Below are 68,605 nucleotides of genomic sequence, written 5' to 3'. Positions count from 1 at the left end.
CGTTTATTTCTCTTCCCTCCTCCTCTCCAAGCAGGACGGGATGTGGGGTGCGGGGCCTGAGTGTCAAAACAAAACCAAAAAACACTGGCTGAGGAAGGAAGTAAGCGGATTCTCCGCAAGTACAGCAGCCTTTACGACCCCTCCCCCTCCCCCGGCCGCCCACCGAAATGAGCGCGGGGGTTTCTAGAAAGCCCGCCAGGAGCTGGCGAGGCGGAGGCGTCCCTGGCCTCCGACTCCGCATCTCTAGGCTACCCCTATGCAGGGGTGCCGGGTCACGTCCACCCTCACACCCACCTGCCCGGATCTGGGGGATTTTCTCCTCCTCCTCCTCTCCTGGGTTAAACGCACGGCAATGCGCAGCGCAATTGAGTTGGTACCCAGAGGAGGACGGAGAACGGCGATCAGGGCTTTAAGTACCTTTGCCCACGTCAGCTCCTGGTCACGTGAGGACCTCGTCGCCAGTGAGCTTAGGTCCCCAATTTCCACTCCCACCAAGAGCCCCCCTCCTTCACCCCCACTCCCACCTCACCCCAGCACAGCAGGTCCTGTCACTCATTTTTTTTTTTTTTTTTTGGTCTTTGTAGCTCTGGAGGCCGAAAGTAGCCCTTTCTCTCTGTTGTTAGGATTTGCCTTTCTCTGGTTACAAGGGAGGGAATAGTGCATCTTGGAGGGATATTGAGAAATTCTCTTTTTCGTTGTTGTTGGGGGATTGTCTCATCTTTTCCTGCACTGCTGGATACTCTCACCTCGCTCCACCTCCAGTCCTCAGGCACTAGCTCCTAGCGGCTGCTTCCCTACTCTGCCATGGGTAAGGGGCTGTGTCAGAGTGGACACAAGGAGTGAGAGCGGGGTCTGGAATACTCCACTTTGTTTTTAAGGCTGTCACCACCCTTTCTTGTTATAGTAAGAAAATACAACCAAACCGTGTGGAAAACGGCAACAGCAAAAAACGAGTGGGCATCTTTTATAAAAAAGATTTCCCACTTATATTGGAAAGCACCAGTAATTCTTCACCACATTGAAAATGAATTCTATTGGCCACATCAGAAAGAGTTTTCAAACCCTGTTAAGGTGTTTGAATATCTAAAATGGGACTTTTTCACAGCAAGATAAGCATGTTACCCTATGATCTGTAAATTGATCCACAGAGAGATGTTTAGTTGTCCAATCTTACTTATTTTGGACAAACAATATCCCACTTTTTCTCCTCCTGGGACAGCTTTTATGTTGGATAAATAAATGATCCTGTCTTGTTCTGTTACAGAAACACATTTATTTAATTTTCCCAAATCATCGCTGACTGCTGTGTGAGCCTCCTGTAATTTGATGGCTGTAACTATGACAGTTTTGAACACCTGTCCCTGTATTAGGTTCCAGTTTCCTGATTCAGCTCTAGGTAAAGGAAGAACTGTCAGGCCAAGGAAATGAAGGATGAGGGGATGCAGAGATGGTCAGATCTTCCCTGTCCTGTCAACAGAGGGCGAGGGTGCTGCCTCTCTATCCCCTCCCATGCTCTAGAGACACATGCACCTGACTTGCTCACTCCAAAAATGTACACGGAGAGGTGACCAGCGTGGTAAATGCCACCATCACTCAGGTGACCAACGTGAGGAAATGACTTTGGTTTCTGTTCTCCCTCCCCACATCCCCACAGGGGTAACTCAGGGATGCACAGCAGAGATTGCTGTTCACACCCACCCCTCGACTGTGGGTTTCCATGGAGCCTGAAAAATGATTGCTGGAGGAAGTACCCGGCTTGCCTGCTCGCCCTCATTCATGGTGCCCAGTGTCCACTGCTCCTACCACTGACTGCTGCTACCACCTGGTCTGAGAGGTGCCACCTGCTGGGCCTCCCATTTCTGGCTTCTTTACAGCAAGGCATCCAACCTAGCCCTGCTTCAGGCTCACTGCCTGCTGCCTACACCCACCTTCCGGTGCCTGGGCCAAAAGTCTCCCTCCTCCCAAGGAACTTTCCGCACCAACCAGACTCATTAACCTAGAGTGGGTGCTCTCAACTGGCCACCTCTGTGCCCTCACAACCTGAAATTGCATGCAAGATTTTGTTCATGAGGACAGGGTGGTTAAGTTCATTCTGGAGGGGAATAAAGTTCATTCTGGAGGGGAATTAGTTTCTCTAGAGGTCTGTGACCCCTCCCTCAGGTATAAAGAACCAATGGCCTAGAGTGTCTGTGGTATATATAATAGTCCAGATGAGGAATAACTTTGGGACTTTGGGGGGGGGGTGGTAGTAAAAGTAATGCACACCAGTAGTCAATATACATTTAAAATCATAAGGAAATATATAAAGTATACCAGAATGGAGTCTTGTTGTATCTTTTCCACTCCCAGCCACTGCTAACAATTTTCAATTGCACATATTAGTCAGTGTATTTGTGCTTATTAATCAAGTTACAAATCGAGCAACAATAAACAAATAATAAGCATTTGGAATGTGTACTGCCATTGCAGTAAAATCTGCAGATTAATTTGGGGAATATTAATATCTTAAAATTGAGACTTCCCTTCCAGGAATATGGTTTTTCTCCATTTAGCTCATATTTATTATATTTGTTAATCAAATTTCATAAGCTTCTTCAGCTAAGTAATTCCTATTAGTCATTAGGTTTTTCCTAGGTATTTAGTAGTCTATGTTGCTGAAATGTTATTCATTTTTCCAACTGAAATTTCTGATAGGTAATTTTCTGCTTAAGGACAATGTTCTACTATTATATATTTATTTTGTACCTGCCAATTTTTGTGATTTCTCTAATTTCAATAGTTTTTTCAGGTAATACCTTTGTTTTTTCTAGGAATGTATACATGACCAACTACGAAAGTTTTTTTTTTTTCATTTTCTTCTTTCCAATATTTCTGCCTTTTTGTCTTTCTTTCTTTTTTTTTTTCTTTTTGTCTTTCTTTATCTGCATATGGTGCACTGACCAGAAGTATCTTGAGCAATGGTGGTGCTTGAGTGTCTCATGCTCTTGTGTATCACTTAGTATAACTTATGCTGTTTCTAATAAAGTATCTCCTTTTTTCTCTGACACTTTCACTTATATTTACCAATATGACCCAGAACAGTTGTACAAAGAAATAATGTCAGTCATCATCAGTTTAGTGGTCTTGGGAGCCCACAGGGAGCAAGGACTCTGCCAGGTCAGAAAAGTTGGTGATACATTCTTCATTAGGTTGAGGATATTTTATTTTATATCTAATTTAATTTAACCAAGAATGAATCATTAAATTACACATATATATATAATTTTTGATGGTTAAAGTTTCTCCCCTATTCCTATTCCACTAATAGATTTTTTTCCTTAAATTTAGGGATGGCTACGTCTATCACATGTTTTGGTTGTAAGTATTCTTTTACCCTTTAGCTTGTGGATGTAATGAATGATGTAGATAGTCAAGTCCCTAGTCATTTTAGCTTCCCTGCAGTTCATTCTCCACACACACACACACCCCCCCCCATTCATATTGCCCACCCACTTCCCAAGATGGTAAGAATAAATTTCCAAGTCCTAAATACAACTGACAGGTCCTATTCTCTTCAACCTTAGTATTTCTCTGTCTCATCTTCTCTTCTTTTTTTTAAAAAAAGATTTTTTTATTTCTGCATAGAAGAACTGGGGTATCCGCCACAGGTGTGGGGGGTGAGAGGATTCACCAGAGACAGAGTGGGGGAGCAGAAAGGCAGACTGACTTAAATACACTGCTGAGTGGAGCAACAGGGGAGACAGGAGAGGCCTGCTGAGCTATTTGTGGGTCAGCTCTCTGGCCAGGGAGGGAACTCAGGCTGCACCATGGGTCTTCTGGGTGATAATGCTGAGACTTAACCCCTAGGCCACCAGGGAGACACCACTGCCTCATCTTCTACTGCTTTCCCTGTACCTCAGCAATCCTGGCCTCCTTGATGTTTCTGGAACATACTTGTTCCCTTTACCAAATCTTGGTTACTGCCTGGGTTATTATCCCCCTAGATTTCACCATATTTAGACACCTCGCTGAATTCAGATCTTTATTCAAAGGTCACCTTTCTACTAATTCTTTCCCTGGTCAACCTATCTAAAAGTAACTCATTTCAACTTTTTGTATCTTCTTTTCCTGCCTTTGTTTTCTTTTTAGCATGTGTCACTAACAATATACCGTATGTTTTGTTTATTTATTGTGTTCATTGTCTCTCTCACTACAATGTAAGAGCCCTATATGTATAGGTCTGTTTAATTTGCTGTTGTAACCACAGCATGGAGAACAATGCATGGCACTGAGTAGGTGCTCAGTAAGTGTATTGAATAAATGAATGAATGACTTTCCAACATAAAGCCACTCTCTCGCATTCCAGAAATAAAGCCTAGTTGGTTGTGCCATATTAGCAGAATTGTAAACTCTCAGATAAGAGATTAGTTAAATCAAAGTGTCATGTGATAAGGTATAGAAGACATTAAGATTGCTTTGAGTGGCATATGTAAAACTCATGCAGTGAGAATGATTGCTTATGATACATAAACATTTTAAAATAAAAAGTGCATTCATTTTTCTTAAATGAGAATAGTTTAATCACATTTTCCAACAAATTTGTGTTTGTTTGTTTGTTTGTTTTTTTAAAGGAACAGAATAGCTCAACAAGAAAGTAACAAAATTCCTTCCTACTCTGTTTCCTTCATGACACCCCTTCCCCCACATCCTCCTTTCCCCAGTTGGGGACTGCAGAGAGGCGCCTCAGTGATCCCAAAGAAAAAAGGCAGAGGGAGCAAAGAACTGGCTGGGTCCATTACCCCAGAGAAGGAGTGAACTTTGCCAGGAGCGCAGCAGAAGTTGCTGCCGCTCCCAGTAATCAGAGAAAGAGAACATGTTTGTTGTGTGTGCAACGACTAAAAGGAGCCACCACGTCCTGCCCGGTGGGGGTGGGGAGAGATGGGGCGGGTCGCCTTCTGCTTTGCTAATAATAGGAGGGGAAATTTAGGACCCAAACTCACCAGTGACGTAGTCTCACGTGACCGGGAGCCTGTGAGCCGAAGTCTGGTTCAGATAGCGGTTCCCACCCGGGTTCAGGTAACCAGCTCCCCGTCTCCTTGGTGGTGACTGGGGGCCAGGAAGCAGGAGGAGGAAACCCGTTCTGGTTCCTGTAGGTCGGTGTGAGGTTGGCTGTTGGTTGGAAACTCCTGGAGGGAGGGTGAAGGGGAGCAGCACAATTTTCAAGTTTGGAGGAGCTTCTCTGTTCCCCGGTGGGGACGCCCGGACCCGACCTCTTTTACATTTCGTGCCTTGTGAATAGCTGGGCAGCGCCTGCAGCAGAAATGGTTGGCGACGATGACTTGAGAAAGCTCTGGGAAGGAGGAGGGGGTTATCTGGGAGCAGGGAGAGGGAGTTAAGAAGTGAGAGACCCAGACGGGGGAAAGATCGGGGTTTGGATTCGGGTGTCGGTGTATCCACCAGAGCGCTAAGCCCCTATTGTCTCCAGTTTGTCCTTGTCTGATCTAGGCTTTTGTCTGGACGTCCGCGGTCTGCCGGTCCTTCCTTTAGTGGTGGGTTGGCGATGCAAAAGGAGGGAAAACCCAAAGCCTCATTTCCTTTTTCCCTTCCAGCCCCAAACACCCCCGCCCCCTAGATCCAGTTTGCAGTTTCAGACTCCCGCCTCCCGCACGCTCTCGAGTCCCAGGAAACCCTCGCAGCAGCTGCAGCATGGGGCGTGCTCAGAATTTGGGCTTGATGGCAGCGGGCCTGGTGATCGGGGCCGGCACCTGGTACTACATATACCGACTGACCTGTGGTGGAGACCAGAACAAGAAGAGACCGGCTGATTCGAAAGACATTAATCCTGCTTACAAGAAGTTTAGAAAATATAGAAAACTGTAAGAAAGAAAATAAAAACAAGCCACCAATAACTCGCATTCCTTGTCTCTCTCTGTGTGTGTAGGAATGTGGGTGTGTGTGTTTCATGTTATTGCATAGTGTATATGTATCCTGGGATGATTTTTCAGGTTATGTTGCTGGGCATGACTTTTTAATGAAAATGCTTCATACACATTCTTTTAATAGTGTTTCATCATAACAAAATACAATCATCATAATCTTCCCTTTTTGCTGGCTTTTCAGGCAGCAGGTATGAATCTTAGTTCTCAGGCAAGAAGGAAATATTAGATGTCTTCATATTCCAAAAGATAACTAGTCTATATAGACTTCCAAGGGGTGTCTCGCCGTTAGTTACACTACTCATCTTTCAAGTTAAAAGATGGACCAGTTGGGCAGCTTCTGTGCTGTACTTGGCACGAGGCACACGAGATTTTGGTGAGGTTGGGAGCCCACGCTAGGATCCAGTGTCCCGGGTGTATCTCATAGCCAGTAGCCTTGAGTTCTGGGGGAGCAGGCTAGAGGTCCCATCTCCTCCGGTACCCCTGTATCTGTCTTTGCCCTCCAGTGGGAGAGGGACATTCCTCTTTAGAGCGCATTTCGTGTGTGTGTGTGTGTGTGTGTGTGTGTGTGTGTGTGTGTGTGTGTGGAGAGGAATCCCTCACTCCCCAAACTCCCTTCTTTAGAAGGGAGTTGAGGTTTTGGGGAAACAAATTTTGGGAAGTCCTAATACAAACTTTTGCTGAGGCAGGAAAGTACAGAGCTGGCTGGGATGAGAAAGGGAAAGTAGAAACACAGACAGTGAGATGAAGCCTTTATGAGCATATGTGAGCCTGACATAGTGGTTCTTGTGTGAGTGGTTTATTGAAGGGGTGTTCTTAGATGACTCCTATGAGGGGAGTACAATAGAATGGGGGTGGGGGGAGGGGAGAAACTAAGCAAAGATATTCAGCTGAATTATAGCCTGAGTTTGAGCCCAGGGCAGCTCTGAGACTTGAAGGGCACCACAGAAATGATCCAGCTCGGGACAAAGGAGCCAGGCTTTTATATCCACTGTTGCAAGTCAGGGTGTGTAGCTGAGGTGGTATAAGGGGAGAGAGGTTTTAGCTTCCAGGTAGCCTCTGACAAAGGGGTAACCAACTACAAATTTTTAGCAGTCAACACTCAACAGTGGCTAGGGGATAGATGTATAAACTCAGTAAATGGAATCTAGATGGGACTTTAGCAGAGTTTATTGCCTCTACTATAACTAGTCAGTCTGCTTTCTTGCAACAAAAATGTGCTTTTTACCCACATCTGTCATCCACCAGCTGCCTGAACTTCAGCATTAGTAGCTTTGTTGCAGTCCTCCAGGAAAAGTCCATAACTAAAACACAAACTCCTGCTTCTCTAATCCCCTCTACTTATCTCAGAAACACTCTCCCTGAGGTTACTTTTTTCTCTTTAATTTGACTAAGAATCAAACCTCTTCTTTGAAGACTTTTGGAGGGGAGCTATGTGGCACACAGTTCAGTGCCTTTTGAAAACGTGTTCTGGCTGTAATGAGAAGTTTGAGGGACACCTAGACACATCTAGGATGTGTGGTGCTGGCTCATTTAGAACAGCTTTTGACATGTGTTAAATTGATTGCCATATTAACTCTCTTCCCAATATCCTGAAATTAGGGAAGAAGCTGCAGGTGTTACTCAGCTATGTGACCTAAGGTGATGCAAGCAGAGATGGGAGGCAGTCAGGGCAAAGGGATCTTGCTACCCCAACAGATGGGCTGTCCATTAATCTGACATCCGCGTGGTTACCCTGGGGTCCTGGGGATAGAAAGTGCCTCAGAGGACTTTTAACTATTAGCCTTTGTTTTGTTAATATGGTGGAAAATTCAGCCTCATTTCTTTTTCTGGTTCTCTCACTATTCTCTCACTTTAATCTCACTATTCAAGTGTTGTAAAAAATTTGGGTATCAGAGAATCACGCAGGTGGACATATCTGCGTGGTCTGCTGAGACACACATTGCTCTGGACTGCAAACTAATTCCAGACTCTATGGCTTTGCTGCTTCTGTGCTATTCTAGAGGAATAAGAATCTTTGTCAAAGCTGGACTGGTGGTGAATCTCAGGGCTTTCCTGAGGGTTGTGACTTCTTTGAGGTGCTAATGGACACAGGATGGACTTGCTCAGGGTCTTTCATTTCTTCATCTTCATTAACCCTTTCCCAGGACAGAGGAAAAATTCCTTCCTCTTTAAGCCGCAAGTTCTCTTGCTCAACTTACAGATGAGGTCAGGAAAGGGTACATACACTTATGAAAACTCTATAGATAGTGATGAGTCATCAAATAACATTTTAAAAAACATGTATCCAACTAAAATAAATAAATGTTGAGAGATTGCATTATACTTCATTTTATTCCCCTCACCTGTCCACAATCAGTTTCATTTATAATCAAAATCAATACCTTTTAATGTTGGTAGATAGTTAAACATTACAGCACATTATAGAAAAAGTCTATAAAGGGCCTCCCTGGTGGCGTAAGGGGTTAAGCACCGCACTGTGAAGCAATCCACAGTCTCTGCAGCATAAGTTCGATGCCCAGTTGGCCAGGGAGCAACCCACATGGTGCAGCAGACCTCTCCTGTCTTGCCCGCTTCTCCCCTCAGCAGTGTATTTCAGTCAGTCTGCCTGTTCTGTTCCCCACTCTGTCTCTGGTGGATCCTCTCACCCCCCCACATCTCTGGCCTGTACCCCAGCTCTTGTATGCATACATAAATAAAAAAAAAGAAAAAGTCTATTAAAATGTCTGCATAAGAGAGATCCCAGCGCCTCCCCTGGTGGCGCAGCAGTTGAGCTCTGGGCTGTGAGGTTTGCCTGCAGCCTCTGCAGCACCGGTTCATTCCCCGGCCACCGGTGAGGGTCACACACACACACACAAAAAGAGAGAGAGATCCCAAGTCCCAGCTAATGGCCTATTTTTATTCAGTGTAAACATTTCTGTCACAGTCATGTTTTCTTAATTCAAATTGGATATAAGGTGATAGATTCATAAGAAAACCTAATTTGTGTTATGTAAAGACTGATTAGTATGTCATCAAAATTGGGAGCTACTATTTTAAAATATGCTACTGCATATTTTAAAATAAAAAGCTTAAGAACATAGGCACTTTGTTGGGATGCCTTTAAGGTTTAATCTTAACAGTGGGTGATAAAAGTGATAAAATTGATAAGAATGTGTAAGAAGCTTGTGCTAATGATAGAGCTGGTGGTGATAAGGAAAAGCCATTGCTCCTGAGCAATTGCTCCATGTAATCAAACCCTGGATTTGTTCACTGAAGTCTGTTTTATAGCTATATTAATAGCTCTAATAAAACCTTTATTATTGAAATTCCTGCAGCAAATATAATTTTGCTCTTGCAAGCCTTAAATTTTCTAGATCTTCATTCTGTTTTCCCCATTAAAACAAATTTTTTTAAAGATTTATTTATTTATGCATACAAGAGCTGGGGTATAGGCCAGAGATGCAGGGGGTGAGAGGATTCACCAGAGACAGAGTGGGGAGCAGAACAGGCAAACTGACTGAAATACACTCCTGAGGGGAGCAACGGGCCAGACAGGAGAAGTCTGCTGCACCATGTGGGTTGCTCCCTGGCTGGCTGGGGATTGAACTCGTGCTGCAGAGGCTGCAGATTGCCTCATGGTGCGGTGCTTAACCTCTTGCGCCACCAGGGAGGCCCAAAATAAATATTTTCAGAAGGGAATTTTGGCACAAAAGTAGTGGATTTCTTCGAAAGGAAAATAGTACTTTATAGGAGAGCAGGGTGTACTTGTGACTCAAGTGAACCATTAGGTAACCATGACAATCCTGACTACTAAATGGAGAAATACCTTTCGGTTGTCTAGATGTAGGCCCCCCTCCCCCCCCAGAAATCTGGAATCCAGAAAAATTCTTTCATCTATTTTAGTTTTATATAAAAGTTGAGTTTAGAACTGGTTTACTGGTTGACTATACAACCAAAATCTTATAAAGATGGATTCAGAGACTCCAAACCAATCTGCTGGAATATTACAACTTCCCATGTAGTAGAGCAGATGACTCTTCAGGAAAGGGAGCTATACATTGGTCAACACTCAGAACTGGCCCATTAGGTTCAAAACTTTGTTTATAATAAACAAAGTTTATTATGGATCATGAATATAATACGCTTCTCAAGCAGGCTTTTCCCCGAAATGCCTGGCATGAAGACCTTAGGGTGGCAGGCTCCATTGTGTCCTGGAGCAAGGATAATAATAAAAATAGTAATGGTAATAATAATAACTACAATAATAATGAACGTTATGAGGTTTTCCTTTTTAAATTTAAAATGTTTTTTACTGGGCCTCCCTGGTGGTACAAGGGTTAAAGACAGTGCTGTCAAGCCACTGCCAGCCACTATAGCAGGATTTCATGCCCGGAGCTAGCCCACATGGCGCAGCAGACCTCTCCTGCCTTGCCCGCTGCTCCCCTCAGCAGGGTATTTCAGTCAGTCTGCCTGTTCTGTTCCCCACTCTGTCTCTGGTGAATCCTCTCACTTCTGGCTTACACCCCACTTCTTGTATGCATAAATAAAATCTTTTTAAAAAAGTTTTTTATTGAAGTTGCATTATAACTGTGTAAGTTTCCGTGGTTCATCATTAATAGTTAACGTGTACGTACTACATTGAATTCAACACTAATAGTGCAATTCTATCATTCACAGACAATTGACCCTCTGTGACTCTGTTTATCCAGCCCACTTACCCTTTCCTTCTGCTAATTGTTACTTGGTCTCATAGTCTAAAATTTTACCTTTGTTTTATTTAGTGATGTAAATTTTCTATGTGTTATCCATTTTGATTATGACAAAATCACAATGGGAATAAGTATTAGTTTAGAGAAGTGGAAATAGGAACTGGGAGTGGTTGAGCAACTTTGCCAATGTACACACAGCTAGTGTAGGTAAATGTGTAAGTGAATGTGTAGGAAACTGTGAATGTCTCCTTGAGCCATGCTCTTCACCCTAGATTATGCTGCATTTTAATGTACATGTCTAGGACATCCCTGCCAGCAGACTCTAGCAGACAGGACTGCACAGCCTGGAAAAGGGAAAAAATAAAAGGAAAAGGAAACAGCCTCGCTTAAAAGAGGAGGATTCCAAGAACACTCAACGGCCCAAAGAATACAAGAAGAGTGGAAGCCTGACCCCATTCCCTAGCCCAGCCCACTGCACACCCCACCGCAACACAGGCCACATGACATAGGACACTGAAACAGTAAGGAAAGCAATGATACGACTCCTACGTATCAGGTGGGGACAGCTCCTACGACTTGAGGAGGTTACGAAAGTCCTCCTTCCTTGCCATACCAGGTGACGTCCATTTGGCCTCTGCTGTCTGAGCCTGGCTTTCTCCATTTCCCTTCCCCATTCACATGGCCTGGCTTCCTCTAGTCAGCTGGTGCACCCTTGGGGCTCTGTGGCCTGGCCATAGCGACATCTTCACCTCCCAGCACAGGCCTTGCCCCTGAGCTGAGACCCATGTCATCAGCTGGTCACGGAGGAACGCCATTTGGACAACCCACCAACTCTTCACATGGCAGCCCTTGTCAACTTGACCTCCTCCTCCTCCTCCTCACCCTCTTCCTCCTCTTCCCCTCTTCCTCTTCTTGCTCTAAGGGGTCTCACTCTCAGTGAAAGGCTCCAACCACCCACTCCACAGCCCAAGTCACACCCCGTCCTCTACCTCAACCTCACAAGCCATCCCTCCACCACTGAAATGCCTCTCATCGGTCTGCTCCTCTGGTCACCACTCCCATCAGCCTGGCCCGGGCCCGCTCTCCTGATGACTGCAGCAACCTCCTGACTGGCCTCCCTGCCTCTGCTGTGGGGTAGAGGTGGGGACAGCTCCTACACGCTGTGCAGCCAGGCATCTCCCTCAAATCTCACTTCCTGCACATGGGACTTCAAACAGCTCAATGGCTGGCTTCCCACTGCACTGGGCACGAGGGCCACACAACCGGAAGAGGCGGGCAAGGCCTTCCACAAACCTGCCCCTACCTGCTCCTCCTTTGCTCGGATCCATGTCCACTGCTTTGGCCCTACTGACCTTTCTAATGGCCTCTGAAGGCCCCGTTCTTTCTCTCCCCTGCTAACTGTGGCATGTGCCGTCCCTTCTGCCTGGAACACTTTCTTCTTTATCTGGTTAGTCTCCACCCAGCCTTGACTGTTGTCTTGCGTGTGTGCATGTGTGGGCAGATAGTTCTTTGATCCTGACTTCAGTTGATGCCTTACATCCACTGTGGCTGGTTTTTGTTTAGCTTCAGAGGGAAACCTTATTTCCAAGCCCTTTGTTTATGAATTTTTGTTTATCTCATGAAGTTCCTGTCTACCAGAATAATACCCGTCCTTTCAGTTTTTTCTAAAAATATAATTGTCTATAGGTGCATGATTTATCTCATCAATCTTGGTGACAGAATTATTTCACAATAATTTTGCCAGAAGCACATTTTAGTTCATTTCCTCCATCTAAAAATTCCTTTAATTATTCAGTGTGCTTTCTAATAATTGGCCATTATTGATATCCAAGGATATGTTATGATCTAAGTAATGCATGCCTATGACTATATTGTATTAATATTGTCAGTCTGGATGCCAGTTTCTCCAACTAATGTGACTTTTCTTCAAGATCCCATAACTGTGATTTCTGAAACTTCTGCCTTGAGAATCTTTGATTATCACAACTGTGAGTAGCTTTTTGCTTTATTTTTCCATTTAACTCCCCTGCTTTTGGGAAGCATCTAACAGATACCTGGCAAGTATTCTAGTTTTATTTACAAATCTGGTCTGCATTGGGTTGGGAGTTCCATTCGGCACTAATTAATCTTTGTATTTCCCTTTATGCTCTGAGTTTTTAATATTCATAAAGCAAGTTCAATGTTGTCTAATCCTGGCTAACAGTGAAATTCTTATAAATTATTTTCAGCTCAAGTGAAATTCTGCTTATAAGTTATTTTGAAGTCAAGTTCCAGTTAATTTTTTCTTTTTCTGAGATTATATTATCCTATCATTTAGATGATGTTAAATGGAATATTCTGGTTTTACAAGCAAGTAAAGCTATGTTCTCTTTAATACACAGACGCTCCTGCTTTTGATTAAAATTTTCTTTAGTCACTGCTTGCTCCAAATTTTTTATTTTTATTTTCCCCGTGTTTTATATTTACTATTAATTTCTGTGTTTCCCTTTCTACATTGACTACTGCCTGTCTCTTTCTACCCAGCAAGGATAACTCCATGTACCTCTCTTATTTAAAACAATAGCATAGTATAAGATACAGCAATTTGGGGTGTCCTCAGACATTAAGGCTAAAAGACATTGAGGTTTCTCTGAGTAAAATGTAGAATGCATTCACCAAATGTTCGAGTCTAACTTTTGCAAATTCTGGAGTTGTCATAGCCCTAAAGTACATCATATCAAATATTAAATGATGAACTGCATACATAATTAATTCACCAGCACATGATTAGTATCACAACCCTACATTATTAATCAAATTCATAATAAAACTGTTTCATTAACTCTATGGGCTTAATATTAAAACTTGCAATTAAAATTTTCCATTGCCTGTAACAAATAATTATTCAAATTTACAAGATAATAAGGCCCTTAGCATATTAAAAAGTTTTTAATAATAAGTTTATTTTGGAATCAAACTAACGGACTAGGTGTACTCAAGCTAATGATTATCAGGCATACTCAAATAGAAGGCCTTATCCTATTGGCCTCTGGCTATAATAAGGGATTTGATTTTCAGGTGATTGGGTTTTGATTTATTCACCCTTCGCCTACACTGCTACTAATATTTAAATTCCATGACCATATATTATCTAAATTTGAGTTCTAATTTCTTTAACTTCTGTGTGGAGATTTCTTGAACTACTAAACATAGAGCTTCCATATGATCCAGCAATTCCACTCCTAAGTATATACCCAAATGACGCAGAAATAGTAATTCCAAAGGGCACCTGCACCCCTATGTTTATAGCAACACTATTTACAATAGCTAAGCTTTGGAAACAACCCAAATGCCCCAAAATAGATGACTGTATCAAGAAGATGTGGTACATATACACAATGGAATATTACTCAGCGATCAAAAAAGATAAACACATGCAGTTTGCAGCAACATGGATGGAGCTAGAAGGGATCATGCTCAGCGAAATAAGTCAGAAAGAAAAAGAAAAATACCGGATAGTCTCACTCATATCAGGAATTTAGAAAACCTAAATAAGAGACCAGGAAAAAAGACTAATCAATACAGAGTAAAAATCAAAATCAACAAACAACTATAAACCAGAGACACACTATGGGCGGGGAGGAGGGAGGGGCAGGGAAAAGAAGGACTAGAGTCAAATAAGGGGGGGGTGCAATTGTATGGGGTATATAATCAAAATGAAAATGCATACATTGTGCAAAGATGAAAAAAGATGTAAGAATTATATAAAATAAAATATTTAAATTAAAAAAATTGTAATTTGAGCAGTAGATTCCAATTACTTTGACATTCCAAAACTGTTAGATTGAACCATATGAAACTACTATTTAACTAGATTGAAATTATAACCCAATACTTGTGAAAATTTTATTCAATCAAAATATGCATCAATAACATTCATAGATTTTCCCACTGGGAGAATATGAATAGGTCAAATCATCCCGTTATTGTTTCTTGAGTGAGAAATGCTTGTTTCTTAGAAAGCGTGCCAAATAATGAAAAAGGTGGTGATCCTTTGGAAAAAGTTCCAGTAGGTATTGTGAATGTGAAAAAATTTCATAATCCAATTCAGTTTATTCTTGAAAGGTGGTGTGTGATGTATGTAATCAAGAATTCTCATGCAAAAAAAATGGATATTTCTTTATTCATCCCATAGATTAATTTTAATACTTTCTAAAAATAATAATCTTTTATTGATATATAATTTTCATACAATGAAATTAACTATCTTTAAATGTACAGTTTGATAAACTTTGACAAATGTATCCAGTTATGTAAAAAAACACCACAATTAAGGTATAAAATATTTCTATAATCCCCAAAGGAACCCATTAATAGTAATTCCCCATTTACCTCCACTAGCACACCCCCCAGCCTTAGACAAACAACCATTCTACTTTCTGTTTCCATGGATTGGCCTATTCTATATATTTCATATAAATAAATCATACACTATGCAGCCTTTTGTATCTGGCTTCTTTCACTTACAATAAAGTTTTCAAAATTCATTCATATTTAGCATGTATCAATACTTCCTTCCTTTTTCTTGCCAAATAGTATTCTATTGTATGGATATACCACATTTATTTGTCCATTAATTGATGAATCTTTGGGTTATTTCTATTTTTTTGGCTGTTGTGGATAATGTTGCTATGAACATTTATATACAGGTTTTTGTGTAGACATGTTTTCATTTCTCTTGTGTATATACCTAGGAATGGATTTGGGGGTCATATTGTAACTCTCTGTTTAACATTTTCAGGGACTGCCAAATTGTTTTCCCCAGTGGTTGTGTTACAGAGACATTGCCATAAAAGGGGGAGGTACCATGTTCCCTCCCCCTTACTTAACAAAGGGAGGAGCAATGCGGCCAGGTGAAGGTATATAACATGGAAGGCAGGTGGGAAAAAAGTAAGGGATTCCTCTTGTTCCTGTGGCCTGACTTGTACCCTGGTACTGCTGGGAAGGAGATATGGAAGGAGACATGTGCAGACACTTGAGTGAGACACGTGGGGAGTCCGACAGTGGTAGCCGTTATCTTGATTTGTACTTTGATTTTGCACCTTTTGTTCCAAGTTTCTGGAACTTGCTTCAGAACTCCATTACCCCTTCTTGCCAGAAGGTGCTATAAACTTGTGGCAAGCTTTTGGCCTTATTGGTCCCAGTTTGAACCAACTCTGTTTGACTGGGCACTTGCCCACAAGGGAATGGTTAACCTTGGGTGTTTTTTTTTAACAAAGATTTATTTATTCATACAAGACCGGGGTACAGGCCAGATGCACGGGAGGGTGAGAGGATTCACCAGAGACAGAGCGGGGAACAGAACAGGCAGACTGACGAAATACACTGCTGAGGGGAGCAGTGGGTGAGACAGGAGAGGTCTGCTGCATCATGTGGGACCCTCGCCGACTGGCTGGGATCGAACTCGTGCTGCAGAGGCTGCGGACAGTTTCACTGTGCAGCGCTTAACAACCTGCGCCACCAGGGAGGCCCAACCTTGTGCGTTTTATAAGGAAGTTATTACCCTTTCTTATCTCTTTATGCACACTAATTCTATTAAAGATTTTTCATGCTAAGAGTCTGTCTTTGCCTCTTTGCACACATATGGTCAGGCCCCTTTAGAGCATGTAAGTTTGGGGGTCCCAGGGTGCCCCTTGGTCTTGTACTAACTGTTGCACCCTTGTACATTTCAACCAGTAATGTATGAGGATTCAAGTTGTTCCAGATCCTCTCCAACATTTCATATTGGTAGTTTTTTAATTTTTGTCATCCTAGGGGTGTTAAGTACGTTTTCATTGTGATTTTACTTTGCATTTTCCTAAGAACTAATGATGTTAAGCATATTTTCATTTATCCTTTGCATATTGTATTTGATGAAATATTTATCTGTTCAAATATTTTGTCCATTTTAACATTGGGCTTTTTCCTTACTATAAAATTTTGAGGATTGTTTAGGTATCCTGAATACACATTCTTTGTTATTTCTTCCAGTCTGTGTTTTGTTGTTTCATTTTTTTTTCTTTTTTTCCCCTGCCACCATCCGTTGTATTTCCCTTATTCCTTTTTTCATTTCATGAAAGTGTGTATATCAGGCCTCTCTGATGGCCTAGGAGTTAAGTCTCAGTGCTGTCATGGCAATGGCTGAAGTTCAATTCCCTGGACAGGGATCTAACCCACCTGGACAGCAGACCTCTCCTGTCTCGCCCATTGCTCCCCTCTGCAGTGTATTTCAGTAAATCCACCTGCTCTGGTCCCTAATCTGTCTCTGGTGAATGCTCTCACCAGCACCCCCACACCTCTGACACCAGTTCTTCTATGCAATAATAAATAAATAAAATCTTTTTAAAAGTGTGTATATCTCACAGTACAGTTATTTTAATTTTGATAAGTTACATTGTATCAGAAATTTAAAGGATTATGTTTCTGGTGTCATGTCTGAGAATGATTTGTCTGACCTAAAGTTACAAAGATTTTTTTCCTATGCTCTCTTCTTAGAATTTTAGTTTGTATGTGCTTTTAGGTCTATGATCCACTTTAAGTTAATTTTTTCATATGGCATGAAATGAAGGATGACATGTTTTTGTTTTAATTTGCATGTGGATATTCGATTATTCTAGCACCACTTATTGAAAAGGTTACCTTTGCCCCTGTTGAATTACTTTAACTATTTCGCGAAAAATCAGTGCAATTGACTGTGTAAGTATGTCTATTTCTGGACTCTCCATTCTGTTCCATTGATCCATATGTTTATATTTACACCAATACCACACTATTTTGATTGCTGTGGTTTTATAGTTAAACTTTAAAATCAAGCTTAGTCCTTCTTAAAGAAGACAACTTTCTTTTAGCACTGGACAGATGCCAGATCCATTATTGGCCAGCATTTTAGGCCAGGGACAACACAACCTGGCACAATAGTATGTGGGTTAGACCAAATTATTTGACAATGAAAGGAGAATCCATTTTAGCTTCTCTTAAGCAAATTATCACTAGCAAATTAACACCATGTCTTTGTCCCATTAGCCCCATAGTCTTGGAAACTGCTTTTCACACAATAGCTTAAATTATTAAATAAGTTAATTAAATAATTAATGAAATATAGCAATTTTTCTCTCCTACTGTTTTTTCCTCCTATTCCCATGGTACCACACCAGGGGGCCTAGAGGTGAGGTACTTTTCATTTTTTGCTCTTTCTTGCCATTTCCAAACTAAGTATCTTCTCATCTTTTGCACATTTCAGCTCATTTGAAACCTAAGATATTAGACCAACCCCCTTCTCCCTCATTATCACACTTTGCTGCAATCATCCACAATCTTCCTGGTTGTTATCTCTCATTCACTTAAGACTTTCTAGCATCTAGTTCACTCTCTTATTTTCTCTTCCCTACTTATCTTGTAATTCTTGGTGACTTTGTCCCCATGTAAATAATTCATCAAACATTTCTTCATGGGTCTTACCATCCCACATCAGATATCTATCTACTCCTATTTGTGCTACTATAGACATTATCATCACCAATAATGACATTATCTCTAACATACTGATTTCAAGAATTCCACTCTCCAACCAACACTTCTATCTTTCCAGGTCATTTGTTCTAGTATTCCTACTCCAAACAATTCTTCAGTTTCATTGGAATCTCCAAACCATTGGCCTTACCACATTTCACTGTTCACCACCCTCCACCTATTCTGACTTCCCTCCATACCAGTTACACCTCTGGTTTAATTCTATGGCCACTTATTTGCACATACCCTTAATTTTTTAAAGATTTATTTATTTATGCATACAAGAACTGGGGTGTAGGCCAGAGTTACTGGGTGTGAGAGGATTCACCAGAGACAGAGTGGGGAACAGAACAGGCAGACTGACGAAATACACTGCTGAGGGGAGTAGCAGGTGAGACAGGAGAGGTTTGCCACACCATGTGGGAGTCTCGCCTGCCGGCCGGGATACAACTCACAGTGCAAAAGCTGCGGACACTTTCACAGTGCAGCGCTTAACCACCTGCGCCACCAGCGAGGCCCATGTGGGATTATTTTTTAACTCATGACTTATTCTGCTGAAATAATTGCTCTGAGGTAGAAAACAAGTAATTACTATTCGGCATATTTGTTAGCAGGTAAACAGAGGGCTCCGAAGACCCCAAATTTGTATACTCTAAAGTGTTCTGGCCCTCTGTGCACACAAAGACAAAGCATACTTAGTGTAACAGCACTCGAATAGGACTCGTTTGCAAAGAGAGAGAGGAGAAGGATAATTGTTTTCCATCAAAACACCCAGAGTTGCCTATCCCTTCACGAGCAATTGCCCAGCCAGACAGAGTTTACCCAAAGCAGGTCTGTCAAGGCCCAAAAACTTGCCACAAGTCTAATTAACTTTTCTACAGGGATCCATTGAAAGGGGGATAAAGTTGTCAGGTAAGTCTGGGATGAAAGGAACAAACCCAAAGTACAAATCAAGGTAATGTCTTTCATTGTCAGCTTCCCCATGTGTCTCCCACCCACGAGTCTCTTTTAGTTGCCTACATGTCCCTGCTCCGCTTGTCTCCTCCAAGTCTTCCAAGTTCCTGGTGCAAGCCCAAAGTTGAGAAGGAAGCAAACTCTTTTCCATGTATCTCCCTCTGCTCGTGTCTCAGAGCCACCTGGCTTCATGTTATATACCTTGAACTGGCTGCTCAGTTCCCTGCCTGGAATTAAATGGGGCCAGGAACGAGGTACCTCCCCTTTTTATGGATATTTCTCTGTTACATATTGATTTATATATTGGTAGGTGTCAACACAACCACATTCATTCAGTGACAAATTTGTGGGGTTTTGTAAAGTATTTTGCTTTTTCCAAGTTGTTAATTCTATCTTTAAGATAAATTCCTAAATTAATTTTCTAATTCATTCAACAAATATTTAGTGAGTGCCTGCTATGTTTTATGGACTGTTGGAGGTGCTGAATGTATCCATTATAGTGGGTGAAGGCAGATATTAAATAGTACATATAACAAATAAGTACACAATACAATATCTTAGAAAGTAAGGAAACTGGAATTAAAATCAAATGTGTTAAGAGACAGGGCCCCCCTGGTGGCGCAGGGGTTAAAGACAGCACAGTCAAGCTATCTCCAGCCACTGCAGCACCAGTTCAATCCCCTGCAGGACAGGAGCAACCCACAAGGTGCAGCAGACTTTTCCTGTCTTACCTGCTGCTCCCCTCAGCAGTGTATTTCAGTAGTTGTGCCTGTTCTGCTCCCCACTCTGTCTCTGGTGAATCCTCTCACCCTCCACACCTCTGGTCTGCACTCCAGTTCTTGTATGCATAAATAAATAAATCTCTCTCTAAAAAAGAGACATTAGAAGATCAGTGTAGGGTAAATGGTTTTCAGGCTTTTCTGCCCTCCTACCATTAGGATTGTCCTACTTGATGGGGCACCTGTACTTGTTACTTTGTTGCAAACAGTCTTATTTACTTCTGTGGGCCAGGGGAGGAGTATTGAGATAGTCACCAAGAGAAGCAGAAGCAGGAGAGAGAAGGGGAGAAAGAGGCCAGAGAAGCCCAGAGTGAAGACTTGCCTGGGGCCTGGAGGCCTCCTGGCCTCCTGGCCCCTGGGCACCCCTGCCTGCCTTGTACCTGGTTGCTGCAGTGCATGTAAAGCTCAATGAAAGCCTGAGAAATCCACCAGGGCTCCAGGACTCTCCTTTACCCAGTCTGCGCGGATCATAGCAGATCATAGATAACCTGCTCAGTGCCCATCCTGCCCCTACAATCAGGAGAGGGACTGCAAATTTATTTTTTATATTCCCCATACAATTGCACCCCCTTTATTTTGACCACAGTCCCTCCTTTCCTAATTGAGAAGGTGACACAGGTAAAGATGTGGCAGAGAGGGATTGAGCCATACCGACTTATGGGGAAAGGACAATATCGGTTTAAAGTCACAGACTGGGAAAAAAAACCTCAGACAGTGTTTTTGGCACCCTTTTGCTCTTTCTGTGCCTCTGTCCCTCAACTTCATGCACTTTGCTTCAAAGGGCTGACATTGGTAACTATTGTGCGGGTGGACTGCTGAACTTGCTCCCCTTGACTGTGTAAGAAGCCTGAACTCCTGAGAGCTTATGTTTTCCAAGGTGGCCCTATAGGTAGTGATTAACCGTTCTGCAGCCCAGTTCTCTTCTCTCACGGCAAGACAAATGCCATAATTTACACTTCCGAGGTGCTTTCAGAATCAGGCTGAGGCTTCACTCCACTTTTATCTGAAATCTTACTCCTGAGCTTGGCTTTTTTCCCTTCCCTTCCTGCTTCACCCACTCTCTTGCTGGTTTCCCCTGGGAGCGGTTCCTAATAAATCATTTGCACATGAATCCTTATCTTAGCTCTGCTTCTGGTAAATATGAACTGAGACAGGTTGTGAAGTTGTGTGTCATTTTTAGTTCCATGATCTAAGCTAATTTGCCTATTTAGTTGCCCTAAATCATACAGAAAACAGGACTAGTACAAATACACTTGTACAGAATAAATATAAAATGTAAAGAAAGGTATAAATAAGCAAGATTTTGCTACACATGATTTCCTGCACATTCTGAATGTTTTTAAAATGTCTAAATTATTTTCTTTCTGTTACAGAAAAACTAGAAAAAAGAAAATGGGAGAAATACAAACACCCAAAATCTTATTATTCAGAGAGCCATTATTATCACTTTAATGTTTAACATTCCCAAATTGTTTCTTTTATATGTACATGTAGAGCTGAATCTCACTTCAGAAACGTGTGTAAGAAACGTAGCAATGTTAAGTTTGCCTTCTAGTTTCCAGCTTACCTGACTGATGAAAAATGCAATCCCAGTTAATTATTTTGTTGCTGTTGTTGGGGCAGAGATCTCCCTTCCCCAAGTTTCACCAGAATCCAAGTGCCCAGAAAATGGACTACTGTGGTTGCTGCTGTTACCCTCACTGTCTAGAGAGCAGGTAGGAGTGCTGCTTTTGTGCCAAGATTCCTTGCAGGACTCTTTGCTGAGGTTAGAAATGTTCATGTTTGGGATCCAAGTCTCTTCCCTGTATTACAGAGATATTTTCTTCTCAGCATCTGCTTGCTCTTTCCATTGGGCATTACCCGGGAGTGAAGTTTCTACCCTACACAGTTGCTACAGACTTCCAGCCCTCCTCCCAGTCTTGGAAAACTCCAGTGTCTGGCTGCTTTCCTTCTCCTTCTCAAACACCTCTCCTCCTCCCCCACTCTGCACAATCTTCCTTAGGAACTCAGGCTTTCAGAAAACAAAAGCCGGGAAGGGAGGTTGTTGGCAGACAACCTGTTTTCAGCCCTAGAGCACTAACTTCCCCAGGGGTAAAAGAGTACAATGGGCCTGGTTATCTCTTTGGAATTGGGGATGGGGTTAAGGAGAAGAAAAAAATGAAGCCACCACAAAATAACGAATTCGTATCTCAATACATCCTTCCCACCGCTCATATTTTTCATTACGCTGAAAATGATACTGGAATTGTAGGTTTTCAGGCCTAGTCTCCCAACCAGGAATGGACCCGTGTGCAGGGGCAGCGCTGAGTCCCAACCACTAGACCACCACGGGTTGGTGTCTCATGAAGCAGCAGCAGGAACCTCGCAGACGCTCAGGCAAACACGCAAGAATAAGCAGAACCTCCAGGTGTTTGGGGCGCTAGCCCAACAATTCTCCTTAAAATCCCTAGTCTCAGTGTTTATGTAAAACCCCAGAGTCCTAGACCTGCTGATGGCTAAAGTTAAAGGAGTTTGTGACCTCCTGACCTCCTTACTCTTTTTTTTTTTAAGGATTTTTAAAAAATTTATTTGTGCAAGCACTGGGTACAGTCAGAAACGTGGAAGGGTGAGAGAATTCACCAGAGCCAGAGTGGGGAGCAGAACAGGCAGACTGATGAAACACACTGCTGAGGGAAGCAGCAGGCACAGCAGGAGAGGTCTGTCGCGCCATATGGGACCCTCGCCGGCGGCCCGGGGATTGAACTGGCGCTGCAGAGGCTGCAGGCAGCTTCGCAGCCCAGCGCCCAACCGCTGGGCCACCGGGGGAGGCCCTGACCTCCTTATTCTTTTTTGTTTTTTTTTAAAGTAATAACATTTTTATTTCTAACACTTGTCAATGAACAGGTATTTATTTATTTATTTTTATTTAAATTTTTTAAAAATTTTTTAAAGATTTATTTATTTATTTGTTTGCTTATTTATACAAGCACTGGGTACAGTCAGAAGTGCGGGAGGATGAGAGAATTCACCAGAGCCAGAGCGGGGAGCAGAGCAGGCAGAAGGACCGAAGTACACTGCTGAGGGGAGCAGCGGGCGGCAGGAGAGGTCTGCGCACCATGTGGGACCCTCCTCCAGTGGCCGGAGAGCAGCGGGGGATCGGACTGGTGCTGCAGAGGCTGCGGACAGCTTCGCAACCCAGCGGCTCAACTGCTGCACCACTGGGGAGGCCCAAATTTTATTTTTATACTCCCCATACAATTACAACCCCCTTATTTTGACCCCAATCCCTCCTTTCCCCGCCCCCCACCCCCCATAGAGTGTCTCTGGTTCATAGTTGTTTGTTGATTTTGATATTTTCTTTCTTACAGTTATTCTTTTTCCTGGTCCCTTATTTAAGTTTTCTAGATTCCTGCTGTGAGTGAGACCACCCGGTATTTTTCTTTTCCTTTCTGACTTATTTCGCTGAGCATGATCCCTCCCTTCCAGCTCCATCCATGTTGCTGCAAATTGCAGGTGTTTATCTTTTTTGAATGCTGAGTAATATTCCATGGTGTATATGTACCACATCTTCTTGATCCAGTCATCTATTTTTGGGCATTTGGGTTGTTTCCAAAGCTTAGCTATTGTAAACAGTGCTGCTATAAACATAGGGGTGCAGGTGCTCTTTGGAACTGATGTTTCTGTATCCTTTGGGTAAATACCTAGGAGTGGAATTGCTGGATCATATGGAAGCTCTATGTTTAGTACTGACCTCCTTACTCTTAAACTAAAACCTTTTTTTCCATTTTTCTCTTGCTTGGGCCCTACATCCTCAATGCCCTCATTGAGATCATCTCTCGCCTGGAGACCAGAACACTCCATAGGGTCCTACAGATGTAACCCACTATGAAGCCTCCACCGTCGTTCGTCCGAGATCCCTTAGATCATCATCCTGTGGAGGAGCCCTGACTGCCTCCCCACATTGCTCACTTTCAGCAGGAAGCAGTCATTGATCAGATCAATGTCCTTTGTCCTAACAGCAGTTAGGTGCTTCACTGTAGAGGGGGAAATGTATCCTAGGGCAAGTTAGGGTGAAGTAGGCAGCCTCTAGGACAGTGCAGGGACTACAGGAGAGTTAAGGAAGGCTCCAGAGATAAGGGCCTCAAATTCCAAAGGGGGCAACTCAAACACCCCAGGATTTATGACATTAGGGACTTATTTTATGACCTTAGGGTCAACAAGACATTCCAAACAGAGGACAATGAAGGAAAAAAGGTAAGGGCTGGGACACAGAGACTTAGTTCTGGGCATGGAGACACTTAGGCAGTGAGTGAGACCACCGAGAACTAACCAATCACAAAGAGACTGGTGGAGCTTTAGGACAATTATGGGAAAAAGGTATATATTCCCTAAGAAACGACTCCACTTCAGCTTCCTTGCCCCATCCTGGCCTGGGAGTCTCACTTTATTTCTGTTCCTTTTCTCCTCAGTAAACTTTTTCTTTCTCTAAACAAACCTGCCTCTTCTTGCTTGCTTGCCTGAGCATCTGCGAAGTTCCTGCTGTGGCCTCATGAGATACCATCCCATGGTGGTCTAGTGGCTGGGACTCAGTGCTGCCTCTGCAGCCTGGGGTCTGTTCCTGGTTGGGAGACTAGGCCTGAAAACCTACAATTCCGGTATCAAGATCATGTTGAAAATATGGTATTTTTCCACTTGATTTCTAAAAACAATTTGCCATGTCAACAATATACTTGAAAAATACTATTGTTAACAGTATCCTATTGTTTGGAATAGCCTAATCTATTTTGATCTTTTAGGCTGTAGTCAATCTTTTGGTCATTCATTATAAATTCTGCGGCAATAAAGAAGTTTGTAACTACATCCTTTACATTTACACAGCTATTTTTTCACACAAGATAGCTTCACTATCTTTGTTTATAAATTGTTTAAAATATTATAATTTTTTTAAACTATTATAATTTTTAAGTACAGAAGTATAATGTGAAAGATCCCCATAATTCTTACAGCCAGAGATAAACAGCTTGAGGTGTAATTTTCAGTATATGTTACATTATTTCTGTGCCTATTTGGCATTACTAGTAATATTTACATTTTTAATTAAAGGAAAGATAGTGAAAAATGGAAAAATAGAAGTTTTGCAACCTTCTCTTTCTTGCATAATATAATATTATGGACACCTTTCATATCTATAAGTATATATGTAAACCATCCTTTTACAGGGCTTCCTAGTATTCCACTATATGAACATACTATAATAAGGTCATGTTTGGCCTAATGTGATATGGGCGACATATACAAGGGTGGTCCCAGTAGGCTGTTACTTACAGCATAGGTGTGTAGGAGGTTATATCAGCTAGACTTGTATTAGCACAACAAAATTGTCGGGCAATGAACTGCTAAGGAGGCATCACTGTTGTTAAGCATGGCATGACAATATCTGACCCTGCTTACAGCAATCTAGATTTTCCCACTTATTCTTATAAGAAAATCTTCAATAAACATCCTGTATATACATTGGGGTGCACAATGTTTCCTAGCAATAGAATTGTTGAATCAAAGTATAAATACATTTATAATTTTGATACATAGTATCAAATTATCCACAGAATAGCTGTATGCATCTGCACTCAAATAAACAGAAAATGAGACCTATTTTTCACACTCTTATTAACATGGAGTATTTATGATTCTCATCTAGTAACAAAAAATAATTTTGTTTGTTGATTATTGGTAGAGTATCTTTTCCAGTGTTAATTGCCTATTTGTATTTCCACTTCTGTGAATTGCCCATGGAGTGTTACTCTTTTTCCTTTTGTAAGGGTTTTTTTAATACCAAAGCTATTATCTCTAATGCATTTGTTGCAGATATTTTCCCTGTTTACTTCTTGCCTTTACTCTATCAGATAAAAATAAACATCACATAGTTTTCATGGATATTTCTGATTACTAGTGAATTTGAGTGCATTTCTGTTGATGTATGTAGTATAATGCCTTTTAAAAATATTGTAAATCACATATGGATTTGTTTTTAAAATGCATGCCATCAAAAATCAATATTCTTTCAATTAAACAAATTGTATAGAAAGAAACCATGTATTATATAATATATAATGTTTTCAGCAGTTAGTGATGAAATCTAGTTAAAATTAAGTACAGTTATATAGGATAAAATGACAAAGTTTAAAATTTTGCATATATTTAACTGAAGTCTTTCATTTTGTAATTCTAGGTCTGTTTTTCCCTTTCTGGGAGAAATACCTTTTCATGGCATAGAATATAAAATATCATAAAATTCAGAAATAGCTTCCAAGAAACTTAGCAAGTTCTTTGCTTTTATAACAAATATTTCAGAACATTTTTATAAGAAAACTCAAATCTCTCCCTCAACTCCCTGATCTTTCCCTCTGGAGTTTACAAATTGCTCCTTAGCGTTTTTCTTTTTCTTTTCGATGGATGGATTTTGTTTTTTGAATATTTTAATTAGACATTACAAACATTCTGCCTCAAAATGTGACCAGCTACAGGTCATCAAGATTTTTCTTGAAAACAAGTGCACAAGAAGTAAAGGTGCTTATGCTACTTGGTTGTTGCTGGACAACTTGGTAAGGGTGGTAAACTTGGTAAAGAGGTCTTTGTGGTAGTTTTATATTCCTGGATTTGGTTCTGTGTACCAACTCTTCTACACAGTCTTACATTTCTAAGTTTTGGGCCTATTGTTTTTTTCTGCAGTGCCTAATTTGTGTTGTGGGCTTTGTTCTCGTTCACCCTTTAGGAGCTCAAAAGAAACACTCTTGTGTAAAACAAAGGGGTAAGTTAAGGGGCAGGAAAGCACAGGGAACACTGGGAATGGAGTGGGTGGTGACCTCATTCCCACTTACCCTAAACTCCATTCATGGGATCCATGACAATTGCATGGAAATGGTGTCATCATCTTATTCTTCCTCCCGGTGTAAAATAGCATTGACTTATGTCAACATACAAACGTGTGTGTGTTTTTCCTCTCTCCACGTGCTTTCCGCGAAATGTGTCCACATCTGTAGTTCCCACGCTCCTGCTCCCTTCACGTCCAGCGGGGTGAAACACCGCCAGACTCCTGGTTCTCGGCAGGAACAGAAAGTGTGAGTCCCTCTTCCTTTTCCCTTCAGCTGGACCCCTCAGCCGCTGTCTTCACTGGGCCATTGAGACTAGACGGAAAAGGGGCCGAGGCCCAAATCAGAGTGACCCTGTGCAAGGTCCTCGCACCCCAGGACCCTGTTCCCTCCTGGTGAGCACCTTTCTGGACCCAGCGGCCCAGTCCGGGAGGGCAGGGACCGGGCAGGACATGCCTCGGGAGGGGGCTGTTTCAGGGCAAAAGTTGGAATGCCCGGGTTCTGTCCAGTCTAGCAGATAGGGTCACTTCCAGGCCCAGGAGAGGCAGCCTCTCTAAGAGGGAAGGTTCTCAAACTCGGCGGATGGCCCGAAGAGAGCACAGAGAGCGCCCTGAGGGATACGGAGAGACTTAGTCTAGAATTCGGTGCTTCGTGCAGTAGAGGCTTTCCAAAAAGCTGAACTCACGCTTCCTGGCAAAGGGAGGGCAGCTGCTTATGTTAGAGCTGGGTAAAGGGCTCCTGACAAATGAGCCCTGCTCCCCAAGGAGCAACGGGGAAAAGCTGTCCCAAGGGGACGAGGACCCCGCGTTGAGCGTAGCCCACCCCAAGTAAGAGTAAAGATTTGTGTTGAAACCCAGCAGACAACTGCGTGGGATGAGGCAGTGGTTGGGTGTTTTTGACAAGTGCGGCCTCAGTCCCCTTCCCTCCCGAGACAGCGGCTGGGAAGAACCACAGGCCAATGCTCAGTGTAAAGCGGGGAGCCCCAACTACATCAGCCAGTGAGCACAGCAGGAAGCCTGGCAGCCGCCTGGGAGACCTGCAGCGGAGCTAAAGCCCCGCGTCTGAGGGCAGCTGAGTGGCAGGGTCATAATGAACGTGTCTGGCCACACGGCCGCCAGGTAATAATGAAGCCGGCCCGTTGCCAGGCCAACGGACACTGAAACCTGGCCAGGCTCCCCTGAAGCCTTGGGCCAGACCACCCTGGGAGCCCAGCCTGAAGGAGCAGAGACGACAACCTGCAGGGTGTGTCCCTGGGAAGGTTCTTCTCCCAGCACTTGAAGTGATGAGATCGCAGCTGCTGGCAGAGCCAACCCACGGCCTTCTCTGAGCGGAAAAGCTGCCGATCACCATGGCTTGGACAGACAGGATCCCCTATCACTGCTTCATGCTGCAGCTCATACTCTCTCTCCTGCTCCTCATCTCCTTGGTGACACGCATGGCCTTTCAGTTTTGGAAACAATCTCGGACCCCAGGAGATGCAGCCTCTCTAAGATAAAGATTCTCCAACTCAGTTACGTCTACCAGAAAAAGGACGGCGGAGAGAAGACGACCCTGGACTCCACTGGCCCGCCTGTGGGGGCGGCGAGGACACCTGGCTTTCGCCTGAACCACGCGTCTCCACGCCGTTTGCCATCAGAGCAGAGAACATTAAAACACGGCACTTCCCCTTAGCTCTGCCTCTGCGTGTTTTTGTCACTATCGCCCAAAAGGTCTTCATTTTGTACAAGTTTTGCTAGTAACCCTCACTGTAAACACCCTTCGCTGTGCGACGGGCTTGTGGTAAGAGCTCTACTGGCGTCGTCTAATCCTCGCCACCGCCTCTGAGGCCAGGGCCACTATCGTGCTCCCTTGACCAAAGAGGAAAGGGAGGGTTTGTCCCAGCAGCAGACAGTTACAGGTGACAAGGCTGGGACGCGCATCCGGACCTCTTGACCCGGTGCGCTCTCCACCGCTAGGGTGGTCTCTGGTGGTCAAAGCATGGGACAGGCTTCTGCAGTCCCGGGGACACACCTTGGTGAGATGGGGTGTTTTCTACCGGTTACGTCAATTTCCCCTTCGCTTAACATGAACTTTGAGGCCGTAGCGTACAGCTTTATACGAGGCAAGGCAACCAAGCCTTTCACTGCCTCATAATACCCTGATGACACACTTGTGTGAGGAATTCCTTATACACCAGCAAATAATTTTCCTATTTTATTTTTACGTATTGAATTTTCTCAGAAGTGATAGTGAACCATACATAACAAGGTGTCATTTCCTTGGAATTTTCTATGTAGGCCATCATGTCATCTGTAAATAGCCACATATTTCTTGCTGACCTGTGTACCTTTATTTCCTTTTCTTGCCTTACTACAATATTTAGAACTTACAGCACTATGTTCAGTAAGAGTGGCAAGGGCAGAAACCTTTGACTTTCTCCAATCTTAGCAGAAAATGTATTCAGTCTTTCACCATTGAGTTGCAGTGTTAGTTCCAATCTTTTGAAGATGCACTATATTAAGCAGAGGGGAAAAGCTCATGAATTCAGAGAACAGAATGGTGGCTGCCAGAGGCAGAGTTGGGGGTGAGATTGAAGAAATGGGTGAAAAGAGTAAAAGGCCAAAAAAAAAAAGTGATAAACTTCCCCTTTATTCCTAACTATTGAGAAGTTTTTTCATGAATGGATGTTAAGTTTTGTCAAGTACATCTTTATCACTTGATAGGATGATGTATTTTTCTTCTATAGACTCTCCATGTGATGGATCACACTGGTTGGCTTTTGAATGTTGAACCAGTCTTGTATCTCTGGAGTAAACATGCTTGATCATGGTGTATAATTATTTTAATATATTGCTGAATTCTATTTATTAATAATATGTTCAGTGTTTTGTGCTTATTTTCATGGGTATATTGGTTTGTAGTTTTTTTTTTAAACTATCTTTCTATTGGTTCTGTTATAGGATAGGACTAATGCAGTAAAATGAAAGTGTTCCCCTTGCTTCTATTTTCTGGAATTTGTGTTAATTCTTCTTTAAAGGTTTGGCAGAGCTGTCTTATGAAGCAATCTGGGCAAATTAATGTGATTCAGCCCAGTTTTCTTTTTAATGATTTCCCCCTAAATTTTAGTCACTGAGCTCCCTTCTTTAATTTTTATATCCTTAAAATGGGTGTTTTATTGGACTTTTACATCCATTCCTTAACTTCACTTTTTAAAAAAAAATATATATATATAAATTTATATATACATATATATTTACATCATTCTTCCTTTTTGTACAATGTATGCTTTCTCCTCTCAGGTGTAGTCCCCATAAAATTCCCACCACCAATTCACCTGTGCACCATCACTATAGTCCCTTGTGCTCTTCCCTCCCCTGTTTAGATCTCTCACCGTCACCCTCCTCTGCAGAATGTCTCTGATTTATAGCTGCCTGTTAATTTTGATTTCTTCTTCTTCTTTTTTTCTGATCCCTTATTTGGTTCCCCTACATTCCTCCTACTAGTGAAACCATCCAGGCAGAGCTGGGAATCTCTCTGAGATGCTGAAAGGACTCAAATTTTCTCTTGGTCCCTGCTCCCACAGATGGAGAGTGCGGAGCTTTGGACCCCTCTCCTAGGCTAGCCCATGCAGTGAAATAGACACTGCAGAAAAGGTAATCCATCTGAAACTTGGAAACAGGTGACTGGGAGGAGGGGTGGTGCCTGGGAACAAAGTGAGGAATGTGTAATTGCCAGGGGACACTTCCTCCTGCCCTTTCCAAGCTGTCTTCAAACTGTAAAGTATAGTGGTTGCTTGGGTATTGGTACTATAGCTGGAACAAGTTAGATGAAGATATAAGCGAAATTTAATATATACTGACATTTTTTCCTCCATAAAAGAAACCTCCTTTAAAAAAGAACATTATTGGGCCTCCCCGGTGGCACAGCGCTTGAGCTCTGGGCTGCGAGGCTGCCCACAGCCTCTGCAGCACCGGTTCGATCCCTGGCCACCGGCGAGGGTCCTGCATGGCGCGCAGACCTCTCCTGCCGCCCGCTGCTCCCCTCAGCGGTGTACTTCGGTCCTTCTGCCTGCTCTGCTCCCTGCTCTGGCTCTGGTGAATTCTCTTGCCCTCCCGCCCTTCTGACTGTACCCAGTGCTTGCAATAAATAAATAAATAAATCTTTAAAAAAAAATAAATAAAAATAAAAAAGAACATTATTAATGACTTCCTTTGTTTTTGTTTCAAATGACAACAGTAATCATTGTGATAAAAATTCAACAATATAAAAGGATGTAATTTAAAGGGCGAATTTTTCCCCTGCTCTTTTTTCTGCCCCTTTCTCTTCTTTCTAAGGTTCCAACTTTGTGCTGAGCTTGCCCGCATTCCCGTTTCCTTGTTCTTCTCCTCATCCCTTTCCATAAGGGTTCTAAACAATTTTCAAAGACTGTTAGTGTTTACACAATGCACTGGTTGGTGATCACTTATTCTATGCACCGCCTCCACGCACTAAACACCCCCTTCCCAGGTGAAAGTCCCGGCCCAGCAGCATGACCACTGCCAGCATCTGGCTGAGCCAGGCCATTTTCACACTAACCTAATCACAAGAAACTATTTCTGGTGAAATCTCTAACATCTTGGTGAAAGAATATATACTTAACGCTTACAGAGTTATCATTTAAGGTGAAATATTATTGTGTGGAAGAATGTTAATAAGATGGTTTTGGCAGTGAACTCTGAGGAAGAAAATTTCTAACTTTATTCCATCCCCCATTCACTGGCATTTAAAGCAGTATAGCATTGAATGCTCAGTCATCTGCATAAGGCATTCTTTTGTTCCTTCACTTCCCAGTTAGAGGAGTTGGACTATTTCTGTTAAGTAAACATGCCTCAGGCTTTGGAGTCACTTTGGGCCCTCCTGTTAGTCAAGTACATAGGTAGCAAAGGTGAAGTGGTTTAGTATGTGGATTCTAGGGCCATACTTCCTGCCTGTCTGCGTACCTACCTTTCAAATCCCAGAACGACTATATGCTAACTGTGTGACGATGGACAAGGTAGCTAACCTCAGAGGGCATCAACTTGCTCACCAGTGAGATGGTAATGATTCTGGAAGTATATACCTTAGGGTGTTGTTGTGAGAATTATATGAATTAATACATGGAAAACAGAACAGGGCCTGACACAGTAAGTCCCATGCAATTACATAGAAACTATCAAGTACCTTATATTTGACAGAGTGATCAAGGAGTTTCTATTTTATGCCGGTTTTTATGGACTATAAAACTGCCAGATCTTCATTTGGGCAAGAAAGTGATGCTGGACAAAACCTAGAGGTGCCCAGGGACCCCCAAACAGTTAAGGGGTCCATTCTAAGAATGCATGCCATCCATACACATAAAGGTAAAGAAGCAGACTCCGAGTGGCTCAAAGACTTTAATTGTGAGATGTTCAAAGAGCAAAATCATCCATCCCCTACTGGGCATACGCTCATCAGATAGGGCCCAGAGCCGCAAAGTCAGCAGGAGAACAAGTCCAAGGCACATGTAGGCAGGAAGCACAGGTGAGGATTTAGGTGGATCCCAGAGAGCTGGAACAGGAGTCAAAATGTACTGCGTAACATGAATCCACCAGAGGGCCAAGAGGATGGCTGCCATCATCTCTGAGGAGCTGTCCTGCCACAATGTTCAAGCCACCAGGACAACGGGCCAGGTGAAGCCTCCCAATGTGTCCCCCCTTCCTCTCTACTCCACACCAATATATATCCACCTTGCTCATTCCTCCTTCCCAGCTGCACTCCTTTCCAGAAGTCCAGTTCATGGCATGCTGGGAGTTTCAGTCTGAGACATCTGAGATGTTAGCACATGGAAGGGCGGGGGGAAGTGGCCCTGGTCTCCTCAGCCAGAGCAATAGTCCTTCCTTCCCCTTTCCAGCGACACATCCTGTAACAAATGGATCAGATACCCTCATCCCCACACACCCAGGAAAGAGGTCAAAGATTGTAGTAGTTACTAATTTATTAGTGTCTTCTGATAATATTTCACTCACTGTTCCCATACTCACTCCACCGCATCACTTGTGTGGCTGTAGTGATGATAGATTTCTTGTCAATGGAACGGATGAAAACAGACCTAACAGAATACTTATGATAACTCCTCTCCAAGACAACTTGGGTTGAGAGTTGATGTCACTTCCAATGCATGGAAGGGTATGTTGACAGTGAAAGGAATTTGTTTGCCAATGGTCTTTCAATTTTTATTACTCAAAAGCCCTAAAAGCCACAGCTATTCTTTGAAGAAGAATACTTCAATCCATCTCTCATTTACATCTCGATACCTCCCTCCTCCCCATATATTCTCTCCTTAAACTAACATGCCTGCCAATTCTTCCTGACTTGCTTTATTCTTGACTCAGCCTGGACCCACAGCTAATGGTTCTCTCAATAGTATCTTCAATTCCCCAAGCTCATCCTCATTTTAATTCACATCCTTCTGCCATTCCCCAGCCCTGGATCAGTTTTCTCTGCTGCTACTCCTGCAGTTGCTGCCACTGGAGAAAATCCCGACAACAGGGTACTCAGGTGCTTCATTTATACATTCATGGGCCCAAGGCTCAGCTGGGCCCATTCTGCAACCACTGGACTTAGTCCCTGTCATCAATTTGTGCTGTGGTCTGTGGAAAAACAGGACACTTGGGATTTCACATCGTGATGACTTTCATAGCTTGAGCCCAGGACTGTGCTACTGAAGTAGATGCCCCCTCTCTGATGGTAACAACACGTGCATAATTTTGCATCCATTCTTCACTCTTAGCTGCATCTGAAATAATATTTTAGAGGCATTAACTTATATTCTTGTAGCTTTTCTGGGTATGTCACTCTTTTGTCTTCCTGTCATTCAGGCAGATATCCGTGCTTCAGCGAAGGTTTGTAGCAGAGTTTCCTGGTTTTTGTGTTTCTATAAAAACCTGAGCCCATTATTCTGGGAGCATCTGAGGCAAACAATAAGAATAATGAGCAGAAGGATTTTTCCCAGATTAGAGAAAAAGTCCTCCCCCAGCTCAGTGGAAAGGGGAGAGAAGGAAAGGAAGTGATAAGAGCATAGACTCCAGAGAGGAAATGAATGCAGGTTGTTTCAAGGAGGATGAGGCCTGGGCGACTTGCAGAGTTCCTGTGGCCTGGCACAGAGAGGAAGCATCTGACCGAGATGTCAGAGCTGAAGGGGCCATTGGATGGGAACGAGGGGCTGGGAGCAGCAATCACCAAGGACCAAGGACCCAGACCTGTGTGATCTATGACTGGGAACAGATGGCCACTTCTTTGCCCTCTTCCCCTTTTTGCACAATCCTGCTAAAAGGGAAGAGCCCAAACTTTATGAAGAATAAATGTCTGTCACCCCAGGGGAGTGTTAGAGGCTCAAATAGAAAGGAGGTTGAATAAGTTAAAAAGTTGTGCTTCTCACTCATTTAACTTAGACTCATGAAAGGAAAACTGTTTGCATACTTGAGTCTGTGAAAGGTTTACTGACCCAAGATGTGAGCACCTCTTTTGGTAGGACTTTCCCTCCTTTACTCACACTTATAACCATATGAAATGGTGAGTTCAAACTGTGTTCTACCAGAGCTCTGGGATCTAAGCAAATTCCTTATGGATCTGGGTAGAGGGGTAACATTTGGCAGGAGTCTGGACATCCTTCAGCACAGCTTTCTCCAGAGTATTTTCCCTTTTATCTGTTTAACATGAAGATTATTTTAATTTTCCCTTTAAATAGAAGATAAAGGTGCTCAGAAAGTTTGAAAGTCGCTTATGTAAAGTATAAAATTATTCATAGCTATACTACGAGAAATATACTGGCGTAACACTGATGTTTGTTTTATTTTGCCGGTATAATTCTGGAAACAGTTCTGAAAGCAGTTCATAATATATTTTAAGCATTGACAACAGAAGCATCATTGAAGGTAACTATTTTGAAGGTCAGTACTTGTTTGCATTTTAAGTTTCAGGTTTGTTAAAAAATGCAGTCTTGAATTCAACACCACACAACAGCTTTTTTGCTGTCAATACAATTCTGGTAAAACAGTATTAATATATCTGCTCCTTAAAATACAAGGGCAGAGCTATGAATAAGTTATGTTTTAGTAGGACCAACTAGATGGACTATTCTTTGTTGGCAGAATTTATTAGCTCCACTGCAATATTTTTTTTTTCCATTTCACAATCAAATACAGTGTAAGATCTAACAAGGGAGGAAATGGGTTTTTCTCTTTCCAGGGCTGAAAGAAGAATACTTGGAAGTGAATAATAGTTTTCTTCCATCACCTTTTACTTCCTTAATCCAATGATAGTGTACTGGCTATTTCTTCCTTCCTAAGACTATTCAGAACTTTACCTAGGGGAGCTCTCTGGGTTCTGTGCTTTAGCGGGAACACCCAGCAAGGAAATAACTAACTGGCTAAGAAGAAGCAGTCTCTCTCCAGATCACTGGTCTATTCTCTGTTTTCTCTTAGATAAACCACATTCTGAACTCATCTGGTTTGGATCTGCTATTAAGTAGCTCTGCACACACAACAAGTATCTGTGGCTTCTTGGAAGATTCCAAAGTCTTATTTTACTTAATAAAGCGCTTTATACCGACTATTCCTGTAAGGGGATGGGCAGAAAGTCTCTAGGAAGAAGGTGGGGAGATTCCATTCCGAATGCCCTGTTGACAGGTAGTGGATGGGAAAAACCAGAGTTGGTCATAGGACTGGAGAGATAATCAAGGAGACCAGTTAGTCGTTCTTGGAGCAAAATATATGTGTTTTGGGGCCTCCCTGGTGGCGCAGCGGGTTGAGCTCAGTGCTGTGAGGCTGTTCGCAGCCTCTGCAGCGCTGGTTTGCTCCCGGGCCACATGGTGCGCAGACCTCTCCTCTATTGCCTGCAGCTTCCCTCAGCAGTGTATTTCGGTCATCTGCCTGTTCTGCTCCCTGCTCTGTCTCTGGTGACTTCTCTCACTCTCCTGCGCATCTGGCCTGTACCCCAGCTCTTCTTTAAAAATAAATAAATCTTTTGGATTATTGAAAGGATTTTTTCTATTTAAAAATTTCTGTTATGAGACGAATTAGTGCCTGTCCTTCACAAACTCTTCCAAAAAATTGAGAAGGAAGGGACAATACCAAACACGTTCTATGAAGCCAACATTACACTAATACCAAAACCGAACAAGGACAACACAAAAAAGGAAAACTACAGGCCTATCTCCCTAATGAGCACAGATGCAAAAATCCTCAATAAAATTTTAGCTATCAGAATCCAACAATGTATCCATAAGATAATTCACCATGACCAAGTAGGATTCATTCCAGGGACACAAGGATGGTTTAACATCCGAAAATCAATCAACGTTATCCAACACATCAACAAAAAGAAATATAAAAAGCGTATGATAATATCAATAGATGCTGAGAAAGCTTTCGACAAAGTGCAACACCCATTCATGATAAAAGCCCTTGAAATTCTTGGGATACAAGGAATGTACCTCAACATCATAAAGGCCATATATGACAAGCCAACAGCCAGTATCATTCTCAATGGTGAAAAGCTGAAAGCAATTCCATCAAGATCTGGAACAAGACAAGGATGTCCACTTTCACCACTGCTTTTCAATATAATACTGGAAGTCCTAGCCAGAGCAATAAAATAAGAGAAAGACATCCAAGGAATCCAAATAGGAAAAGAAAAAGTCAAACTATCACTATTTGCAGATGATATGATAATATACATAGAGAACCCCAAAATCTCCACAAAAAAACTAATTCAACTCATCAATCAGTTCAGTAAAGTGGCAGGATACAAAATCAACACGCAAAAGTCAGTAGCCTTCCTATACACAAACAATAAATCTGAAGAAGAAGAAATCAAAAAAACCATCCCCTTGGCGCTGGAAAGGATCATGCTCAGTGAAATAAGCCAAAAAGAAAAAGAAAAATACCGGATGGTCTCACTCATAGCAGGAATCTAGAAAACTTAAATAAGGGACCAGGAAAATGAATAACTATAAGAAAGTGAAAATCAAAATCAACAAAAAACTATGAACCAGAGACACATTTTGGGGGGTGGGGGGCAGGAGGGGAGGGATTGGGGTCAGAATGGGGGGGTTGCAATTGTATGGGGGAATATAAAAATAAAATTTATTATTTAAAAAAAAACATCCCTTTTATTATTGAAACAAAAAAATCAAATATTTGGGAATAAATCTAACAAAAGAGGTAAAGGACCTTTACAAAGAAAACTATAAAACACTGTTAAAAGAAATAGAAGAAGACACAAAGAAATGGAAAAACATCCCCTGCTCATGGACTGGGAGAATAAACATTATTAAAATGGCCATCCTACCAAAAGCAATATACAGATTCAATACTATTCCAATCAAAATTTCAATGTCATTCTTCAAAGAAATAGAACAATTATTGATGAAATTCATATGGAATCACAAAAACCCCGAATAGCCAAAGCTCTCCTGAAAAAAAAGAAGGGAATGGAGGCATCACACTCCCAGACTTCAAACTCTACTACAAAGCCATAATCATCAAAACTGCATGGTATTGGAACAAGAACAGACATACAGACCAATGGAATCGAATAGAAAATCCAGAAATAAGCCCACAGATTTATGTTCAACTAATATTTGACAAAGGAGCAAAGACTATGCATTGGAGCAAAGAAAGTTTATTCAATAAATGGTGCTGGGAAAACTGGGTTGCTACATGCAAAAGAATGAAGCTTGACCACTACCTCACACCATACACAAAAATCAACTCAAAATGGATTAAAGAACTAGACATAAGACCTGAAACCATAAAATACATAGAAAGAAATATAGGCGAAACACTACGTGATTTGCATATCAAAGACATCTTTACAGACACATCACCCAAAGCAGGGATAGTGAAGGCAAAGATAAACAGCTGGGACTACATCAAATTAAAGAGCTTCTGTACAGCAAAAGAGACAATAACAAAAACAAAGAGAAACCCCACCAACTGGGAGAACATTTTTGCACCCAACACTAATGATAAAGGACTGATCACAAAAATCTACAAAGAGCTGATGAGACTCAACAACAATGAAGAAAATAATCCAGTCCAAAAATGGGCAGAAGAGCTAAAAAGAAACTTCTCTGAAGAGGAAATGCAAATGGCCAACAGGCATATGAAAAAATGTTCAACATCACTTGCAATCAGGGAAATGCAAATCAAAACTACCATGAGATACCATCTTACACCAGTGAGAATGGCACATATTAAAAAAACTAGCAACAACAAATGTTGGCGAGGGTGTGGAGAAAAAGGAACTCTCCTGCACTGTTGGTGGGAGTGCAAACTGGTCCAACCACTCTGGAGAGCTGTGTGGAGATTTCTGGACCTACTAAACATAGAGCTTCCACAGGATCCAGCAATTCCACTCCTAGGCATTTACCCAAAGGACACAGAAACATCAATTCCAAAGAGCACCTGCACCCCTATGTTTATAGCAGCACTATTTACAATAGCTAAGCTTTGGAAACAGCCCAAATGCCCAAAAATAGATGACTGGATCAAGAAGATGTGGTACATATACACCATGGAATATTACTCAGCATTCAAAAAAGATAAACACATGCAATTTGCAGCAACATGAATGGGGCTGGAAGGGATCATGCTCAGCGAAATAAGCCAGAAAGAAAAAGAAAAATACCGGATGGTCTCACTCATAGCAGGAATCTAGAAAACTTAAATAAGGGACCAGGAAAATGAATAACTGTAAGAAAGTGAAAAACAAAATCAACAAAAAACTATGAACCAGAGACACTTTTTGGGGGGTGGGGGGCGGGAGGGGAGGGATTGGGGTCAGAATGGGGGGATTGCAATTGTATGGGGAATATAAAAATAAAATTTATTAATTAAAAAAACAATAAATAAACTGAAAAAAAAATAAAAATTTCTGTTATATAAACATTATAATTGAAAAATTGAAATACAAGCCTAAAAAAATAAAAATAAATAAATCTTAAAAAAGAAATGTATGCGTTTTAATGAAGAGTAGCACCATCTCTGGTCTCTGTTGCATTGCTCTCTATTTTCTCGGCAAGTTAGGGTCTCTAAACATCTGTTTGTCTTGTGGGATATTATTTTCCAAATGATTTTGAAATTTAATTGATTTACAAATTAAATGAAGAGAAGCTCTCATTTTAGTCTTCGCTGAATTAAAGTTGAGATGATAATAAAAAGTACATGGCAATCATTTGAGCTCCTTGGTTTCAGTGACTCAATTAGGCATAAACTCCCAAGAGGGCTAAATATTCAATATACTTAGACTGAATGTTGGAAACTCATTGCAGACTGCAAACCTCCATTTCTATCTTGGGTAGAAATAACAAAGAGGTTACAAATAAAAGATCAATTTGAAGTGGTAAGTAAATATTGCCAACTCTGCAATGATATGAATCTACTAATAAATATTGGACTATTTCTTTTACAAACATGGAAGATTTTCATCTCAGTAAATTGTTGTTACCCTTGCAGGCTACTTTTCTTTTTTTCCCTTTCAATGTAAATAATTTTTTAAGTCAATCAATATTGTAAAAAATAATCCGTGGCTCAAAACACATCTTTAATCTTTGGGGAAAAAAATCCTATGACTTCAATTAAGAACACAGAGTGTACCACTCATTCACATTTCCATATTTCTTCAGAGAATCCCAGAGTTAGGAGGACAAATGACAGGAACATTTTAGTATTAAATATCCTCTTCTATAAAGAAATCTTTCCTTGATGTATAACCCAAATCACTCAAAAATTATTTTGGCTCCCTAAAATCATGTTCCTATGTTCCACTTTCTTACCATCCTTTCGTTACTTCAATGGAGCAATAAAGGAAGAAAAGGAATGTGCTTTTTTTCTTAAAAACCAAGTGGTATCAGGAAAGGTCTTGAAAACAGAGGTAAACTTCTAACCTCATAAAACAAATCATGCATGAACACTAAAGGTTATTCTTTCCACCAGTGCTCCTTTCTCATTATTCAAAATGGTAATTTTTTCGGTTACACAATCACTGGAGTTGCACAAGAAAATGGGCATTTAACTATCAAAACATGCATTGGATCATACAATCTTCACACTCTGTCACTCATTTAATATTTGGCAACCTGTGTTTTATTTGACAACCACGTCAGGTACCAAGTTCTCCCCCTCCCATTGTAGTGTCTTTTATTTCCACAGCCACTCACCCATGGCCAGCATTCTCACTGCTTCCTCTTTGTATCAAACCTTATTCATCTCATATTGGTACCATTATAATAACTTCCATACTTTTCCTGTCTTTAGTCCCTCTCCTCTGCACACCGCTGCCAGACTAAAATTTGAAACAGTCCTTTAAGAAGCAGGTAATTCCTATGTTATTCAAACCAGAGCATGAAGAAAGTTCAAAAGCTCCCACATTCCTTTCAAGGATTCTTTTAATTTATACTAGCAATGATTATAGAAGTTATAAATATGCTTTCCCAATTAATCTTTCAAAATAGGATCCTTGGCCTCTTTTGGAATGCCAATGCAAAAAGCTCAAGTAAAATATTAGCAAATGGTTACCAACTTACACTAAAAAATAATACTTGTTAGGTTTCATTTCAGTAAACATGTGGCAATATTGAGAACCCGATTGCCATAATTAATCAAAAGAATAGTTCAAGGAAGAAAACCATATAACCATCCTTATGGATGCAGAAAAGGAATGTGTGAATATTTATCACCTAATCTTGATTTTAAAAGACTTTATAAAATTGGTAAATTATCATAAGTCAAAGTCAGAGTCATTAATGAGGAAACACTACAGGAGCATTTTCAGCAAAATCAGAAACAAGGTAACCGTGCTACCATCATTGCATTTTAATGTGCTTCTAAAACCACTGGCCCACTGCAATAAGATATCAGAAAGAAAAAGGAGGTATAAATATTGGAAAGGAGGAAGCAAATTTTTATCTTTGTTTGTAGATGGTATGATGATTTAAGAGCTGGAAAAATCCAAACCAAAGAACTGGAAGGCATTTAGCACTAAGCCAGTTCAGTAATTGACCGGTTATGAGATTAATATATAAAAATTAATAACTTTCCTGTGACTAAGTAAAAACCAGCCAAAAAACATGGGCTAGGAGGTTTTGCTTCATTACTGCATTTCCTGAGGAGCCCACTAAGGCTCTGTTTTCTAAATTTGTGAAAATCATTACTTTTCTTGGGGATTAAGAAGCAATAATGTATCCTGATGTGACAAACTGGCATCCAACTGAGGGTCAATAAAAGTTATTTCCTTCCTTCTGGAAGCTCTGACTTTACCCTCCCAGGCCACAGTTAGAATGCAACCAGGAGCTAAGGCTGGGCAGGGTAGGCTCTGCTGTAGGTCTCTTATGGAACAAGAGCTTGCTTTGTTGCTTCCAGATGATGGCTGAATTATTAAGAACATGACTAGGGTTGGGATTCTTTGTATCTGGGCCTCTTTAACATCTCAAGGACAGCGTTTCCAAGGAAATGCTGTCTTTATGCCTAGACCAGAAATCAGTGAAAAGACGAACCCAGAACATTGATAGCAATACTCATAGTTCCTGATTCTGGGGAGTAGTCTTCATATGTTTGTCACCTCATCAATACTCCTCTTGGAACTTCTCATCCTATAGTCTCCCACTCAAACACATACATACACACTAATAAAATTGTGAATGTTGATGGAGGTAATGTCTGTTTTTCATTTCTCTTAACCAGAAACCCAAGAAGTTACTATTTAAGCGAAACTGAGACTGTTTACACAGAATATTTTCAACTACATAAGAAGCTCCCTAGATTGTAGCAAACGTGGAATCAATTTCTTCTTCTTTATACTTAATTATATTTGGTAGCCTTGTCATTAAGTTGCATCATTGAGGTTGGTCTCTAAGCAAATGAGAATTAGAATAGCTATAAATACTCAAGTTCAAATCTGTAGACTGAAAAAAAAAGGGAAAAGATAGCCCTCTAACACATCAACAAGACTTGCCTTGAAGCAGGACAATGGCATGGGGAATGTCAGATGAAACAGCACACCTACTGTTCCTGGATGGAGAGAAAGCCACTGAAGGCACAGCTGCCTGCTATCTGGAACTGTGAGCCAGGAGTTTCTTTTAAAGTCATGAATATTTTCAGTATCCTGATGGGCCAGAACTTAGCAGAGGACCTGGTATCCAAACAAAACCCAATTTGTTTACATTCCCTTCCTCTGTGAATCTCTGTCCTGATGCCTCTTTTCCCCAGTCCTCTGTCCTGGATTGGGATTCAATTCTAACTCAGGGCACTGGTGAGATTTGCAGTCATCATTATATTTTCTTTCCTTTTTTAAAAGATTTATTTATTTATGCATGTAAGAACTGGGGTGCAGGCCAGGGGTGCTGGGGGTGAGAGGATTCACCAGAGACAGAGTGGGGAACAGAACAGGCAGACTGACTGAAATACACTGCTGAGGGGAGCAGCGGGTGAGACAGGAGAGGTCTGCTGCGCCATGTGGGTAGCTCCCTGGCTGGGGATCGAACTCATGCTGCAGAGTCTGTGGACAGCTTCATAGTGCTATGCTTACCCCTTGTGCCACCAGGGAGGCCCTCACTGTATTTTCTTATGTGTGGAGTGGCTCTGTTCCAAACACTGAAACTTTGCAGAGATGTCTATACTATTCTTCATCTATAGATGTATGGACAGTAGAGACACTGGAGATTGTTTTGTGGACAAATGTTTCCAAGTCCATTCGTGCCAATACCCGCCATTCCTGATGAAAAGCCCTGGTTTTCTACTCTTTCTTACTTTGTCTTATTGCTTTTAGGGGATTTCATGACACCGGTTACTAGCTACATTTTCTCTCTCTCCATAAATCAACATTGAATCAGAAACTGTAACAGAACAAGAAAAAAGAAAAAGACAAAAGGGAAAACCTGAAGCAGCCCTTGTCCTGAAAGACAACTAGAAAATGTTTGGCGGAAGGACAAATACTTGCAGTTCTTTATTCATGGCCATGCTTGTTCAACTGTTCCCACTTGGAAATCCATTCCTTTCATGGCTCCCCTAAAAACCTCCCCTTCATATATCCCACTGACCATAAAAACTCATCCAGCAGTGTCACAATGGTGTGGTGTGTGTGGTGATGGACTAGTTGAATATAGGAGAGTCCTCAAGGGGTAGGAAACATGAGTGGGAGGTTAGACTTGGAACTGATCCTAATTCCCTGGGCAGACAGACAGAAAGTAGGGCAGTAGAGAATGCAAGGTATTAAGAAGAGATAGGGTAGGGTAGGCAGCTCAGAATGGAAGAAGTAGTTGCTATTTCTGGATCCCAGCTGGTGTCAGCCATGCCCAATCCACAGGCCAACAAACATGAAGGTGGAAACTCAGTCCCAGAATGCAAGTCTTTTTTTTTTTCTATCATAGTATGTTGTTTTATTGTATTATTTGTTGTTACTCTCCTACTGTGTCTAATTTATAAGTTAAACTTATCATAGGCACATATGTATGGGAAAACACAGTCTATCGGGTTTGGATCTTTTTATTTACTTATTTTTTTATTTTTTAATTTTTTATATCATTGATCATTTTTAAACAATATTTGCTTCCCCTACCCCCTCAGACGTAGTCTCCATAGAGTTTCCTTCACCAATGCACAAGTGTACCATCACCTCAAGTTTATTTTATTTTATTTTTTAAATTTTATTTTTATATTCCCCATACAATTACAACCCCCTTATTTTGACCCCAATTCCTCCTTTCCCTGCCCCGCAACCCCATAGAGTGTCTCTGGTTCATGGTTGTTTGTTGATTTTGATATTTTCTTTCTTACAGTTATTCTTTTTCCTGGTCCCTTATTTAAGTTTTCTAGATTCCTGCTATAAGTGAGACCATCCGGTATTTTTCTTTTTCTTTTTGGCTTATTTCGCTGAGCATGATCCCTTCTAGCTCCATCCATGTTGCTGCAAATTGCATGGGTTTATCTTTTTTGAATGCTGAGTAATATTCCATGGTGTATATGTACCACATCTTCTTGATCCAGTCATCTATTTTTGGGCATTTGCGTTGTTTCCAAAGCTTAGCTATTGTAAATAGTGCTGCTATAAACATAGGGGTGCAGGTGTTCTTTGGAATTGATGTTTCTGTGTCCTTTGGGTAAATACCTAGGAGTGGAATTGCTGGATCATATGGAAGCTCTATGTTTAGTAGGTCCAGAAATCTCCACACAGCTTTCCAGAGTGGTTGGACCAGTTTGCACTCCCACCAGCAGTGCAGGAGAGTTCCTTTTTCTCCACACCCTCGCCAACATTTGTTGTTGCTAGTTTTTTTAATATATGCCATTCTCACTGGTGTAAGATGGTATCTCATGGTAGTTTTGATTTGCATTTCCCTGATGACAAGTGATGTTGAACATTTTTTCATATGCCTGTTGGCCATTTGCATTTCCTCTTCAGGGAAGTTTCTTTTTAGCTCTTCTGCCCATTTTTGACTGGATTATTTTCTTTGTTTTTGTTGAGTCTCATCAGCTCTTTGTAGATTTTTGTGATTAGTCCTTTATCATTAGTGTTGCATCACCTCAAGTCTTAATGCCAAAGTCTCTCTCTCTTATTCTTTCTCTCCCTTCCAACTTTTTTCCCCCTCTCTTTTTTTTTTTATTTTTTGTGGGACCCTCGCCGGTGGCCGGGGATCAAATTGGCGCTGCAGGGCCTGCGGGCAGCCTAGCCGCCCAGCACTCAACCACTGCGCCACCAGGGGAGGCCCTTCTTTCCCTCTCTTAATGCCAAGAGTTTCTTCTTGGTAAATATGGCCTTGAGCTATCCATAAACCTGTAGAAAACAGTATGATTGTTGATAAAGTAAGGTACATTCTGACCAGGGTTCCTGGGTTTCCAGAGAACCTGACATTTTGATACAGCTAGTCACAGGTTAAGGGAAGTAGTTTAAATGCCCATCCTTCCAACACCTGTTCTTGTGGCCCACCTTTGTTCACCCCCTCCTGTGATTTGGCTTCCCAGAGAAGCTTCTTAATGATGTGATTATTCTAACTCAATTAGCAGGGAATGGAAAGAAACCTATTCTGCAGTGGGATGGTCACTCAAAACCATCCTACCTTAAAATGTCAGCTAATTAGATGATGTTGGGAGGGAGAGATTTTGCTTGAGTACCTATATCTTGTTATCAGACATCAGTGTGATGATTATTATACTCCAGCAAAATAAACCAAAAGCATATTAATCCTCAATATTATTTGAAAACTGAATTTCTATTGTTCTTACCCTACCTAGACATTAGATTCATAATGTCCAAAATCATAGGAACAATTGGTTCCAAAATTAGTGTTTTCTCAATTAAACACTGACCAGTTCTCTTTGTGATCTTTGAAGCTGCAATAATCTTTGGATATATTTAACTCTCAACTTATAATTAGGCAGTAAGCTGAGAGAGCAAGGTATGTTTGAAAAAATATAATTGGAAGAAACCCAGTGACTACAGACTCTAAAATGCAGCTAGAATAGCTTGTTCTGTTCTCTGGAAGAAGAGGCATATACAAGAGAAAACAGCTTTTAGGGTGACAACTTTGGTTAAAATTTGATGAGCACTTACTATGTGCCAGGCATTGCTCTAAACATTCTATATCCATTATATTATATAGATCTCAAAAACAACCGATGAGTAAGGATGTTTGTTCTACCAATTTTTCACATAAAGAAAACACACAAAGAGGCCTCCCCGGTGGCGCAGCGGTTGAGCACTGGGTTGCAAAGCTGCCCGCGGCCTCTGCAGCGCAAGTTTGATCCCCGGCAGCTCCCCGGCCACCGGAGGAGGGTCCCACATGGCGCGCAGACCTCTCCTGCCGCCCGCTGCTCCCCTCAGCAGTGTACTTCGGTCCTTCTGCCTGCTCTGCTCCCCGCTCTGGCTCTGGTGAATTCTCTCACCCTTCTGCGCTTCTGACTGTACCCAGTGCTTGTATAAATAAATAAATAAATCTTTAAAAAAAAAAAAGAAAACACACAGAGATGCAATGACTTGCATAAACATAGCAATAAAACTAGTATTTTTACCTATGAAGTCTGACTAGAGAGCCCACATTCATAACTATTATGTAATTCCCACAAGAAATAAAAAAAAACACAAATATTTGGGGGCATTGATAAAGACAAAATTGTGAGAACACACTGGAGGATTAAAGGATGCATGACCAGAGACAGAGGGTTCAATGAAGTCTCTGGCAGCAGATTATTGAATCAATGTTAACCAAGGTTTTTGTTTAAGGAGGGAAATATAGACACAAACATATATACATTCAAGAGTTTGGAAATAAGTTTTCTGTTTGAAGCTAAACAAAAACCAGCCACAGTGGATGTAAGGCATCAACTGAAGTCAGAATCAAAGAACTATCTGCCCACACATGCACACACGCAAGACAACAGTCAAGGCTGGGTGGAGACTAACCAGATAAAGAAGAAAGTGTTCCAGGCAGAAGGGACGGCACATGCCACAGTTAGCAGGGGAGAGAAAGTACGGGGCCTTCAGAGGCCATTAGAAAGGTCAGTAGGGCCAAAGCAGTGGATGTGGATCCGAGCAAAGGAGGAGCAGGTAGGGGCAGGTTTGTGGAAGGCCTTGCCCGCCTCTTCCGGTTGTGTGGCCCTCGTGCCCAGTGCAGTGGGAAGCCAGCCATTGAGCTGTTTGAAGTCCCATGTGCAGGAAGTGAGATTTGAGGGAGATGCCTGGCTGCACAGCGTGTAGGAGCTGTCCCCACCTCTACCCCACAGCAGAGGCAGGGAGGCCAGTCAGGAGGTTGCTGCAGTCATCAGGAGAGCGGGCCCGGGCCAGGCTGATGGGAGTGGTGACCAGAGGAGCAGACCGATGAGAGGCATTTCAGTGGTGGAGGGATGGCTTGTGAGGTTGAGGTAGAGGACAGGGTGTGACTTGGGACAGGGAGTGGGTGGTTGGAGCCTTTCACTGAGAGTGAGACCCCTTAGAGCAAGAAGAGGAAGAGGGGAAGAGGAGGAAGAGGGTGAGGAGGAGGAGGAGGAGGTCAAGTTGACAAGGGCTGCCATGTGAAGAGTTGGTGGGTTGTCCAAATGGCGTTCCTCAGTGACCAGCTGATGACATGGGTCTCAGCTCAGGGGCAAGGCCTGTGCTGGGAGGTGAAGATGTCGCTATGGCCAGGCCACAGAGCCCCAAGGGTGCACCAGCTGACTAGAGGAAGCCAGGCCATGTGAATGGGGAAGGGAAATGGAGAAAGCCAGGCTCAGACAGCAGAGGCCAAATGGACGTCACCTGGTATGGCAAGGAAGGAGGACTTTCGTAACCTCCTCAATTCGTAGGAGCTGTCCCCACCTGATACGTAGGAGTCGTATCATTGCTTTCCTTACTGTTTCAGTGTCCTATGTCATGTGGCCTGTGTTGCGGTGGGGTGTGCAGTGGGCTGGGCTAGGGAATGGGGTCAGGCTTCCACTTTTCTTGTATTCTTTGGGCTGTTGAGTGTTCTTGGAATCCTCCTCTTTTAAGCGAGGCCGTTTCCTTTTCCTTTTATTTTTTCCCATTTCCAGGCTGTGCAGTCCTGTCTGCCAGAGTCTGCTGGCAGGGACGTCCTAGACATGTACATTAAGATGCAGCATAATCTAGTGGTGAAGAGCGTGGGTTTGGTGTCAGAGTCCTGATGGTTGTCATGGTTACCTAGTCATTAACATGGCTAACAAGTAATGCTTGAGATGCAGGCCATTTCCTGGGTCTTGGAAATCGTTGTTGAGTCGACAGCTTTATAGACTCAATTGATTTTCTGTAATGTGTTGTAACTCATTTTATTCTTTCAAGCACCAGAAATATGCCTTTTAATTATAAAAAGATGCTGAGTAAAGCAAGGGTAGTTAAGTGAATTATAGGGGAAAAAATCTGAGCATGAAGTAACTTAATAGTAAGATAGTGACATTCCCAAGGACTCAAGGACCTAGTTATATCATTTGACCCTCATCCCATTGTATTGTCCATCAGCCCATGATTGTCTTTGAGGCCCCATAGTATATTAATATTCTGGTGTTCAATTGCAACACAGACAACCAGTTCATATGCATCCCCCAGAGGGAACATGAAGTCACCCTGACTCAATACCAAGGGGGTGAGTATTTTCCCCTAATCTATTCCATTAGGCAGTATGCTCTAAATTATAGAAATGGCACCGACTCTCCTGCATAATGTAGATGACAGTGGTTAGTCTCCCTTTTGCTATTATATTTTCAAGACTTACCATGGCATTATAAGACTTGTTGATTAACAAATTGGCTGTTTGGACAGAGGTCAGGATAATAGTTAGAGGTACTAACTTTAGGCGAGGGCTAAATATGTGCTAGATACTGAGTTATGTCTAGCCTTTCTTTGGTTTTCTTTCCCATGCTTATCAACCAAACTCAGGAGTGTTTATTTGTTTATTCTGTATTTGTTCATAGCCTGTTAGAAAACAACTTTCATTCTTTTCTTAGCCCCCTTGGACTAAGGATACATGTGCATTGAGAGATAGTCAGAAAATATAAATGAGTGCCACTTGGAGTCTGGAGTCAGAACTGCAGCTTGAATATCACAGCAGAAATGCTGGGAGTGAAGGTAGGAAGGGGGGAGTCAAGACAGCAAGAATTATTGCTGTAACCTCCACAGGGAGCTTTCCAGACGTTTGTGTGGCATAGGAAGTACATCAAGGACAGGCAGCCTCTTGCTGAGATTTTCTCCAGAACAAGTCGGCTAGGCCTCTAAGCTTTCTGCTTCTCCTCCTCCCCCCTACCCCATTCTCCTCTTCCCTCTCCTCCTCTCTCTCCCCCTTCTTTTCCTCCCCATCATCTCTCTTCCTCAACAGCCTAATCTTCCAACAACACACACAAATCAGGATGGGAACAACTGCCAAGGTCTGTTCTGACCAGGCAAGGAGCCATCTCAATCCTATGGAATCTTCCACCCTTAGTGAAAGAGCAGCTCTCTCTCTGTGTGTGTGTGCACATACACGGGTTTCAAGTAAAAATAGGAGTATGTTTTTTGCAGCTTCTTTCTTTCTGAATATAAAAGTTATACTTTCTCAGTGAGAAAAATCTGTAAGAGTCAGAAAAAATGTAAAGAAGAAAACATAAATTACATAGAATCCTGTAATTCAGATGTTCAGTTGCACTTTTGTACTTTTGTTTGTAGAGTTTAGAACTTCTTTATGCATAACTATATGTGTACATACAATTATAACCACAGTTTAAAAGTTAAACATATTTTATAAATCTCTTTCAATTCAATAAATGTCGATCTCTACCGTATTTTGCGAATCACTTTAATATAAGCTTTTTTTCCATATTAGAACTCCAGACTTTAGTTTTCTGATTTCAAAGGTGGCAACATCCTTGTAAAACTCAAATAAAATAGAAATGTATAGCATAGATAAAGCAATTGTCTCGCATCTCTTTGACTGTCAATTCTGTGGAAGTATTTGCTTTTTATAACTTGGAGTACATTTCTTTGGGGATTTGTTCTTTGGGGATGCACACCTATATTCTAATTCAAAAGTAAAACCATTCTTAAAAACATATTATTCTGCCTATATCTTCTTAATTTTATCACATGGTTATGCTTTTTTCCATTAGCAATAAATTGTGAATGTATTTCAGGTCAATAAATATATTTCAACATGATCTGAATCATTCACTACTCAACCAGAATTCGTCCAATTTAGAATTTTTTAACTAAGACTTTTTTTGATTACACATTATATAAGCATGGTATAACAGTCAATGACACAAAATTGTGTAAATTAGGAAGTGAAACTTTTTTGTTTCTCTCCTGCACTGACAATAAGGCTATCAGAGTCAGCTTTGAGATTTTTTTCTGTGCAAAATCTCTCTCTCCCTCTCCCCTTCCCTCTTCCTCTCTCTCTCCATCTCCTCTCTCTGTCTATCCCTGTCTGTCTGTCTGTCTGTCTCTCTCTCTCTCACACACACACAAGCTCTTTTGCAAAATGTCATCATAAATCAAGTACATGTGTTGTCTTTTAAACTGTACATATGTAACTCAACTCAATTTCCTTTCATGCAGGAAATTGAAGGTTGATACAAGGTTTCCCTTGTATCAAAGTGCAATTTTAATTTAACTGATCAGCTATAAGTGCCCTTTAGATTTTTATAAAACTGTTCACTATTACAAATCATGCTGAAGTGACATGTGTCACATATATCTTCACTTAAGTGCACCATTTTTTTATGATATATTCACATGAGTGAAACTGCTGCCTGAAAGAACATACATGTTCTTTTAAAATTTGCCTTCAAAACGTTGAAGCAATTTCCTGTCCCATCGTGGATATGTGAGAATGCCAGTTTTTCCTCTGCAAACCATGTATCATTAATCTATTTTAAAAAATTTTTAGCCCTATCAAAATTGTGCATGTAAATTCTAGGACTTTGAGAATAGGACATGAGTATTGTTGTTACTAGCTGTGTTGGTGTGTAGCTGGTAGCAGTGGTGTTTTTGTGTTTCTGTTAATGTTTGCAACTGTCTGGAATTCTTTTTTTCTTTTTATAATTTTAAAAAATTTTTTACAACATTGTTCATTTTTAAACAACATTTGCTTCCCCCCACCCCCTCAAGTGCAGTCTCCATAGAGTTTCCTTCACCAATGCACCTGTGCACCATCACCTCAGTCCCCTGTGCTCCTCCCTCCCTCCCTCCCTCTCACCCCCTCCCTCCTCCTCCCTGCAGGATGTCTCTGGTTTATAATTGTCTGTTTTTGCTTTGTTGTGTTTTGTATTGTTACTATTTTTTAACACTGATGTCTTGTTTGGTTCCCCTATATTTCTGCTATAAGCGAAACCATCTGATATTTTTCTTTTTCCTTCTGACTTATTTCACTGAGCATAATAATTCTTTTTCCTTTCCCACCTTCTTTGCTGCTTTTCACATGTGGTAATTTATTCCTCTAAATTCATGTCAGTTCCTAAAATCTGAAACTAGGTATTTACAAAGATGAACATTCTTATAATTTTATTCTTATGCATATCCTGAGCTATTTTCAGAGAATGAATTGCTAGAAGTGGCATTGCTGAATGAAAGCATAAATACATTATAAAATCAAATACTTTATGTATATGCTTATAACTCCTAAGTTTATCTTTTATCCAGACTCTCCTCTGAGGTTCAGATCCTATATCAAGCAAACTGCTTTTCATGCTAATATCTCAAACTCAAGATGTCTCAAACAAAGGTTGTCATTTATACACACTGGTTTCTCCTTAGATCTTATAAATGTTTTGCTTTTTACCAAAAAAAAGTTCATTATTTCTGCTTTCCCATTTCCCCAAATCCCTCCATTCCCTTTCCTTATCTCAGTGAATGGCAGGTAGCTTTGGCCAATTTTACAAACTAGAAACTGTGACTCCTATCTCTCTCTCACCTTCATATATAGTGCTATTGATTCTATCTCTTAAATGAATTTTAAATCTGTCTGCTTCTCTTCAACTCCATTGGACCATACTAGTCCAAGCGAATATCTTTTCTTAGCCAAACGAATATAAAGGCCTCCTGTCATTTTTATTCATGGATTTCAGAGGAAATGACATTTATTACATGCACTTCCCGGAATATGAAACACCAGGCAAATTATGTCCCTGTCCACACCAAAAGACTGAATTTTGCACTGTTCTTAATATTTAGCCTTGCTTTAGAGTTGCGTATTAAAATATGCCAAAGATACTGACTTTCACTTTTTGAAACCAGATGCCACTAATAACCAAAGTGTGTTGTTTTATTTCATATCCTTATCCCAGAATCTAGACAATAACATACAGAAGAGTGAGGACTATGTATATCTGATACCTTCTGTATATGCCCTGTGCCCAAAACAGTGCCTGGTACATGGAGACTCAGAGCAAATATTTTTGAAGGCATGAATGGATGAATACTCATAGTACAAGAGTAAAGCAAGAGAAGTATATAATAATCCTTAGTTGGTTCAGCTGTGCAGACTCTTAACGCATAAGTCTTTTCTTATTGAACCACATTTTTTGGAGTTGTGCTTATCCTCCTGAAAAGTTTGACCCTGAAAACCATAATTTGCTCTCTTAACTACTACATTATATTGGCTTGCTCTCTAACATATCATTAAACCACTATTTGCTAATTGTTTCCCCAGTTAGAATATAAACTGTAACTATGAACCAGAGGCACACTATGGGGGGGCAGGGCGGGGAAAGGAGCGATTGGGGTCAAAATAAGGGGGTTGCAATTGTATGGGGAATATAAAAATAAAATTAAAAAAAAGAATATAAACTGTAAAAGGACAGATTTTCTACCATTTTGTTCATTGCTGTGTTTCAACACCTAAATACTGTTTGATACATAATAGATGCCTAATAAATATTTGTTGAATGAATAAGCATCTCTTGAAATCAATATTGGACTTACAATCTTGTTCCGGACTAAAACATGGATTGTCGGTTACATGGATGGATGGTCTCCAGTCAATTTAGTCTTCAGACATGTAAATGACTTTAGAAAGGGAGAGATGGGGAAAGACATGGGGGGGAAAGTCTAAGTTATCACATTCCAAATATGTATCACACACCTAAATGTTATTTCTTCTTGAAATGACTTTTTGAGGAAGATATTATCTCTCTCATGTAATGAGGGGACTAAGGCTTAAAAAGGTTACGTTACTTGATTTAGGTTACTTAGCTAGGAAGTGACTGAGCAAGAAATTAATGTCAAATATGATTTCAAAACTCAATGAGATGATATTCACTGACAGGCTGTCAGAAGGTTGGTGCAGTTCTCATTCTGGTGACTATCAGATTTGGATCCAGCCTATCTTTTATATAGGAATTATTAAAGCATTATAAATCTATAGATTGATAAAAATACTTTTTATCAATTTATTTATGAATATGTCAATATAGTTAAATATTTTACAATGAGATGTGTTTTATAATCATGACCATGTTTTCTGTGCTGCCTAAACCAACATTGCAAAGGCATATGAAAAGTAGTAATAACATATTTGTATCATATAATACAGGCAGATGCCTTATATATTTAATATGCATCTCTTGCAACTCCCAGCAGAGAGGTGGTCAAATGAAATGAACTAAAGATCTATAGAAAAAAATCAATTAAAGAGATGCTCAATAACATTAATATTTCAAAAATTGTCTGTGAAAAATAAAATTACTTTTTGTGCCTATTAGGTTGACAAAGATGAAAAAATGTAAGTAACAATCAGCACTGCACAGGATGTGGCAAAACAGGCATTTGCATACTGTGTGGAAGGCATATAAATTGCTGAATCTTCTTTGCAAAGACAATTTGCTACTCTTAAGTACAATAAAATGTGTTCATACCATTTGATTCAGAAATTCCACTCTTAAGAATTTATAAAACTCCACTTTTAAATATACAAGCATGTATGTACAAAAACTAATTGTAGCAATATTTATGATATTGAAAAATTAGAAGAGTCAAACGCCAGAAAGGATATAGTGAAAACCCCCAAATGACCAAATTTCCCAGCAATTCCACACCTAGGTATCTACCCCCAAAGTACAAAAACACTAATTCAAAAGAAAACCTGAACTCCTGTGCTTATAGCAGCACTATTTACAACAGCTATGCTATGGAAACAACCTAAATGCCCCCCAAACAGATGAGTAGATCAAGAACCTGTGATTAGAGATACACAATAGAATACTACTCAGAATCAAAAAAGATAAACTCATGCCATTTGTGTCAACATGGATGGAGCTTGGAAGGGTTTATGCCAAGAGAAATATGTCAGAAGGAGAAAGATAAATACACTATTGTGTTACTTATACGCAGAATATAGACCAACCAATAGAAGAGTCAAAGACCAACTTTAAAACCAAACTTTGACAGCTGACCATAGATTTGCTGCTTTCCAAGGAGAAGAGGGGGTAGGGGGGAAGTACCATAGACTGTGGCGGATTATGGGTGCTTTGGTGGTGGGAGAGCTGTAGGCTACACCTGAGGGGGAAAATTCTATGCTGTCAAAACCCAAACGAACATGTAAAATGATACTTCAATAACAATTAAATTAAAAATAATAATAAAAAACCAAAATGACCAAGTCTCTACCAATGGGAGGAATGACAGTTATTTCAGAGATTATGACATTTATTTATTTATTTGTTTGTTAATTTATTTTTATATTGTTGTTCATTTTTGTACAGTTCGATTTCTCCTATCAGGTGTAGTCCCTATAAAATTACCACCACTAAGACACCTGTGAACTGTCACCATAGTCTCTTGTGCACTTCCCTCCCCTGTTTTGATCCTTCTCTGTTCCCATGCCCTGCTGAATGTCTGCAATTTATAGTTTGCCTGCTAGTTTTGTCTTTTTTATCTCCTGATTCCTTGTTTGGTTTTCCTATATTCCTCCTATAAGTGAGACCATCCGATATTTTTCTTTTTCCTGCTGACTTATTTCACTGAGCATAATCCCTTCCAGCTCCATCCATTTTGCTGCAAATAGCATGAGTTTATCTTTTTTGATCACTGAGTCATATCCCATTGTGTATATATCTCACGTCTTCTTGATCCAGTCATCTCTTTTGGGGCATTATTTTGTTTCCATATTTTAGCTATTTTATAATGTTTTTGTGTCCTTTGGGTAGCGTACTAGGAGTGGAATTGCTGGGTCATAAGGAAGCTCCATTTTTAGTAGTTTGAGGAACTTACACACAGCTCTCCATAGTGGTTGGATCAGTTTGCACTCCCACCAGCAGTGCAGGAGAGTTCCTTTCTCTCCACATCCTCACCAACACTTGTTGTTTCCTGGTTTTTTAAATATGTGTCATTCTCACGGGTGTAAGGTGGTATCTCATTGTGGTTTGGATTTGCATTTCCCTGATTAGAGTATAAGACTTTTAAATGGCAAAATATTCCACAGATCTAGAGAGAAATTAAGAAGCTTACTTTGTATTGACAATAATATGTTCAAGATATATTAATGGGAAAATAGCTTTCAAAATGTAATTTTGTAAAAAAAAAATATTTAAATGTATACATGCAGCCTGAAGTGAATGAAACATGTACATAAAATATTAATAACGTTTTAAATTGGGAAGTAGAAAAGAGTGATTTTCCCTTTTGCTTTTATGTCTTTCTAAATTTTCTATAATGAAAATATGCTAGTTGTATAATAAAAAATACAGAATAAATAATAAAAATATATTTTCATCAGAAATTATTGAGGCCTATTAATGGAAGCCTAGGTTATATAATAGGCAATGAATTTAACATGCTGCAAATTCTTTTTCGGATTCGTGCAATATAGATGAGGGTGTAATTTCAAAGAAATGATGTGTGACATTTTAAAAGGGTGAGGCCACACCTTGGTGACAGTGTAATGTATATCCAAAGCCGCTTTCAAAAATTGACATTACTTCAGAGATAAAAGACAAAATAGGTAGGAAAGTGTGATCCCCCAGACTATGTAAATCAGAATCATGAAAAATGCCAGCGGTCTCATCAAGCTCAAAATGGATTAAAGAACTAGACATAAGACCTGAAACCATAAAATACATAGAGGAATATAGGCGAAACACTACGGGATTTGCACATCAAAAGACATCTTTACAGACACATCACCCAAAGCGTGATAGTGAAGAGAAAGATCAACAGCTGGGACTACATCAAATTAAAGAGCTTCTCACAGCAAAAGAGACAATAACAAAAACAAAGAGAAACCCCACCAACTGGGAGAACATTTTTGCACCAACACTAATGATAAAGGCCTGATCACAACAATCTGCAAAGAGCTGATGAGACTCAGCAACAACAACGAATATAATCCAGTCAAAAAATGGGCAGAAGAGCTAAAAGAAACTTCTCTGAAGAGGAAATGCAATGGCCAACAGACATATGAAAAAATGTTCAACATCACTTGTATCAGGGAAATGCAAATCAAAACTACCATGAGATACCATCTCACACCAGTGAGAATGGCACATATAAAAAAACTAGCAACAACAAATGTTGGCGAGGATGTGGAGAAAAAGGAACTCTTGTGCACTGTTGGTGGGATGCAAACTGGTCCAACCACTATGGAGAGCTGTGTGGAGATTTCTGGACCTACTAAACATAGAGCTTCCATATGATCCAGCAATTCCACTCCTAGGTATTTACCAAAGGACACAGAAACATCAATTCCAAAGAACACCTGCACCCCTATGTTTATAGCAGCACTGTTTACAATAGCTAAGCTTTGGAAACAACCCAAATGCCCAAAAATAGATGACTGGATCAAGAAGATGTGGTACATATATACCATGGAATATTACTCAGCATTCAAAAAAGATAAACACATGCAATTTGCAGCACATGGATGGCACTGGAAGGGATCATGCTCAGCGAAATAAGCCAAAAAGAAAAGAAAAATACCGGATGTCTCACTCATAGCAGGAATCTAGAAAACTTAAATAAGGGACCAGGAAAATGAATATAAGAAAGTGAAAATCAAAATCAACAAAAAATATGAACCAGAGACACTTTTTTGGGGGTGGGGGGCGGGAGGGGAAGGATTGGGGTCAGAATGGGGCGTTTGCAATGTATGGGGGGAATATAAAAATAAAATTTAATATTTAAAAAAAAAAAAAAAAAAAAAAAAAAAGATGCGAATGATGGGGAAATATCATGTAAGACTTTCCACTGAGAAGCTAACTGGATAAAGAATGTTTGAAAAATAGCCCCAGATCCATAGAGGCTTACTGACCACAGCCGTTAAAAGTGGAAAATGTTAAGAGAAAAGCTGGTCTGTTCTCTGGAAGAAAGGGTCAAGGATAGGGTGAGGGTCAGGAGTGGCTGTAGCATACATAGCTGGGTAATCAAAAACAGTCTTTTGACATTCAGCACTGACATTTTGAAGCTGCCTTGGTATAACAGCTGCATTAAATCAGACTTGTCGAAATGTCCTGCTTTCCTCTGACAAAAAGGGCCTCTGCAAGAGAAATTAGCATGAAAGATGACAACGAGCCTGTTTTGAGAAACTAGTGATTGATCAGAGAACTGTAAGAAGAAAATCTACCAGGTAATTAGCATCATGCTTGCCCAAACTCAGCCTCTACTAAGTAGGAGAATATGTCCATTTTCTCAACCAATATGATGGAACCAGTCATGTGCTTGTCATCAACATTTCTTCTTAAAGAAAGAAGACCACAAATAAGGAGATTAATAAAAATACCTGGGATGCATAGTAAGATGATTTTGCCAGCCCCCGTCCCCCAAATCTGAAAATAGGCAGATAACCTGAAAGTTAAGGAATTACAATCTAGTGTTATGTTGATTATTATCCAACTCTGAGACTAGAAATGGAGATAATCACTACATGTATTACTGAAGGATTTCTGTAGTTCCAATCAAGGAGAATTGGCAGTAATCCTGTGGTGCCAGTGCTGAAATGCTCTTGATTTACTAAGTAAATTCTGAGCTGTGCTCAGGAGACACATTAGGAGGCTTGGGATAAATAACAGACGTCAGAAGTCCTAGGGAAAACGAAGGATATTTTTGGAGGAAAACCAAGGAAGAGATGGTATAAGTATGACTCAGAAGGTGGCAGAACTTAACACAGATTCAATAAGGGCAAAGAGATATAACATGATCCAAACATATCTAATAGAAGTTGGATCTCTGCCCCCCCATACCCCGCCAATGGTGTCTGCAAGGGAAGAGGACAGCAACAAAGCACCAGACTACATAACATCTTTGTGGCTAAATGCAAGAAAATGAGAAAGCCTATCAGGTAATCAGAGGATTTCTGGATAGAGATAGTAGGCAGAACTTTGTTGCAAAGGACTATGTATTCAGGATGATTACTTCCAACACTCCTGGGGTCACTGGTGTAAACAGATGACCAAACAACAGCTGGGACATAGATGGCTCAGCAGACAACTAACGTCTTGAACAAGAGATTCAGAGGCTGGAAGGTTCCCATTAACAATGTCCTCATATTATATGACTCCCCACTCCAGAACTTAAACTCAGCTCCAGAAAATTCGGCCAATGTGATTTAAGAGAACCGTATACCCAGCTAGCCCAAGGTAGCAATGTGATCAGACTGAAAATTAATCGGTGAATATTCAAGACTGAAATAAAATCTGATAAAGAAGAAAAAATAAAGGGGTGGTACCACCCCCAAAGAAGAAAATATAGGGGTTAGCATTCTCTGGAAAATGGTGGAAACAATTCCCCTCCCTCTATCTTAGTAGCAAAATCAAACTCTGAAAAGCAAACAAGTAAGCACCACACAGTATATATATGTAAATACTGGGCTGTGAATTTAAATGTCAAGGTTCCTACCTTGATGACAAAAATTATAGGCGTGTGACTAGGAAAGGAAGGAAACAGAAAAGAAAATGTTATCATTATCTCTTTATTTTATTCTTCATCTGACATTCAAAAGTCGAGTTTCTATTCTAACGCTAACACAGCCACATTTACAGCTTAAAAGGAGGCAAGAATAGTGCCAACCAGAAAATGAATCTAAAGGTTATTTGTGTTTGCATTTTGCAGTAGCAGCAGAAACAGGTGGCTGGTCTGAAATATTACTTCTGAGTGTTGCTACTACACTGAAGAGTTATTTATAGGGCAGGTGCCAAGCGTGAGGAAATGAAAACATGTCTTTTTCCCTGCTACCTTTTAGTATTCTAAACTCTGCGTCTCCACTTGTAAAGAGATAATGATTTCAGCTTCCAAGGATATTGTAGTGATTTACAAGTATCCACGGAACCTCAGCATCAACACCAATAATAAATTCAGCGCACTAACCAATGGTAAGGATCCATTTATAGCGTGAATCAGCGAGATGAGAGGCACTGAATTGAGAAATAAAAGCCTCATCTCTTACCCAACACTCAGGATTAGAATATTGATTGCTTGGATGTGCAGCTACATGTACTTAGTGACTACACCATCTGCTAGATCGGGCGTTTGTAAACTCTGGCTTGTGAGCCAAATCCAGTCCGTCCTCCATTTTTGGAAATGATGTTTTATTGGAGCACACTCACACTGCTTTAGCATCATGAGAGCTGAGTGGAATAGACACAGAGGTTGTATGGCCCCAAAAGACCAAAATATTTATTATCTGGCTCGTCATTGAAATAAAGTTTTCCAATCCCTGAGCTAGATGGTCAAAATAGATATATAACAAACAGTATAATTCTTTCAACAGGTCTACTCCATGGTCAGTCTGCCAGATTTTATATTAGGTCTTCTGTTCTTTTTCCACTTGCTGCTTTTCTAGAATGATTGACACATACCTGGGAAATGGTATATTCATTCTCAATGAGTTACAGTCTTCCTTGGAACAATAGGTTTAGGAGATTTATACAATCCTAATTTCTTTCTGAAATACATATATATGTATATATTTTTAAAGATTTATTTGTTTATACATACAAGTACTGGGGTACAGGCCAGAGGTGCATGGGTGTGTGTGTGTGAGAGAGGATTCACCAGAGACAGAGTGGGGAGCAGAACAGGTAGACTGACTGAAATACACTGCTGAGGGGATCAACAGGTGAGACAGGAGAGTTCTGCTGCGCATGTGGGTAGCTCCCTGACCAGGGATCGAACTCTTGCTGCAGTGGCTGTGGATAGCTTCCCAGTGCTGTGCTTAACCCCTTGCACCACCAGGGAGGCCCTCTGAAATATATTTTAAAAATATGCAAACACACAGTATGAAACCTGGAATGAGAGGAATTGAATGTGACCATGACCATTCTGCCACCGTAGCCAGCAGCATCTAATTCACAGGGATGCATGTTGAGGCCTGAGGCCTCCTTAATAGAATTCAAATGTCTAGGAGAGAAGAATATCTGACCACACCAGGATGAGGGTGAGAAGGATGGGAGCTAGAAGCTTACAGTGGGTGGTGGGGAGGTCCCCTAGGACCTAGGGACCTGGAAGAGGTGATGCTTCTGATTAATGCTAATACATTTGGAAAAAAATCAATGTATAAAGCCTTTTGAGATTAGAAATTCATGCAAGACTTTGCTGGACCATGGGCTCCCTGGCTCAGTCCATGAGAGGATTTCTCATAGAGGGGCCTCTCAGAGGGGGACACCAGCTGTGGGTTATAGTTTAAAGTTCTAGGAAGCAGGCTACACAGAGGGTCTATGTTTATAGTATGAGTCACAGCAGGGACAGGTGGTTGGTCTGGAGCTTAGCGCCTGCAGATGATGCCTCTGCCTGCCAGGATCATTCCAAGTTATTTGTAGGAGTGAGTTTTGAAAAATGAAGGAATGGAAAGACCTCTTTCTCGCAGTGATGATTTTATACTTTGGACACTTTCCCTCCATTTGTTAAGGAAAAAATGATACAAGGGATGTTGCAAGAACTTAGCAAAATGTCAGTAAAACCTGCAGTGAAAAGTAGCGAACACTAGATACTACCAGGGCTGGGAATAGTATAAGAAGGACTAAAGACTTAAATGAATGACTGATGGGGGAGAATCTGTATAATGCAAAACACTCCATTTTTCTTAAATGGAGAGTCAGAATTCAAATATTGGCTCTCTGGAAACTCCACTATCCTGACCTTAAAGTCCCCCCTTTTATTCCTGGTCTGACATATCTAGACTGTGGAATGTGCCAGATGTCCTAGCTTGTCACCATAACATCTATCAAAATTTTGTTGGTCCACTCCTCAGTCAGCAAAGATTGACACCAAAGATGTATTATGCAGAACTGCCAAGGAAGCCAGGTCAAGTATGATTTCCTGTATCCACTTAAACTTGCCTTAACTCCTTTAACATAGACCTGAATTTGAGGACAAGAAAGAAACTGAGAGAATGGCAGCAAGAAAAAAAGAGAAAGAAACAGAACTGCTCTAGGCAGAAATAGTCACACAGGCACACATGTATGTATGTGCACAAGTGCGCACACACACATAACTCAACAACAGACCTTGTTTTGGACAGCTGCAGAAATAAGCACCCTTCGCACATGACAACTGAGGAGGCTTTCACCTCCCAGCTCAATGTTAACCCAGGGGAATTGGATGAGGAACAAGGAAGACACGCCCCATGATTCTGATGAGAAAATTCAACCTGCAACTCAAGTTAGAAGAGAGAAAGCTAATTCCTTTTCATTTTGCCCATCTGCTCTTGCTTGATATAAGGACCCAATATCTCACCATACTGAGTTCGATTATTTTTTTTTTAATTTGAACTAGCTTATTATTTTTTTATTATTTTTTTAAAGGTTTATTTATTTATACAAGCACTGGGTACAGTCAGAAGCGCGGGAGTGTGAGAGCGCTTCACCAGAGCCAGAGCGGGGAACAGAACAGGCAGACTGACGAAATACACTGCTGAGGGGAGCAGCAGGTGAGGCAGGAGAGGTCTGTGCGCCATGTGGGACCCTCGCCGCGCTGCAGAGGCTGCTGGCAGCTTCCCAGCCCAGTGCTCAACTGCCTGTGCCACCAGGGGAGGCCCTGAACTAATTATTATCTAACTGATAGCGAAGAACGTTAAACCTCACATAATTTTGGCAATGTATTTGGCTTCCAGTTGTATCATACTGTTGCCTAGGATATATAGTTGGGTTTTTACTGACGGGACCTTCCTAGACCAAATAATTCACTTCTGCAGAGTGTTCCGTCCCAGCATCCCAGCGCCAGGTCTCACTCAGGGCACTCACTCACATGAATTCCAGGTCTTTCTCATGTTGATCCCTTGGTGTGTTTTGTCATATACCCACAAGCACACATGCAATGTTTCTTGATTTCTTGGTGGTGTTGATGACAGACATTCCATGCTTCTCACTGGGCTGAAGCTGTGGGCAGGACACTCTGGAAACTAAATTAGCCATATGTCATTATCCTGGAAGAAAGACCACATATTTGGGAAATAGAAAGGTCAGACATGAATCCTGAACTCTTCCACCTAATGGAAGTTCTAGTAATGAAGTATAAGAATTCTTATTCAAGAATTGAAATAACGAAATTGTTCTCAGAGGCCTACTTTATGGATTAATGTTGATGGCATGTGGAACATTCATAACACTAGTAGGTATTGTTCATGAGTTTCGTTAATTCTATAGAGGGCAGAATCCATGTCCTCATGGGGGTCATTTGTATTTCACCATGTGTTTTTTGACATTTTATAAACAATTGCCACTGGCATGTCTAATGTATAGAGTTATTCCTGCAAGTTAATTTCTGTTAAGCCAATTCCTTGGTCTTAACAGATCTTCCCAGCTGAGACCCCAGAATGCTTGGTCATCATGGGTCTCATGGGTCTCCACCACACTCCAGGACAGCTGGATAAGCTCCCCAATTTCATCCTGGTGGTCAGTCTAGGCTAGCAAAGGGAATTGACTCACCCAAGGTCCTGTCAGAGATGTTTCTAGTCCTAGGATTCAGGCAGCTCTCCAGACCCTCCCTCTAGCATCCTGCCTAGCAGATCTGTCACTGTAGCTTTGTGATTTCATAGTCTTTCTGAGGCTTGCAGAGACACTCAGATTATGTGCTTTGCCTCTGCTCACCTTGACAGCCAAAAGACAGAGGAGAAAAAGCCCAACTCAGCAGAAAAAGGGTAAAGACTATCCCCCTTTTTCAATTCAATGTGCAAATCATTCTATTAGATTGAAAGATAGCAAACTTGTTTTTGTAAGTAAAGAAATGTCTGAATATCAGCAGTTTCATGTGGTCTGATGAAATATATGGAAAATTTACTGCATTTCCTGCATAACATGAATTTAAGTTTTCATTGTATTGTAACCACTCAAATATTTTTGTCACATTGTTGGATTATTTAATTTATGGAAATTCCCTCTCTGCAATGGGGGAGGGGGACTGGGAAGGAGATGTCTTCTGAGTGCCTAGTAAGGGCCAGAACTCTTTTACGTATTTAATATATTTTTTTTTCTTTTTAAAGGCTCAAAAATGCTGCACAGTCGATACCAGGATCTCCCTATTACTCATCTTTTAATTAAGTATTGCTCTGTGAAGCTAAGAGAAGGTAATTATATTTTCTTTTTTTTTTAAGATTTATTTATTTATTTATACAAGCACTGGGTACAGTCAGAAGCGCAGGAGGGTGAGAGAATTCACCAGAGCCAGAGTGGGGAGCAGAACAGGCAGACTGATGAAGTACACTGCTGAGGGGAGCAGCGGGCGGCCGGCCATCAAACTAGTGCTGCAGAAGCTGTGAGCTTCGCAACCCAGCGCTCAACTGCTGCGCCACCGGGGAGGCCTGGTAATTATATTTTCAAAGCTTACAGTTAGTAAGAGGCTGAGCAGGACTTCTAACACAGTTGAGTCTGAGTTCTGCCACATGGCCTCCCTTTTACATGGTGAGCTTTTAGGATTCAGGGCCAAGGTTGTTATCTTCCTCAAATGGACATGTATGACTGGGAGTCTACATGTATAGTAGAGAATCTGAAATTTAGTGGAAATAAGTTACAGGATGAAGCTCTGAAATTGGAATTCTAGTGACTGACACATACTAATACCCAATAAGTATTTCTTGAATGAATGAATTATTGGATGAATTCTAGATTTTGAGAGTCACCAGCAAGTGAAATTGAATTTATATCCTTCTAATCTTTTTCTCTGCATATCCATTTTTTAAAGTATTTGAGATCATAGTGTGCAAACTGTCTCATAATCTCTGCAGAAATAACTTTTATTGATTTTTTTAGTGGGTCTAAAATTTCAGGTTATAAAATTCAGCTGGTAAAGAAATCTCTGTTTTTATATAACTCTTCTTAGTATGCATTTTGAGTCCCATTCTGCCTGTTGCAGAAAACCAAATCTTGACAATTGAAGGTAAATTCAGTCACCTTAGGGTTTTCTCCATCAATTCAGTATGAGCTAAATCAATTTAGGTTGGAATTTAAGTCCCAGAGGTGGAGGGCTTATATTGCATCATTAAATCATGGATAGGAGGGGTAAGTAAGAATGATTTGTCTGGCAGCAGTCAGGTCTCAGAGAACAAGTAACCATTCCTAAATGAGAGAGGTAAAAATTCTGCGTAGTAGCTCACCAACAAAAGGGGACCCTCAGGAATATGGTACCTACTTGCTGATTTGCATATGGAAATTTCTATTCTGGACAGATTTTACCCAACAACTCTATTCCTACTCTCTTTGAGGAGATGATACCTAGAGGAGAAATACAACTTCTTAGTGAGGGACTAAGGATTTTGAAGGGACAGGAAATGTGCCAAGATGAAACATTACCTGATAAGTTTTCTACTCCCTAACATGTACTTTTGACCCTTGTGACATTTCCCTCTTCTTCCCCGGATACTGTAGATCTCATAGACTTAAAAGAATTCTGCTTCCCCATGTAAAGTAAGTAGCAGTGTAACAGAGATGGTTTCATTTCATACAACAGAGAAGGCCTAAGGTAGTTCAATTCCATGGTCAAGATGAGAGACAGCAGCATGACAATGTGAACCACTTATTTGAAATTTAGATGGGAATTCAAACATCTTGGAAGATTTCACCAAGGAGAGAAAAAGTCAAGATACTACATAAACTCTGAGAATTTAGATGCCACATGATGAGAAGTAGAGACTTATAAATTGGTTGAATTTATCACACATTAACTAGGCAAACCAAGAAGGAACTAAATTTACCCTGAATTGGAAGAATTTTGCTTCCTACTCACAGGAGAATTGGGGCTCAAAATGGAAATTAGATTCAGTGACGACATAGAAAAGTACACATAATAACACTCCTTGTGTACTTAAGTGCTTTACTGTGGCTTGAAAATTCATGCCTGACATATTTTTCCCTCTTTGCAAAAATTGTATTTATTCATTGGAAGAATGTTATAAAACACAGCAGGATTTCAACTCTTGATCAGAGCCAGAAATAAAATTTAAATGTCTCAAAACAGTGAAATAAGGAGTGAGGGAAGAATCATTGCTCTAACCCAAGGGAGATGTGTCTGGACTTCTATTTAGTAAAGGAAATTCCTGGAATCTTCATTTTTCAGAACTCTGTAAGACATGTAACTGAAATGCATGTTCATTGTAAAAAATGTTAAATAATGTAGATACACAAGTTGAATTTGTCTTAATTCTTCCTTCCTCCAAAGATGTCCTTTGATTTAAGAATCCTTTGGTAGTTTCTTTGCAGTTATTATACTAACATTTGTGTATATAAGCAAATACATAAAGTGTTCATACCTTTAGCTTATTCTTCTGTTGGTTTGTAAAGGCTCTGTCATAGTAAGTATATTTCCACTTTTATAATACATATTGCAAATATTTTCTCTCAGGATTTTTATGACTTTTAGTTGCATTCATGATGATTTTTTATTTTATTTTCAATGAAGTGTCGTTATTTTACATTCTTGTTAATTTTTTCACAATTTAGGATTTCTTTCTCATGATGATTTTTGTCATATGGAATGTGATCAAATTTGCTTATGTACAAAGTTCAACAAAAAGAAATTTTTTAAAAAAGATTTATTTATTTCTGCATAGAAGAACTGGGGTATAGGCCAGAGGTGTGGGGGGTGAGAGGATTCACCAGAGGCAGAATGGGGAACAGAACAGGAAGATGCTGAACAGAACTGAAACATGCTGCTGAGGGGAGCAGCGGGCGGGACAGGAGAGGTCTGCTGTGCCATGTGGGTCACCTCCCCGGCTGGGGATCGAACTCTTGCTGCAGTGGCTGCGAATAGCTTCATAGTGCGGTGCTTAACCCCTTGCGCCACCGGGGAGGCCCAACAAAAAGAAATTTAGACCAATTGAAGTGCATTCACAACTATCCTGATTGTACAAAGCTGAAGGGTAGCTAAGCAGGAGATTAAAAAGTTTACAAAATTAAAAACTGGAGGAATTCAGGTCTTAGTGTAAGGGGAAGGGCCTTCAGTGTCTGGCCTAGTTTTGAAACACTGCTCTTATGTTTACATGGTTGGTAATTGGAGATAAGTATTTAATTTATGTGAGCCTCTAAAGAGCTCATCATTATTAAAGCATATGAAAAACTGACCACACGATACTCCCTTATTCTAGTTTTTTAAGCTAAGGTACATAATTTCACGTTTTCTGTTGACATTATTTTGTCTTTTGTCTACTCTGTTTCTTCCTCCTTTTTAAAAAAGATTGATTTATTTATGCATACAAGAACTGGGGTGCAGGCCAGAGGTATGGAGGGTGACAAGATTCACCAGAGACAGAGTGGGGAACAGAACAGGCAGACTGACTAAAATACACTGCTAAGGGGAGCAGTGGGCAAGTCAGTAGAGGTCTGCTGCACCATGTGGGTAGCTCCCTGGTGGGCCGGGATCGAACTGCAGAGGCTGTGGATAGCTTCCCAGTGCTGTGTTTAACCTCTCGTGCCACCAGGAGGCCCTGTTTCTTGCTCCTTCTACTCCAATTCCTCTCCCTCCTCTTTTTTCATTTATCCTGAACACTATAGCTAGCAAATTTAAAACAACCTGCCCCTGAATCGTGGAAATGCATCTAGCAGAAAGGCAGATGGGGAAATGAGTGTTAAAATATTCTTGCTGCCATTTATTATGTGCTCACCCTTAGAAAAGTTACTTATCTTCTATAAACCTGAGATTGATCATGGGAAAAAGGCAAATTATGATGTCTTCTTTAAGGGGTGTTTTGAAGAGAAAATGAGGCAATCTATGGAAAGTGTCTGCCATGTAGTAAGGCTTTGGGAATGTTATTATCTACCCTCACATAGTTTTCTTCAACTATGTGAGATGATTGTGCTATGAACTAAATAGCATAATGATCAAACTATGCTCCTCCTTAGACGAGTACCAAATTTCCAGTAAAAACTTGAATCTGAATATCCAATTGCATCAAACAGTATTTAGTTTACAGCTACAATGGACTGAGAGCTCAACAGAATGCAGAGGCTTGACTGTCTCCAGATGAGAGTGAGGAGAAGGGGTAGCATCTACGTGGCAGAACCTTGAAGTGGATGATTGGGAAAGGGACATTATAGCGAGCCAGGAGAGAGAGTGTTCCAGGTCAGTCCTGCAGTAGATTGTATTCCCAAAGATGGCTGCAGCTCTCCCACATGCTCTTTTGGAAAGTGACCTTGATTCTATCCCAGATTGTATTCCCAAAGATGGCTGCAGCTCTCCCACATGCTCTTTTGGAAAGTGACCTTGATTCTATCCCATCAGGAAGGAAAGTGTATTTTCTCTTTTCTTGAATCTGGGTTGTCCCTGAATTGATTTTTGACCAAAACAAACAAACAAACAAACAAACAAACAAAAAACCAACAACAACAAAAAACAAAAACAACCCAAACCAAAAAACCCAACAACATCATTTTTAAAAAGATTTATTTATTTATGCATACAAGAGCTGGGGTGCAGGCTAGAGGTGCATGGGGTGAGAAGATTCACCAGAGTGGGGAGCAGAACAGGAGGATACTGAAATACACTGCTGAGGGGAGCAGCGGGTGAGAGAGGAGAGGTCTGCTGCGCCATGTGGGTCATCTCCTTGGCCAGGGATCGGACTCGTGCTGTAGTGGCTGTGGATAGCTTCATAGTGCTGAGACTTAACCCCTTGTGCCACCAGGGAGGCCTTTCAACAGCATCATTTTGAAGAGTTTCCAAGGCTGTGCTTTAAGAAGTTATCAGCTTTCACCTCTCCCTCCTGGAATGCTCCTTTTTGGAACCTAGCTGTCCTGTTGTGATAGCAGTCCCGTGGAGGGTGCCCCCTTGGAGACCCAACAAAGCTCCCAGTCATAGCCTGCATCATCCTCCAATCATGTGAGTGAAGCAATTATTGACCTTTTGGCCATCCCAGCAGCCCAGCTGACACCACTTGAAACAAAAGAACCATGGCCATTCTACGGCCAACCCATAGATAATGACAGATAATAATAACAAACTGATGATGCTTGAAGCCTCTATGTTTGCAGTGATGTTAGCAGCAATAGGGAGCCAGACACTGCCTCTATTTGGATAAATAGCATATGGGAAAGACTATGTGAAGGCTCTCAAGATTTGATGACACATGCCTCCTGGTTGACCCCATGAAAGAGTCTCCCCATACAGGGGCCTCAGAAAAGAAAGACACAAGCTTCAGGTGAGTTGTCTAGTGTTTTTTTAAAGATTTATTTATTTATGCATACAAGAACTGGGGTACAGGCCAGAGGTGCTGGGGGTGAGAGGATTCCCCAGAGATGGAGTGGGGAACAGAACAGGCAGACTGACTGAAATACACTGCTGAGGGGAGCAGCGGGCAAGAGAGAGGTCTGTTGTGCCATGTGGGTAGCTCCCAGGCCTGGGATCGAACTCGTGCTGCAGTAGCTGTGGATTGCTTCATAGTGCTGACGCTTAACACCTTGCACCACCAGGGAGGCTCAGAATTGTCTAGTGGTTTGGAAACAGAAAGGAAAGAATGAAATAACCTCGTTCTCTCTGATTATTTCATATCACGGGCTGACTTCTCTCATTTTGGAAGGGAGAAATTGATCAACATCCAAGCGGGTGCTGCAGCGTTCCATGATCACTGATAAACCCTCACTACTAAATCTAAAGGAAAGGTTGTAGGTGAGCAACTGCGAATTGGTGCAGGACAGAGGGAGGTAAGAGAGAGGGAAAGAAATCTTGGAATAAGAAAAATTATCATATTCTAAAAATAAACATCAAATATTCTGAATGTTGGCTGTTTGGATACCTTGTTGTCATGATTACATCTCTAGAATGGAATGTACAGTTGTTTCGGACACAATAACATACATTAACATTCAGTAGATCCACTCCCCTGTTAGCAAAGAACTTGGCATTAGGGTCAACAGAGCCAGAACTGTCAGCTAACCCAGCTGAAATGTGATTTTATACATTCACTAAAAGCACCGCTTAAATCTTTTGCTAAAGACTGAAATCTAGAGATAAAAAGAATACCCAGCAAAGAGGGCAGCCATGAAACTACAAAAGGCAGG

General features: G+C 41.0%; 1 long non-coding RNA gene across 2 annotated transcripts; it reads right to left on the bottom strand.

The window, feature by feature from the left end:
• Nucleotides 1-32,544: 32,544 nt before the first annotated feature.
• LOC119246622 (uncharacterized) lies at nt 32,545-62,084 on the bottom strand. 2 transcript variants are annotated; one of them, XR_008552080.1, is made up of 4 exons: nt 62,051-62,084; nt 61,371-61,548; nt 52,122-52,205; nt 32,545-32,610 (listed from the first exon to the last, which is right to left on the bottom strand). It is a non-coding gene; the product is annotated as an uncharacterized LOC119246622 (long non-coding RNA). The 2 variants fall into 2 exon arrangements; XR_005125534.2 differs by lacking the exon at nt 32,545-32,610 and having other exon boundaries at nt 52,012-52,205.
• Between the last annotated feature and the right edge of the window lie 6,521 nt (nt 62,085-68,605).

This window comes from Talpa occidentalis, unplaced genomic scaffold, assembly GCF_014898055.3.
Source record: "Talpa occidentalis isolate TD23 unplaced genomic scaffold, MPIMG_talOcc4v2.1 talOcc4.15, whole genome shotgun sequence".
NCBI lineage: Eukaryota > Metazoa > Chordata > Mammalia > Eulipotyphla > Talpidae > Talpa > Talpa occidentalis.
The sequence above is the reverse complement of the archived record's forward strand: the minus strand, read 5'-3'. Positions and strand labels throughout refer to the sequence as shown.